General features: G+C 36.0%; 9 protein-coding genes, 1 long non-coding RNA gene and 1 pseudogene across 13 annotated transcripts; 3 read left to right on the forward strand and 8 right to left on the reverse strand.

Annotated features, from left to right (window-relative positions):
- Positions 757 to 3,050, forward strand: LOC109949622. The gene is made up of 3 exons (XM_020565704.1): positions 757 to 1,911; positions 2,067 to 2,684; positions 2,770 to 3,050. The coding sequence occupies exons 1-3, from the start codon at positions 804 to 806 to the stop codon at positions 3,048 to 3,050; spliced, it is 2,007 nt and encodes a 668-aa protein (XP_020421293.1). The 5' UTR covers positions 757 to 803.
- Positions 3,076 to 4,188, reverse strand: LOC109949623. The gene is made up of 2 exons (XM_020565705.1): positions 3,352 to 4,188; positions 3,076 to 3,174 (listed from the first exon to the last, which is right to left on the reverse strand). The coding sequence occupies exons 1-2, from the start codon at positions 4,186 to 4,188 to the stop codon at positions 3,076 to 3,078; spliced, it is 936 nt and encodes a 311-aa protein (XP_020421294.1).
- On the reverse strand, positions 6,426 to 8,549 carry LOC18775072 (thioredoxin domain-containing protein PLP3A). The gene is made up of 7 exons (XM_007205763.2): positions 8,223 to 8,549; positions 8,083 to 8,130; positions 7,845 to 7,987; positions 7,462 to 7,534; positions 7,246 to 7,307; positions 6,869 to 6,966; positions 6,426 to 6,797 (listed from the first exon to the last, which is right to left on the reverse strand). The coding sequence occupies exons 1-7, from the start codon at positions 8,379 to 8,381 to the stop codon at positions 6,688 to 6,690; spliced, it is 693 nt and encodes a 230-aa protein (XP_007205825.1). The 5' UTR covers positions 8,382 to 8,549; the 3' UTR covers positions 6,426 to 6,687.
- Positions 12,042 to 23,504, reverse strand: LOC109949625 (annotated as a pseudogene).
- LOC109949537 (protein FAR1-RELATED SEQUENCE 1-like) lies at positions 13,816 to 14,909 on the reverse strand. The gene is made up of 2 exons (XM_020565376.1): positions 14,201 to 14,909; positions 13,816 to 14,115 (listed from the first exon to the last, which is right to left on the reverse strand). The coding sequence occupies exons 1-2, from the start codon at positions 14,902 to 14,904 to the stop codon at positions 14,022 to 14,024; spliced, it is 798 nt and encodes a 265-aa protein (XP_020420965.1). The 5' UTR covers positions 14,905 to 14,909; the 3' UTR covers positions 13,816 to 14,021.
- On the reverse strand, positions 15,136 to 15,963 carry LOC109949624 (protein FAR1-RELATED SEQUENCE 5-like). The gene has a single exon (XM_020565706.1). It carries the CDS (start codon positions 15,961 to 15,963, stop codon positions 15,136 to 15,138), a length of 828 nt encoding a protein of 275 aa, XP_020421295.1.
- LOC18774793 (beta-glucosidase BoGH3B) lies at positions 23,353 to 27,473 on the reverse strand. Its single transcript, XM_020566576.1, has 10 exons — positions 27,319 to 27,473; positions 26,858 to 27,114; positions 26,492 to 26,696; positions 26,071 to 26,161; positions 25,832 to 25,980; positions 25,076 to 25,319; positions 24,860 to 24,964; positions 24,538 to 24,720; positions 24,244 to 24,448; positions 23,353 to 24,077 (listed from the first exon to the last, which is right to left on the reverse strand). The coding sequence occupies exons 2-10, from the start codon at positions 27,078 to 27,080 to the stop codon at positions 23,590 to 23,592; spliced, it is 1,893 nt and encodes a 630-aa protein (XP_020422165.1). The 5' UTR covers positions 27,081 to 27,114; positions 27,319 to 27,473; the 3' UTR covers positions 23,353 to 23,589.
- On the reverse strand, positions 41,244 to 50,785 carry LOC18773222 (abscisic-aldehyde oxidase). 3 transcript variants are annotated; one of them, XM_007207244.2, is made up of 10 exons: positions 50,418 to 50,780; positions 48,436 to 50,115; positions 47,559 to 47,818; positions 47,203 to 47,412; positions 46,726 to 46,944; positions 44,709 to 45,674; positions 43,812 to 43,907; positions 43,526 to 43,624; positions 42,881 to 43,070; positions 41,244 to 41,842 (listed from the first exon to the last, which is right to left on the reverse strand). In XM_007207244.2, the coding sequence occupies exons 1-10, from the start codon at positions 50,557 to 50,559 to the stop codon at positions 41,571 to 41,573; spliced, it is 4,134 nt and encodes a 1,377-aa protein (XP_007207306.1). In that variant the 5' UTR covers positions 50,560 to 50,780; the 3' UTR covers positions 41,244 to 41,570. The 3 variants fall into 3 exon arrangements, with proteins under 3 accessions (XP_007207306.1, XP_020421741.1, XP_020421740.1); XM_020566152.1 differs by lacking the exon at positions 50,418 to 50,780 and having other exon boundaries at positions 48,436 to 49,872; positions 50,045 to 50,120; XM_020566151.1 differs by lacking the exons at positions 41,244 to 41,842; positions 42,881 to 43,070; positions 43,526 to 43,624 and adding an exon at positions 43,632 to 43,711 and having other exon boundaries at positions 50,418 to 50,785.
- LOC18774207 (ubiquitin carboxyl-terminal hydrolase 24) lies at positions 51,104 to 53,461 on the forward strand. Its single transcript, XM_007207685.2, has 2 exons — positions 51,104 to 51,556; positions 52,103 to 53,461. The coding sequence occupies exons 1-2, from the start codon at positions 51,542 to 51,544 to the stop codon at positions 52,757 to 52,759; spliced, it is 672 nt and encodes a 223-aa protein (XP_007207747.2). The 5' UTR covers positions 51,104 to 51,541; the 3' UTR covers positions 52,760 to 53,461.
- LOC18774636 (sugar transporter ERD6-like 7) lies at positions 55,527 to 57,505 on the reverse strand. 2 transcript variants are annotated; one of them, XR_002272243.1, is made up of 5 exons: positions 57,319 to 57,505; positions 56,353 to 56,406; positions 56,169 to 56,218; positions 55,970 to 56,084; positions 55,527 to 55,858 (listed from the first exon to the last, which is right to left on the reverse strand). XR_002272243.1 is itself a non-coding variant. In XM_020566860.1 (4 exons), exons 1-4 carry the CDS (start codon positions 57,346 to 57,348, stop codon positions 55,743 to 55,745), a joined length of 315 nt encoding a protein of 104 aa, XP_020422449.1. In that variant the 5' UTR covers positions 57,349 to 57,505; the 3' UTR covers positions 55,527 to 55,742. The 2 variants fall into 2 exon arrangements, 1 of the variants encoding a protein (XP_020422449.1); XM_020566860.1 differs by lacking the exon at positions 56,169 to 56,218.
- Positions 61,304 to 62,243, forward strand: LOC109949943. Its single transcript, XR_002272274.1, has 2 exons — positions 61,304 to 61,625; positions 61,866 to 62,243. It is a non-coding gene; the product is annotated as an uncharacterized LOC109949943 (long non-coding RNA).

A 69,547-nucleotide genomic window follows, 5' to 3' on the forward strand; every position in this document is an offset into this window, starting at 1 on the left:
GTTGGCCCATTTGTAAACCTATACAGTAAATGACGCTTTTGCCCCTGAATGTTTAAACAAGGCGCGACTTCTCTGTTTCGTTTTCGTTCTCGTTCGTTTGGCAGCAGCTTCGTGTTCTTCTCTGTTTCGTCTTCGAGCTCAGTTGTTTGGCAGCAGATTTCGTTCGTTTGGCAGGCAAATTTCATTCGACGACGAGCAGCAACGACGACGAGCAGAAACCACCACCAACAACGACAACCACTGACGACTATCGAAGCGATTTTCACTCTCTTGGGAAAAAAACAGTAAGAAAATGACCCTCTAACACAGATTTGTCTTCGATTTTAGGGATTACACATTTTTGCTGTTGTTCTTTATGCAATGCAGTTTTTGGAAAAATGGATGAATCGTTGGATTCAAAACTACTCTTTGTTTAGGTTTTGCTTCGTTTATAGGGATTAACCATTCAAAATCGTTGGATTCAAAATTTCTGGTTGTTTGTACTAAATTTTGAACCACAAACTGCAATGCAGTTTCTGGTTCCATAATTCAATTTCAGAGTGCTTTTTGCTAGGGTTTATGGGAATATTATAACTGCTCATGAAGTCAAACGTGTTTTGATATTCAGTACTGTCTTTGCATTTTGATTTCTGGTTGTTTGTAGCAAATTTTGAACCAGAAACTGCAATGCAGTTTCTGGTTCCATAATTCAATTTCAGAGTGCTTTTTGCTAGGGTTTATGGGAATGTTATAGCTGCTCATGAAGTCAAACGTGTTTTGATATTCTGTTTTTGTTTGTTGTTTTGTTTGCATTTTCAAGGCTAATGGAGGTGTGTGTCATTGCCAAGTGCACATATAAGTCGGAAACCATCATGTTTTCAGTTTCATCAGAGTCATCCATGGTTGATATTTTGAAGACTTTGTGTCTGAGGTTTAGGGGTTTGCAGTTGGGTTGCTTCACATTACGGTATTCGGTGCCCAGTTATCCGAGTTGTTTTCTAGAAACGGATAGCGATTTGGACTTGATGAGGACATTTTTGTTGATATCAAATGAGAAGACTGTTGATATTTTAGTGAAGGATTTATGCGGGAGCAGTGAATATAGTGGTGATTTTTGTGTAAATAAGGAGTTGATAGCATGTGAAAAGGGCGAGTCGTCGTGTTCTAGTACTGTCGAAGACAGAAACGAGTTTTTGGGCAGGTCGAAGAGAGCAAGTGCTAAGCCTTTGCTGTCGAATGAGTGGGAGACATACATACATCATGTGGGGCAGAAGTTTGACGGTGGTGCAGAGGAGTTCCGGTTGAAATTGTGCAAGTACGCTCTTGAAGTAGGATTTAATTTTGAATATGCCGGCAATGACAAGAAGCGGGTGGTTGCTGTTTGTTCGAATAAGAAATTGGAGGGTTGCAGCTGGCGTGTTTATGCTTCTCGTTGTGAAGCTACTGGCAGTTTTGTAATTCGGACGTTAAATAATGTTCATACATGTGCGGGTCGGATACGGGAATCAAAGAGTAAGATGATGAGGTCTCGTGTGGTGTCCTCCCTCATTGTGGACAGAATTCGTGCAAAACCAGAGCTGAAGCCAGTTGAGATTATACACGAGTTCAAAGATTATTATGGTATAGACATTTCATACTACCACGCATGGTTTGGCAAAGAGTTAGCTAAATTGGACGTTCACGGTGATGAGTCGAAGTCCTTCAACGAGTTAGTGTGGTATGTGGACGCCGTAAAGGAAACTAACACTGGTTCTCTCTGCACTCTTGATTGTGAAGCTGGAATTAATCGCTTTCGACGGTTTTTTGTGTCTTTTGGCGGTTGCATTGCTGGATTTCAATATTGCATACTCTTGTTGTTCATTGATGCTACGTTTTTGAAGAGCAAGTACAAGGGGCAGCTTCTGTGTGCTTCGGGAAAGAATGGAAATCAAGGTATGGTTACTGTAATGTATTGCAGATTTTCATTTGTTGCAATTTTTAGCAGAAACTGCATTGCAGTTTCCCTTTTTTGAGCAGATTTGTTTTCATAAACTGCACTGCAGTTTCCCTTTTTTGCTTATACTTGTGCTTTTGGTTTTGTTTTGCAGGGTTTTATCCTCTAGCTTTTGGAGTTGTTGATTCTGAGACAGAGGAGAATTGGACTTGGTTTCTTCAACATTTGGCTTCTATATTGCTACCGATGGGGAGAGTGGTGACCTTTTTCTCGGACCGCAATCAAGGTTTGTTAAATGCAATGGGGTTTGTGTTTCCCGGATGGCCTCATTCTTACTGTTATTATCACCTCAAACAGAATTTGATATCAAAGTACCCGAAGTCAGGTTATGGGAAACTGCTCCAAGACCGTGTTATCAATTTATTTAGTAGATGCGCATATGCTGTTACGGAGGAAGAGTTTAAGGTAGCAATGGAGGAGTTGGTGATTGTTGGGAGTTCGAAAGTGAAGACATTTATATCTGATTTGTCTAGAGATCACTATGCCAACGCATTTTTCAAAGGAATGCGTTATGGGGAGATGGCAAACAGTTTGGCGGAGTCCTTTAATAATTGGGTTGGTGTGTTTCGAGATTTGCCGGTGCTACCTTTGATAGAAGGGATTCGACAGAAATTGATGGTATTGAATTCTCAACGAAGAATTGAAGCGGAGAAGTGGACAACAGTTTTGTGTCCGGAGATGGAGACTAGACTCTGTGAAAATGCGGAGGCCGGTAGGACTTGGGCAGTTCGTCGTTCTAATAGCACTGTTTTTGAAGTATTTGCTGATTATTCTGTGATGGTTGATCTCGAGCAAAGGACTTGTTCTTGCCGTCTTTGGTTACGTGGAGTGTTACTACAAAACTGACTTCTTTCGAAAAGCCTATGAGAGTCCTATTTTTCCTATTCCAGATATTGGGAAAGGATTGGGCAGCAGTGGTTCTGCCGTTGGAGTTGTGCTTCCGCCAATTACAAAGAGGCCAGCCGGAAGACCACCAACAAAGAGGATCAAAGTTTTTGGTGAATTTAAAAGGCCATTGAAATGCAGTCGGTGCAGTGTTGCTGGGCACAATAGGAAGACTTGCAAGGCTATTATATGAACACTCCTTCTCATTTGACAATTTTTTATTTTAGATATGGTTTAGCGAATATATAGTCAGTTTCTGCGTTGCACTTTTTGCCAAGGATTGGTTGTATGATGTTTGTCCTCTCACACAGTAGAAACTGCACAGTTCAAAAACAAGATATATCAGAAATTAAGTTGGAAACTGCATAGGATAAAACAGAAACTGCGTTGCAGTTTCCATTTCTGCATTGCAGTAAATGGAAACTGCATTGCACTAAATGGAAACTGCATTGCCTAAAACTCAAAATGCATTGCATAAGCCACTGTTTACTTACCAATATTAGGATAGTGCAACCCGAAACAGCTCCTATAGAGGCTTCTCCTCCCTTCTTTGCTTTTGCTTTTGCTTTTGCGGTCAAGGATTCATTCATGTAGTCTGAAACAGCTCTTGCCCACGAATAGCTTGAAAGTGTGTCTAGATTCACGCAGTGCTCAAATAATTTCCAATGCAAAGTAGATGAAGAGTTGGCAAAAAGGAATGTCATGCACAGCAGAATCAATATTAGGCTGACCACCTCCTTGTCGTAATCAACTTCTTCTTCTTCTTCTTCTTCTTCTTCAGCTTCTTTCCTTTCTTTTCCTTTGTTCGTTTTTTTCTTTTGCTCTGTCTTTGCCTTTTCTTTCTTCTGTTGGTTTGCCAAGGCAATTGTCTTTTGTAATTCTGCTTCTACCTGGTTTTTTGAAGGTTTTCCCTTTTCTCCAAAGTGCCTTGTTCTGAAGGTAGCAGTGTACCTATCATTGACAAGTTTGACAGATTTGCCTTCATTTGGCAGTCCTAGAATCTGAGTCACTGCATTGCTTGTGATTTGGAATGATTTGGTTCCAAATTTGAAGGACTTTGTATCCGGATCAAATGTCTTGAGCAGCTGTGCTAAGTCAATGTCCGACTTATTCATGTTATTCATGTCAATTCTCTGGCGGTAAAACAGCTCGATCAAGTTCCAGAAAGGGGTTTTCTTGAGAAGCTTCTTCTGCCTTTCATTGAGCTTGTCCTTTATGTCTCTAATGATGCTGTTGAAAGCAAAGGCATTGCACCGAAATTGGACATAGTCCGGGTGCTTTGCTTTCCGATCATAGTTTGGCTTTGGCTTTGTTTTGATCCTTTGAGCCATCGTTTTGATTCTGCGCTTTGGTTGGTTTTCAGCTTCATTCTTTTGTGGTGACATTTCTTGTTCCATTTTGTGATATGCACTGCAGTTTTTGTGGTCAAAATCTGCAACAAACAACCAGAAACTGCTGCTCAAAATTTGATGTGAAAAGAAACCAAAAGGCAAAAACAGTAGCTAAAACTAATATCAAAACACATTTAAATTCATGAGCAGTTATCACATTCCCATAAACCCTAGCAAAAAGCACTCTGAAATTGAATTATGGAACCAGAAACTGCAATGCAATTTCTGGTCAAAATCTTCTACAAACAACCAGAAATCAAAAAGGCAAGAACAGTAGCTAAAACGAATATCAAAACACATTTAAATTCATGAGTAGTTATCACATTCCCATAAACCCTAGCAAAAAGCAATCTGAAACTGAATTATGGAACCAGAAACTGCAATGCAGTTTCTGGTTCAAAATTTAGTACAAACAACCAGAAATCAAAATGCAAAGACAGTAGCTAAAACTAATATCAAAACACATGTAAATTCATTAGCAGTTATCACATTCCCATAAACCCTAGCAAAAAGAACTCTGAAATTGGATTATGGAACCAGAAACTGCATTGCAGTTTCTGGTTCAAAATTTAGTACAAACAACCAGAAATCAAAATGCAAAGACAGTAGCTAAAACTAATATCAAAACACATGTAAATTCATGAGCAGTTATCACATTCCCATAAACCCTAGCAAAAAGCACTATGAAATTGGATTATGGAACCAGAAACTGCATTGCAGTTTTTGGTTCAAAATTTAGTACAAATAACCAGAAATCAAAATGCAAAGACAGTAGCTAAAACTAATATCAAAACACATGTAAATTCATGAGCAGTTATCACATTCCCATAAACCCTAGCAAAAAGCACTATGAAATTGGATTATGGAACCAGAAACTGCATTGCAGTTTCTGGTTCAAAATTTAGTACAAACAACCAGAAATCAAAATGCAAAGACAGTAGCTAAAACTAATATCAAAACACATGTAAATTCATGAGCAGTTATCACATTCCCATAAACCCTAGCAAAAAGAACTCTGAAATTGAATTATGGAACCAGAAACTGCATTGCAGTTTCTAGTTCAAAATTTAGTACAAACAACCAGAAATCAAAATGCAAAGACAGTAGCTAAAACTAATATCAAAACACATGTAAATTCATGAGCAGTTATCACATTCTCATAAACCTTAGCAAAAAGCACTATGAAATTGGATTATGGAACCAGAAACTGCATTGCAGTTTCTGGTTCAAAATTTAGTACAAACAACCAGAAATTTTGAATCCAACGATTTTGAATGGTTAATCCCTATAAACGAAGCAAAACCTAAACGAAGAGTAGTTTTGAATCCAACGATTCATCCATTTTTTTCAAAAACTGCATTGCATAAAGAACAACATCAAAAATGTGTAATCCCTAAAATCGAAGACAAATCTGTGTTAGAGGGTCATTTTCTTACTGTTTTTTTCCCAAGAGAGTGAAAATCGATTCGATAGTCGTCAGTGGTTGTCGTTGTTGGTGGTGGTTTCTGCTCGTCGTCGTTGGTGGTCTTTGCTCGTCGTCGTTGGTGGTCTTTGCTCGTCGTCGGTGGTCGTTGCTCATCGTCGGTGGTCGTTGCTCGTCGTCGGTGGTCGTTGCTCGTCGTCGTTGCTCGTCGCCGTTCTCGTCGTCTTCGTTTCTGCTCGTTCTCGTCTTCGTTTCTGCTCGTCGGTTGCGTTTTTGGAGTGAGAGACGAAAGGTCGCGCGAAACCAGTTTTTGAAGTGATTAAATCTGAGTAGTGTCGTTTTGTGTTGTGTTTTGTGGGAATGTTATGTCGTTTTGACAGTTTTAAGTTTTGGTTTATAATTAAATAAATTGTATTTGACAGTTAAGCACAATGGCACATGTAGTAATTTTAGTGTTGTTGGATGTCCTTTTGGTAAAATTAGGTGGCTTTGGTTTTATATTAATTAAGCAAAATTCAGTATCTTTCTTCCAAATTAGTTAAGTTTTTTATGGGTTAAAACTAAAGCTCCCTTTTTTTTACAGTAAAACTGGGGGTTCTTGCGATATAATCCCATTTCATTGCACAGTCATTGTCTCAGAGAGAGAGAGAGAGAGAGAGAGAGATCCAATTCCAATAATCTTTTTTGTTCTTTTTAGTCATTGTTTAATCTAAAAATTCATTTCATTCAAATTCAAATTTTGGTGAGAACCACATAACATAAACGATGTGCATTAGCAACAGATAAAATTTCTGAGTAACATTAAAAAATAAAGAAAAACCAGGAAGTACTTTCTAGTCAATATGGAGGACTGGAAGAATATATTTCCAATGCAATTTTGTTCCTAAAAAAGAAACAAACAAAAAAGATCCACTCAGAAGGTAACATACATCAGATGTGACAACAAGTATACAAGCATGCAACCAGAAAGCATTTGAAAACTCAGGTATCATTTTCTTCTTTTTTCTGTTCTTTTTTCAGTCTGAATCAGAATCATCAAGATTCACAGAGGACCTCACTGTCCTGCGACTACCGTCATTATATCCATCATCTTCATCATCCTCATCTTTCTTCTCACTAATTATACCTGTTAAAACGGCAGTTTAGCGACTCTACAACGAACTAAGAATTTCAAAACACTCTTGACAAAGCATTTACCTTTCTTGATTAGTACAACCTCAAGTGCCCTTGTGCTGAAATCATCTTTTCCTCCCATATCTTGAAATCCAACCAACCTATCCACAGCAACTCCTTTTCTGAAAAGGCAAACCTTTTGAATTCGTAAATATGAATTTTTAATGCAAGATCTCAATGTAAGCTGAAAGCAGCATGAACGTCATCACCACATGCTCTTGAGGCATGTTAATACACACGTTGTCAAGTGTGAATGTTCAAATGATTGCAATCTTAGTACAGTTTCAGCTTTCTTTGCTCTCCTTTCTTTTTGTTTAAGAGCCACCACATGCTGATGTGCATCTTAAATACTGGAAATGGGGATGCATATAGATATAATAGTTAGATGGAGATGGCCTGACCTGAAGATTATGACGCAAGGCAAAGTTTTGACTCCTAACTTGGTGATGAAGAAGGGGGCATTCTGCATTTCATTTTCAAATGGTCAATTCACCATTCTAAAGCTTTCCAACTAAATGACTGAAATGGAAGGTTGGAACAAGTAGGATCAACCCGAGCAAACACGAAAAGCTGCACCAATTATAAGACCAGAAGACCATATTGAAGTTTATACTGACCTCTGCATCCAGCTTGATGAACTTGGTATCAACATGCTTTGAAGCAAGGGTCTTCAAATGCTTATCCATTATCCTAACAAGTGTAGGAAAAATTTGGTCTAATTGCTATATTTAATCACACAGAAATTTAGAAATAATTATGCAATATGATGTTAAAAAACAAAAGCATACACAAAGATAAGATCACATGATGGGCTAGAAAAACGTGAAAAATTCCCTTGGATAAACAGATGCATTGATACCTTTTCAGAAATCAGCAAAGGACACCATGGTCCAATAGACTCTTACTAATTTCCATTCAAAAAGAACCAGGTATTTATTTTGAAACACAATCCCTCATCCATGTTTATGAGTGTTAAAAGATTCTAGAGTAAGAGGCTTACTTGCATCTATAGAACTCCTGGTGATAGAAGTGGCAGATGGCTTTCTCAGTCCCAGTAACTTCACCTAAAAAATCCCCTTCAGTTATCTCCCTATATTCTCCATGCCCTTTCCTCTTTAAAGCTTCTCTCTTCTCAGCTTCTTTCTATTCAAATTCCAAACCAAACCCTCTAAACATGAGCACAAAACCATGAAAAAATCCACATACCCACATGAACAAAACATGAAAAAAATTCGAACCTTTAGAGCAGCAATCCGATCCGCATGCAACTTTTCAAGCTCAGGATCCTACCCACCACCAAATGCACATAAAAATCATTGCTCTGAAAATTGAAAAGTGCATGAAAGATGCAGAGAATTGAATTGAAGTTAGAACTTACATCCATCAACTCGTCAAGGTCGACTTCCTGGTTGACAGAGCTCGTGGCCGGTGCCTTTTCATTGGCAAGCAATTCCTTCTGGTAATTGCGAGCCGCGGCGGCCATTACATTTCCAAAAGCTAGATTTTGGAGAGTGGATTTCACTGAATCTGGATCCATTTTTCCTAGGAAACGAAAATTCTTCAACTCTGACACTTTCTTCAATAATCAATGGAGAATTACAGATCTGGAGAAGAAAATAGAAGCAACCACTGCGTTCCCAGCTTCCAAATCCGAGGGTTCAATTCAACCGCGAACCACCATTGAGTATCGTTCGAACAAGCGAGTGTTTGGGTAACTGGGCCTAGGCCCAACCGTGCAATTTCCTAACTTGGGCTTTGTTAGCACACCACACAATTTGATGACACCGCCTAATTACTCAGCGGCGAGACTATAATGCGGAGATTCTATGCGAAGGTTATTTGTGGGGACTACTTACTAGGCCATTAGATTGATCAAATGGCTGACATTAGTATCCTCTTTATGCTACAACCGGGTTGGCATTACCCGTTGAGGAATGCTATTCACAATCGAAGTACTCAACTGTCACCTCCTCAGAACCCACATCAGCAACGACGACCTCACTCTCTCTCTTTCGGCCGCTGTTCTCCACCTCCATCTCTCACTCTCTGTCACCTATTTCAACCGCCGTTCTTCCCCTCCGGTTCAACAAATTTCTCAATTTCTTCAGCATTCCTGAAATCCATATACCTAGAGATGACGTCCCAGGTACCCAGCTCAACTTTTCGCCTTTACTTTCATACCCATATGTTATTTGGGTTTTCTTCTGATTGTTTCAATTTCATATAGTGGTCTAGAAAGTTGCTCAAAATCCAAATTCTTGCTACATCGTTTTATTTATCATGCTTATTTGCTTGTTCTGAATATATGGTTCTATTTGTTTGGTTAGGCTGAGTTGATGAGTGCATGAAAAAATGGCCTGTAGGTGTTCGATGAATCACCTTAATGAGGCGCACTATGGTTTTCTTTGAGATACAAACCAATTGGGACAATTCTCATGGTATATACTTAAAGGTGAACTTCTAGGAGGACCCAATGAACCCATCTAAATGGAAGGAAGCACATGTGAGTTTTATTATAATTTGTTTACAAAGATGTCTTTACAGTGCATAATGGTTTTGTTAGATCGCCATTGACATTAGTTTAATTACCTTTTAACAATGCTTGAGAAATGTCCATGTTTTTACATGAAGACTTACACAGGTGCCATATTATGTCAGTTTATAGTGAACGGATACTTGGTTGTGTCATTTGATATTTGGAATTCTATTAGATTTATTTTCTTATTTTTCAACTTTTGTGTCATGTCTTGAGTTTCTTTCATTTCGACATTGCCATTTAACTTGTGCTGTGAACAAGTTAATACTACACTGTTTTGTGTCATTGTGAAATTGAGAAATAAAGTTCATGTTATTATTTTGCAGGAATTCTAAGGGCCATGATATGGCAAAAAAGTATGTGAACAAACAAAAGAAACATAGAAAGGGTCTGATGCTGCTACTTCACATGGCCAGGTTTTGCTGCTGCTTCGTCTTCCTCATTTTCCTAAAAGAAAGGGTCTATATCTCTAGCATTTGCATCCAAATGTCCCTTGCCATGCCCTGCCCTGCCTTGCCCTGCCCTACCCTGCCCTGCAGTACTAGCTAGCACAACAGCCCCTGTTGTACGTGGTCCCCTGATTTGATTTCTTTGAGCCATGTGATGCTTTCAGCTTCCTAGATCCAACTCCAATGACTATTTTTTATTAAGTCATAATTTACTGCCTATAATTAGGACCTGCGGTTTGAAGTTTTTAATTTGGAACAATTCATGTACTGTTAAAACATAAATGGTGCAAAGCCAATGCCAAGAATAGAAAAAATAAGCAATATGATCATACGGGGGTTAACGCCCATGTAGATATGCACTGATCAAGCTTGAGCAGTAAGGCTTTTCGTCTTGTGCTTGGTAGATTTGCTTTTCCTCGTCCATTAGATGTTTTCCAATTTTGAGGTGATATGATACTCTTCCTCTTGGCATTACTCTCATGGCTATGAAATTTCAGTTTGCAATGAATGACTATATCAATCTAAAAGATTATTTTTGTGTAGAAATTGAATGAAAGTAAATTGTACTGCATACCTCTGTGGTGTCTATGTTCTAGAGTTAATGTTGTTGATCAATGATAGCCTCTTTCATAATTCTTTCATTGATTAATATTGTTGTTCTCTCATTGTTCCAGAGTTAACTTGATTGAGTTTTGATGCACTGCGTGAAATTTTGGATACCATGTGAGTTATAAGTTACGAATGAAGCACAGACGAAAAACAATGAACTCTATTTTTATAAGAAACTTAGTCTGCTTTGAGTCTTTTCTTGATACGTAAGTAGGAGATTTTAAATTGGGCTTGTTTGTGCTTTTGCACATCTGCATATATAGCAATAAAAGGAAAGTGATGGTTCCAATAGAGCATATCAAAGATCTACCTCATTAGTACCAATTTGTCTTTTGTATTACTCTGTATATACATATTTATATATGTACATATTGATATTGCTTTATTTTGTTTCTGTTGTAGAGGAAGATGATGGATGAATTTGGGAAGGTGAAGCAACAATTGGTAGAGTACGTGATCATGTCACGGCCCATATCCCACAAGCTTGGTCTCCAGCGATTTGAAACCCTAACTCTTAAGTCTTGAGATAATTGACATTTTTTTTTCATAACAGCTGGAGCAAGATTATTTTTGGCTTCTAGAAGATTGTTGTCATTGAGAACCTTCATCAATTTGGGGTGGGACAACATTCCATTCTGTTGCAAGAAGTGTACTATAGTTATAAGGAAAAAAAACATGTAATTAAGGAACTATTTGTGTGTCAGACAGACCATGTAATTATTTAGTCCTCATGGAATGAAATTGAGTTTAATTTACTTGAGAAATTTCAGTCTTGAATATGTTGTTTGTATATATTTGCAAGTGTATGCAATGGAAAAATACTTTTATTTATATTATTAATTGAAGAGAGCACATTATATACATTATGTGTATATATAGCTCATTCTTCTTGCCTTTGTAGGATGGCAATGGGTCAAATCGGGGGTGGGTATGCCATTCCCATCCCCATCCCCGTGAAGCTTTTTTCCCCCATCCCCACATTCATACCCGCAATACAGACTTGAAAAAAAAAAAGGATATACGAGGTCAATACAGTAGCAATACACAAGCAATAAAGGGCTATACAATGGCAATACACAAACTCCATACCCCCCTATAAATTTATTCCAACACAAACTTGAAAAAAAAAATATATATATATATATGGGGGCAATACAATAGCAATACACAAGCAATAAAAGGCTATACAATGGCAATATAGTAGCAATACACAAGCAATAAAATGCTATACAATGGCAATACACAAACTTCATACTCCCCCTATAAATTTATTCCAAGGCTTTAAAAAAAAGATATACGGGGGCAATACACAGGCAATAATAGGCTATACGATGGCAATACAGTAGCAATACACAAGCAATAAAAGGCTATACAATGGCAATACACAAACTTCATACTCCCCCTATAAATTTATTCCAACATACTTTTAAAAAAAGATATACGGGGCCAATACACAAGCAATAAATAGCTATACATGTGCAATACATATGCAATACATATCAGTCATGGCATTTGCCAATTAAATCATTGATTTGGTTACATTTGTATTTTTTTCTTCTTTGCAAGGGGAACGATAAAACCATGGAAACTAGATATTGACAAATTTCCTTCTAACTTGACTTTCATAAATTGATGAACTAACAATGTTATCTCATTACATCTTAAGATATACATAAGAAAGTGGCAAAAAATAAAAAAATTTCATCTCCTCTTGGTCTAGAATTTTAACACAATTCATATGTATAAGAAAAATTCCAAGACATGTCCTCTTAGACCCGAATTTAAGCTGAAGGTTAGCAATTTCCTCCCCAAAAGAACGCCGCCAATTGAAACAAGACAATCTTCCATCTGTATAAAATGGATCAAAAATGCATATTAGAAGCAAATCATTCAATCACAGTAGAAACAAAAACATAACATTCAATCACAACTAAAACCAATTTCAAAACAAAAACCAATACCGAAATTCATATAGATTGTTGGCTTTTCTAAATGACCCAATTCTTCATATGGCAAACTTTCACAAGACAGTACCATTGCAAAATTAAAGTTCATATTCATGCACACAATTTCATACTACTCAATTGCAATTCAAAAGTAATAAACATGGGTGAAGTGAATGTGTGTCTTGGCAGGCGAACAAAAATACAAATTAGGAAATCATCAATAGTGCATTTGGCATTATTCAAACAGTTAAAGAAGCATAGTCTCAGAGAAGAAGAAGAGCAAGACAATGGAACTAGATAAATGCAAGAGTTATCAACAAACCTTCAAGTTTTCCAAGAACCCTTTTCACGGCACCAACACAACCTTGGCATGATACCAACCTTGAGGATTGTAGACTGCACCAAAACAATAGAGAAAATAAAGATCCAACATATGCCAACTTTACAGTATCAAAAGTATGTTAAAATATTGGCATTCTCATAAAACTTACAAACTCTCCAATCACATTCAAAAGAAGTAAACAATGAGAATCTTGCATTTGTTGCTGGTTCTACTGGTTTCAAAGGTTAGAACATACATTACTGTTATTTCAGAGAGCATCTATGAGTTTTTATATGTATTCTTACAGGTTGCTCAGAAAAGCCAGAAGTCCTAATTTGATATATCACCTAAGTGATTTCACAAACAAATCACAATCACAAAAGAGTGAATACACCACTTTCAAGGAGGTCTGCAAGTCCAAGCCTTAATCACAAAACAATGTATGCATGATTTCATAGACAAATCATAAGCACAAAACAGTGTATCCAAGTCCAAGAGCTTGACAACCACAGGAAATAGTTGGTAAATTTCATTCAATCATAGAAACAACAGACAAACCACAACAGAAACCCGTTAATGTCTCATTCAAAATAGTGAAAGTAATCACCCAATAATCTCAATCAATAACAGAAACCCAAAAAAAAAAAAAAAAAGCAAAACCAATATTAGAACTCACCACAGTGAAGATCGAAGATGAGGTTTGTGGTGGAAGTCGCCGACGACGGTGGAGAGTCACGATTATGGCTTCGTTTTGGAGGCCGACGACGGAGGTGGCGAGTCGCACCTTGGAAAATAAGCTTGCAATAACAAGCAATAGACGAACAATATACATGCAAATACACCGAATGTATATAGCGTCTTTTCTCAAAAAAGGATGTGACAGCCTTTCATTCGCATTGTCAAAATTAAGAGTTGATAGGTCCAACTGTCATTAAAAAAAAAAAGCCAAATTAATGAAGGTTCTCAACAACAACAATCTTCCATAAGCCAAAAATCTAGGTCCAACTGCCATAAAAAAGAATTGTCAAATATCTCAAGGGGGAGATTATTTAAAAGAAAGAAAAATCCTAAAACACCTAATATCAGAAAAATACAAAGGCAAAAGAAAGCAAGAAAGAAAGGCTCCAAAAAATTAACACCACCAATCGAGAAACAAAAAAACTTCAAAGAAAACCAAAACCAATCAAGAAAAAAAACATAAAAGCTGATACAAAACGAAACAACACAAAATAATAAGATTTCTTCATATTGAATCATATTTCAAAATGCTCACCAATATTGACAGCAAATGAGCTTCGTATAGTAAAAACATAAATCACTTGGTAGGTCCATGCATGCTATCAAATTCATCGAATAACGGGTCACTAAGATTGATTGGAGTTGATTCTTCATTGTTTGACGGAGATGTCCTGCATAAACACCAAGCATAATATTACAATAAAATAAACCACTTGGAATTTTAGCTATTATTTATAAATATTTGTACAATCTTACGATGTGTTCGCCATTCTTGGGCATCGTCTTATATCATGACTAGTTTGTCCACACTGCTGACAATGTCGGATCCCTCGCTCCATTCTCGTTTCCTTTGCTCCCTTCACTCGTTTTGAGCTTCCTTTGTGTGTTACTCTCTTAGGGTCCTTCAAATATCGTGTTTGGGAGCTGGACCCTCCAACTTCGCTAGGACCAATCCCATCATTCAATAACTTCAACATCACCCGCGTATCGTTTAGATTATTTGACAATAGCTCACAACCTTCTTCGGACATTAAGGCATGCTCAATTACATCTGAAGCAAGTCTGGACATTCTACTTCGCTTTATTAGGAGAGAATTGTTCTCACAATCTTTAATTTCATTGCCATTTGAATCTGACACAAGTCCAGATTTTGTAGTTTTCTTCCATCTATTCAAAATGTATTTATTGGGCAGATATTCAATTTGCTCCCTTTTTAACAATGCCAGCGCATGGCAACAAAGAATTCCAATAAATTCAAATCCTTTACAGCTACACGACCATTGATCGGAATATTTATCATATACAACTTCTGTCACTCTTGTTTTCCCCCTTTTCCTTTCACTCACTTTATAGATAGCTTTGGAAGCATCATCCATTTTCAGTTCCATAAAACACGGTAAACTTTGCATTAGCTCCTGTTCAAACTTTTGGAACATTGCCTTTGTGTATATTTCAGCCATTTGTTTATCCATTGTCAACAACAGAGCACATTGAGGCTTTTCGAATGCATCAATGTGATCAGCAAGTAACTTTTTTTGACGTTGATGAGAAAGTGCCCTTTGAAATCGTGTTATGAAATCCATTAATGAATTTCTCCTTGATATATATTGCTTGAAAAATGCATGAGAGCCTTCTGCTCTTTGACTGCTTGACATTCTAGCGGCAAAAATATGTTTTACATAGGCTGGAACCTATGATTTTCGCAAATCAAAAACTGAACTCAGCCATGGATGGTCAGTCAAACCAGATTTTGTAATGATTGCATGCCACTTTTCTTCAAATTCATCTATATTGTCAATCTCCCATATGATTTCCTTAAACTCTTTCCAATATTCCTCATAAGCAATTCGTGGTAGTTTATCAGAGAACTTGGTTATGATGTACCATATGCAAAGTCGATGAAATGTAGTGGGGAATACTTCAAAAATTGCTCTAGCCATAGCTGCATCTTGATCTGTAATTATCATTTTTGGCTCACCACCTGGCATGGCTTTTTTAAACTCCTCAAACATCCAAATAAATGACTCAGTCGTTTCCTTACTTAAAAATGCACAAGCTAAAACAATTGTCTGACCATGGTTATTAACCCCCAACATTGGTGCAAATGGCAAGCCATATCGGTTCGTGTTGAATGTGGTATCGAGCACGACAACATCTCCATAAAACCCGTATGCTCGTCTAGAAGTTGCATCTACCCAAAAACATCGAGTAAGCCTGTCATTGGAATCTCCCTCAATCTTGAAATAAAATGATCTATTGTTTTTCTGTTCAGCTAAAAAATACTCAGTCTCCAGTTCAACATCATGGTTCTTCATCAGGCTACTCTCATAATATTCAAAATTGTAAATATCCTTTTTGGTAAAACCAATTTTCTCCATTCCTCCATATTGTACCTCCAAAATACTCATCTTTTTATGAGTAGGTATATCAGCTGAACCAAGTTGTTTTGTGAGTAGCTTTGCAGGTTCTGAAATATGACGATGTGATCTCATAAAATGCACTCTTTCTGGAGGTGTCATTGTATGATTGTGTCCCTCTACAACGAGAGAGAAAGCATACTGCTTGCACCCAGAAACCTTCACAACAACTGTAGGAAATAATAGTGCTAAATTGCTATAAAATAAACAAATAAACAATACAAACAAAACAAATTTTTACAACAGTAGTATGTAATTAAAAGAACCTTAATTGAGTCGAGGCAAGTGTTGGACACTCTGACCTTAAGACGAATTACGCCCCACACTGGTGCTTATGGTTCACTAGCGTTCGCCTCCCAGGATACAACGACTCCCCTCCTTATGAAAGAAGCACTGCAATTCACAAGGAACTTTGAACCAAAATTATGCAGGAAACTCTCTTTATGCAAACTCTAATGCTCTCTATATATGAAAGTATGTATCTAGAGAATGGATTGAATGAATAAAACTGCAGGAGGATTGCTCTATTTATAGATGATGAAATACCCTTTCCAAAAAGGTATCCCAATCTGAAAAGGCAAACAGTGCATCTTTTGGTCTTGAAGAGTTGTCACCCCAAACAATGTATCCCTTAGTTTGAAGAGTTGTCACCCCCCAATTGAAGATGTCTTTACCCAAGGGTCATGTCTTTAACCCAATGGATTTTATTAATTTCCATTCAAATAGAAAATTAATATTAAATATAATATTAAATTTCTCACAATCCCCCACATGAATGGAAATTAGTTTCAACAATATGCAAATGATAATGCAGACTTAGAGAGAGTTCCTATTAGAAGAATATGGCATCTGGATAGGTAGCTTTTGGCTTTGAACCTTCCATAGTGAAGTACTATCGGATTTACTTGGCTAATCAGTGAACGTGATGTCTTGAACTGTTCAGCCGTTTGTGTAAACCCAGACAATAATACTCACACAATACCCTTCTAGACATATCTGGTTCGATCGGTTGTGCCCGTTTTGGCCCTGAGCAACTCCTGGCATTCATAAGTGCTTTAGAGAATTTAGCCCTAAAAATTCTCATGGAAACGGCCCTATTTCACACTTATATAGGTGATTTCCTATTGGTAATATCCTCTCATATCTTACTCGGATAATCAAGGTATAGGAATCATTAAAAGCATAGCTTAACCTAAACACATTTCATACAACACTGTATCATCATAGGATATGGGTAGGAGATGTAATCTCAGCAGTGCTACTACTTAGTCATCCATAATTTGGTTGTCCCTTTTGAACCTAGATCTTGGGATCTCCAGTCAGCTAGGTTGGGTATCCACTATGGAGACTTTAAATATTTAGGCTTATACTCCCATTCCCCTCGATGATCAACTAACTCTCTAGTCTGACCTTTAAATATTGGATCCACTAGGTTGACTATGAACTGATGGTGTGCACATTCCATCTTATGAAATTATATTCATTCGAGAGTAGTTGTTTTCAAAAATTCCTCCATGTGTTTTGTTGGGAATTACTAAGTAATTTGCCAACTCTTCGGTGGACTTCCCCCACAATTAAGGTATTTGTAGGGTCTTCAACCTTTTTATACCTTAAAATAAACATTATTCTTCTCTTGTAAAGAGCAAAGTACTTTTCCATTCTTACACAAATATGAGATTACAAAGATAGTTAAGCCACCCCCACAATTCTCTTACAATTGTGGTTGCTATTAAACTTTGCATATTACGTCTAGTGCAATTTTGCAATAGACCCCCACATTTTCGGATTCTCAACATTTGTGTAATTTTGTTACACATATGAATATCCTTTAGGAAATTTCGAAGCCACTTTACTCATCATTTCCTTTTAATGGAAATTTTCCCTTTCATACAGACCATTGTAGTTTGAAGCCTCATAATTAGAAACTTAATTCTACAAAATAGGGCTTTATCCCAACATTTCAGTTGTTGTCTTTGTAAGACGGAGAAATACATGTTTCTGGTCATTTCAACACTACTTCTCTTCTTGGAAGTATTCGTCAATTGTGTTTGTCAAATATGGATAATACACTGACATGTTTTCCCTCTTTAGAAAATTTGCAAAAACCAAATATTTGCAATCTTTCTATATGCAATCCAATATATCAATTGCGTATCTTGATATCAACCCAATGGTTCATAAACATACGGTTATATAAGTAACTAGAAACAAGCACTATATGCTTCTAAATGTATTTGATCTGCAGAATCCATGCATCATTTATGAATGCAAAATTTATATGAACAGTCAGAAGCCCAACAAATGGATTTAACAGCCTATAACTGTTAGAAACTGAAAATCAAATTTCTAGTTGGATCACGTCCAGACACAATGGCTTCATTTTATATAGACAGGAAATGGTCCAACATGCATACATAATTTTAGATTGTAAAAAAAAAAATTTACAACCCACTTGATTCAAGTTTATTCTTCACATGTTGACCATGAATTTACCAACTAGTGAAATAGATGCAACGGTTAACAAAACAAACAATTAAAATATAGCAACTACACCATAATAATTTGTCTTAAGATTGTAGGAAATAATAGTGCTAAATTGCTATAAAATAAACAAATAAACAATACAAACAAAACAAATTTTTACAACAGTAGTATGTAATTAAAAGAACCTTAATTGAGTCGAGGCAAGTGTTGGACACTCTGACCTTAAGACGAATTACGCCCACACTGGTGCTTATGGTTCACTAGCGTTCGCCTCCCAGGATACAACGACTCCCCTCCTTATGAAAGAAGCACTGCAATTCACAAGGAACTTTGAACCAAAATTATGCAGGAAACTCTCTTTATGCAAACTCTAATGCTCTCTATATATGAAAGTATGTATCTAGAGAATTGATTGAATGAATAAAACTGCAGGAGGATTGCTCTATTTATAGATGATGAAATACCCTTTCCAAAAAGGTATCCCAATCTGAAAAGGCAAACAGTGCATCTTTTGGTCTTGAAGAGTTGTCACCCCAAACAATGTATCCCTTAGTTTGAAGAGTTGTCACCCCCTAATTGAAGATGTCTTTACCCAAGGGTCATGTCTTTAACCCAATGGATTTTATTAATTTCCATTCAAATAGAAAATTAATATTAAATATAATATTAAATTTCTCACAACAACAACCCTAGCCTTGCAACCACATCTACTTATCCCTCGGTGTCTTTTTACCGCCCTAGGCTCTTCTTTTTTAAACACACCTTGTTTGCAACATACAAATTCTTTTCTTAGAATTTCTTTACTGTATTTTTCCCTCCCGCTGGAATGACGTCGAATACTAAAGCCAGCCAATAAAGCATATCTATTGTAGAAATCATAAACGAAATCAAGTGAATCGAACTTCATCCCAACTTTTGGTCTTTTCTCATTTCTGACTTCAGGTATGTAAATCATTTCATCAGCGATTACACAATCATCATTCTCCTCTGAGTCCCCAACCATTTTACTCACACAGATTATTGATACCTTAGATAACATTTGAATCAAACATTTTAGAAATAGCTAAAACAAAACAAAATAATTATGAAAGCAATTTAAATCTTGTACCATCATCAGTTGAAAACAAAGACATTTATAATGATTTTTAAAAAAAAAAACTTACCAGCAACAAATCCAAGAATTTGAATGCAACTCCCCTATGTTATGGAGCAAAATTGTTCCTTTTGTTTTTTGCTTTTCGTTTAATGTCTCCTCCATGTTGATTCAATTAAACTTTTCCATAAGAGCATATATGGAAAATTAAGATGCAAACTTGTGTCAACCTGTAGCATATTATCAATTATTAAAAAGCCATAAAATAAATTGAGGCAGGACAAACCCAATATATTTTTAGAGAACTTGTTTTTACTGTATGTATGCAAGACCCATAAAGATCACCATTAGATTAACGTGTTGTTATTTTCATTATTTATTAATTATTGATTCAACAAAGCTTAAAGCCAATATACTAAAGGCATCATAATAAAACCCAAAGTAGTAAGGGGTTAAACGCAAGAAAGAATATTTACGTATGAAAATAAAATAAAAACTGTAAAAATCAAATTTTCAAATAAAATATAAATACAAAAGAGAACAAAAAATAATAATGATTACAAGAAATTGGAAAACATTAAAAGCAAAATCAGTGAAACAAAGAAACAAAGAGAAGTGGTTTTGCAGTGTTTGACTTACCATCGCAATTGGAATTGAAGAAGAGTACTACAAGTTCTTCAAAACTTGGGTATTACTTGTTCAGAAACAGAGTGCAAAGTTAGGCGAGTGAGAGACTACTGGAGGCTCTTTCAACATATCATTTGTCTCTTTTTCTTCTTTTCTCTCTACTATGAAGATCTTGCAAATAATTTTTGTGACACAAAGACAGAATAAGAGAGCTCTTAGGTTATAGTTGTTGTAATGGGTAATGATGAACCATTTTCTGCAACATTAATGACAGGGGTTTAACAAAACAGAATATTTTTTGAATAAAAGGGTTTGCAATAGGGCTGAAAAATCACATACCAGTGAAAGAATTGAGTTGTGGGTTTCAACCCTTGTTCCTTATTCTTCAGCAACGTCCTCCACATCTGAGTGTCTTCGTTTTTTTCCTTTTTGGAGCAGCAAATTCGGCTTCTGGAAGTTGGAAAGGGGCAGCTCTTGTTTGTCTCCAGAGGAAGTTTCAGACGTAGGACTTTGGACCTCTGTTTCAAAGAAAATAGGAGATATGAGAGAGAAGTTCCGGGTTGCTCATTTTGTGATGGGTAATTTTAACCCGATTGTAAAAAAACTTCCTACTTAAATTTGAACCGTTCATTTAAAATTGATGGTTGTTATCATTCCGCACTTAACCTCCTCATAATAGCCTCTGCATTCTAGCAGCTAAAAAAAAAAACAACTTTCACAAAGACTTAGAAAAAATAAAAAAATGTGGAGGCAACCGCTACTCACAGATAAATGCTATTACAAACATGGATTTGGACCTTGAATATGGTATTGCAAGATTGCATGTCACAAGCTGCAATATGCATAAGTGGCAAACTGCAGAAGGAAAATCTATGTAGATTAATAGAAACCAAACAAGGAGGACATTCATGCAACTTGTAGCATGTACATATATTACATGCCCTCATGCTTATTCACAATAAGGAAAACTGAAAACATTTGCTATACTGGCACATGAAAGTTGCATTTAGCTTCTATATATGCTCTTCCTCCTTCCAGACACCACCTCTAAACCCAACATTCTCAACTGGAAAAGACACCAACTCACACTGACAGCTCTCAATGTTGACATAACTTGTTGAAGCCTCACCCATTCTTCTTCAAATTCGGAAAGCGATTCCAACAGTAAGCCCTCAATTTGCCAGACAGTGTTGTCATTCCCCCAAAAACTTTCATTCATCTTTTGCAAGATTGCCTGATGATATTGAAAGATACCTCAATATAGGAAGTGAGATGGGATTGAGCCAGGCTGGACTAATCTTTCTTGGATAGAATTTTAGGCTGAGCTCATGGAGCTGTTGAGGAGGGAACAGCTTGTCTCAAGCTTGGCTGTGAGGTCATTATTACCATGATTATCAAAGCAAATTATTGACAGATGTTGCAGTTCTTGTAGATTTACCAATACATTGACCTCAGTATCTCCAGTCTCATCACAGCAACTCAGTCAAAGCGCGAGTGTCCTAAGCCGAATTAAATTTCTGAGCTCACCAATCCTGCAGTCTTCTAACTGCTTTGATTTGGTAGGTTTATATCCCAATAACACTCCAAGATTTGAAAGCCTTCCCAAGCCTTTAGGTAGATATTTGAATGAAACCTCAACTTCTTTCATGGTATCAGAGCAAGGCTTTACTTGTTGGGCCCAACGGCCATACGTGCTCCCACGTCACCCCAATATATTGTCCGCATGTTAGGCTTGAAAGTTCACCACACGTGCTGGGGTAGCGCGTTGAGAGTGTTTGTCCCACATTGAAAAGTTAAGAGACCTAGCCTAGGTGTATGAGGAGTTGGGCTACTCCCCTCATTACCAATTGGTTTTGGAGTGGGAGCTCAACTTCCTTCAGCTGATATCCAAAACCTGAAGCTTGCTAAGCTTGTCAAGTGAGTGCAAAGATTGACCTGGACAGATCCATTGCTCGAAGGATTCGAGAATCACAAAACTTCTTTGTAGTGTTTGAAGCAATCTTGTTCACTTCACCGGTCTTAGTTGCATATATAACAATGCTCGCAGCTTTTTATTACCCTTCTGAACCATGCTATCAGTAATACCCAAATGGCGGCAATTTCTACTATCTATGCTGAAAAATGCATCATCTTTTGCCAATTTTAATCACCACATCCCGGACCATATCATGAATTTTACATGTGGAAATTGCTCCATGATAAGTCTTGTCTACCACTTCTAGCAAACATCGATTCGTTAGCCTTGAGAAACAATCTTCCTCTGCTGCAATTGCTGATCTACCATTTCTCAGTGGAATAAAACCTTCTCCAAGCCACCAATGTACCAATTGGTCTTTGGTTATGACGCAATCTTCAGGATAAAGAGACAAACAAAGGAAGCAAGACTTCAAGTAAGATGGGAGTTCATCATAACTTAGTTGTAGAAAAGCCATAACTGAATTATCATTCTCTACTAATCGTTCACGAAAATGGTCAGCAATTCGTCTCCATTCATGATAACATGATGGTTTGCAGAGCATTATTCCTCCAACTGCCTTGATTGCTAGTGGAAGGCCCTTACACCTCTCAACAATCTCCTTTCCAACATTTTCCAGTTCTGGATGCATACACTCGCCTCCATCACCTGCAAACGCAATCTTCTGAAATAGCAGTTAACTATCGTCCTTGCTGAGGCATTTGGGCCAATGTGATCTTGCTTCCTTCACTCCCATTTTCTGCGCAACTTTCTCTATCCTTGTGGTGATGCTGCTTCCATTTCCCTTTGGTAACGCTTCACAAATTCTGAGCCACCAAGTTACATCCAAGCTCCACACATTATCCATCACAATCAAAAACCTCTTGCCTAAAAGATATTCATTTATTTTATTTAGTAATTCACCCTTATCGTCTCCTACGCTCGCATCTCCCAAGTTTCTTAACATACTTCTAATGATTTGATCTTCACTAAAATTTTGAGAAACAGAAACCCAAATTCTTCTATCAAAGTGCTCTTCAATCTTCCTGTCATTAAACACTTTTTGAGCAATTAGCCCAAGCCATGAGCCCAATTGCAACCAACCCAAGCCCAATCCGTCTTAGTAATAGAAAGGGACTAAAACTCGTGTGTTAAGTTCTTGTGCTCAACCAATGTGGGCCTATGGAAAGCCTTAGTTTTCTATTTAAACTCCAACAAATCTGTGCACCAAAATATATATATATATATATATAGGAACTCTTTAGTCATCAAAAAGTTGCAAAAAAGCGTAGCTCCTTGTATAGAATTGAAACGAAAAATGCGAATACTCAAATAGCTAAACAATTCTCGATTTAGATGATTTTTGGAATAAATAATAACTTAAACTTTAGTTGTTCAACAAATAACTGGTGTACAGAGCAGTCGCTCTGCGGTTTCCAGAAGAATTGATGAAACTAATGATACAACATTTTGTTTAGCTCTCATGGGAAAGAAATGTTGATCTACAAAATGTCAACCATGAAATAGCTAAGAACATTTCATGAATGGAGGATACAAGCAATCCCGTTTATTAGTAACTCTTGGTTGGCTTAGTAGTGAGACCAAATCCAAATGGAAATAGAGGGTCATAATGTTGATCACCAACATTCATTGGGAGCTGATCTACTGTCTTAAACCATGTATGTGCAAGTTTGCCAGTGAATCCATAATCACCAAATAAAACGTCAGTAACACCTTGTCCTTCAGTTCCAGGAAGCCAAGCTGCCACAAGTGCATCAACTTTAGCAAGATAGGGCTGAATCACCACGGGGCGGCCAGAAATGACGACAACAACACATTTCACAGCTCCGCAGACATTGGCAATGGTGCTCGGTCCAGGTTCTGAGATGGTTAGATTCAAGCTATCGCCGAATGTTTCAGCGTAGGGGGGTTCGCCCACAACGACAACAGCATAGTCGACTTTGTTGGACTTCACAAAATTCGCATCCGGGTTCTCGTTGTAGACAACTTGAGTTGTAGGATCAACTGCACTTTTCACAGCATTGAGGATTGTGGTACCTGTTGCAACATTGATTAGTTAACTATATGCAATCCACTGCAACATACTGAGAAAGTGCGTTCAAGGGAGTTAAAAGAAACAGAAACTTTTCTCCATATTTTTAATTTAATTCCAACAGTAAGATAGTTAGATCATTCAAAAGACAAATGGAGGCTTAAAGCATACCAACTGTAAGATCATTGCCACCAAGGCCCTGCCATGTGATTGTCCAGCCTCCACATTGATTGCCCAAGTTGTCTGCATGGCTTCCTGCAACGAGTATCTTCCCTGCTTTCTTGGGAAGAGGAAGCGACGGCTTATCAGCAGATTTTCCATTCTTTAGAAGAACAAGTGATTTTCTTACAGCTTCCCTTGCTAATTCTCTATGCTCCTGTGTAAAGCCAGCATTCGGTTAAGAAGGATTTGAACATGGCATATGAAGACAACAAAGTTATTTTACATTAAGAAATTGGTAAAGACCTTTTTCCCCAGCTCGTTGACTAGGCTGAGATCCGCCAAGGGTTCCTCAAAAAGGCCCATGACAAACTTAACCCTCAAAATTCTCCTCACAGCATCATCAATCCTGCTCATGGGGATGATGTTGTTCTTAACTTGATAGGTTAGATCATCAATGAACTCTGTGAAGTTGTAGGGAACCATGATCTGTAACATTCCCAGATATAGGTTAGTAAATGAACATAAAAACCTCACATGTCTCAGCTTGAGGAGCAGAACTTCATTAAAATGGCCAAACGTGACACTTTGAATTACAAATAGTAGAGCATGCAGAATTTTGACTAACCATATCTATTCCAGCACTAACTCCAGCTTGAACTGAATATGAATAGTTAGCTTTGGGAGGAGATGTAAGCCTGTCAATACCCTCCCAATCTGATATGACAAAACCCTGACAGCAAGAGCAAAAGAAACATGTTATGCACAGAACCAGTAGTAATTCATTTCCCAAGAGCAATGAAATAACCACACTCGACAAGTTATTTCAAATGATTTTTCTTACCCTGAACCGTAGCTTGTTCTTGAGGAATCCAGATACAAGTTCTTGGTTAGCATGCATTTTCTTCCCGTTCCAACTCGAGTAAGACACCATAACTGTTGCAACACCCTTGAGGATGGAATCAAAGTATGCAGGCATGTGAATGCTAAGCAATCCATTCAAATCAATCACAGTGTTGTTCTCATTGATGCCCTTTGTTGTGCCACCATCTCCTACATAGTGCTTAGCACAGGCCGCAACCTTTCCCCTGGTGAAGTGGTAAGGGAGAAGAGTTATGCCAAGTTATTGTTATGTCCAAATATTTCAAAAAATTATCATGCATAACAGATAGGTTATATTTGATAATTGATTTTGCCACACGTAAAAAAGTCTGAACTATGTACTTTTGGTGAATCAATGCCCTGCTTTTGACGCATAATTAAAGAAGGATACTTTTAGAGCAGCCAAAGCAAATCAACTAGTGAAGGTGAATGTGGGAAGAGGTTTGCAACTTTCATTTTCATATGTTTTAGATCCAACGACCAACTGGGCCACCACTAAGGCCCTCTATACATGTCCGCACCACAAAAGCAGAAATTATATTTAATACATCAAAATATTAAAAACTTGTGAGACTCAAGTGTTGTTAATCAATTAAATATTGTCCAGAATAATTCAAACATGGCCTACATTGTGAGTAGTCCATGTGAACATTAGAGCTACCTGTCGGAACCAGTAGCAATTTGGAAATTCCAAAAAAAGAAAGAAAAAAAATCTTACTTTGCAGTAGAAACAAAAGGAGCACCCTTTTGAGCACTGGGAGGCATATCTCCTTGCAAACCAGGTATTAGCTCAGTCATTGCTTGAACAATCTTATGGTCTTCGCTATAGCTTTCATAGCATCTCCCCCATCTCGGATCTCTGCAAACCTGCAAGAACAAGTAGCACACGGTTTTAGTCGAGTGCTCAGTAAAGTTGTAAAATTTCTAAAAATGAACTGTATAATAGTGCTCAATTACCGCAATACATGGGGCAAAAACATAAGGAATCCCTGTGGCCCTGACTTCAAGGGCAGTTGCTTCCCCAATTTTCTTGACAAGTTTAGGATCTCTGAAATACATGAAATCAAGCATAAGTAGAAGATCCAACTATTTAGTTTGGCCAAGATATAGTGAAGTCTTGATATGCTTGAAGCCTAATGAATTCCACTTAAACACCAGAACTAAAAATACCAGACTGAGGAACACATGAAATCAAGCATAAGTAGAACATCACACCACTGAATTTGGCCAAACTGTTAGAGAGTTTTGGTAATGCTAGAACATTCTACTTAAACCTCAGAACTAAAACCAGACTGTGGAAAATCAAGTTCTTAACTCATTACTCTTCAAAACAAATCAGAAGACGAAGAATTATTTGGTTGAGAGTGAATGTACTTGCCTGGTGGCTCCCAGCCCAACGTTATGGGGGAAAATAGTAGCATTGTAGACATTGTTGTTGCCATGAACCGCATCAATCCCATAAATCATCGGAATCCCGAGGCGGGTCGAGAGGGATCCCTTTTGGATGCCATTGACCAGATTGACCCATGCCTCAGCAGAAGCTTTTGGGGCTGGAACACTCCCACCACCACTAAGTACACTTCCTGCAAAAACCCAGGGAACCCATTTACAATACACTCTACAATCACTTGCTGCTAAACCCAACATTCAGAAACAAAGCAATACGTTATATGGGTATGTTGAACAAATGCAAATGGGTGCAATAAACAGAAGATTATGGTTTGAAGATGGTTAGGTTGGTTACCAATGAAATACTTGGTCATGGCATCAGGGGTTGCAACACTGCGCTCGATCTGCACCATTTGGCCAATCTTTTCTTCCAGAGTCATCCGCTTCATGAGGTCCCGGATTCTAACGTTCAATGGCTGTTTTGGGTCCTTGTATTTCAGGTACGCAGCTTCTGTTGGAGCTAACAATATAATGCATAAGAGCAGAAAACCTATCATGGGTATTGAAAACCTTGCCATTTTAGACCCTCAAGTGGAGTTTCTGGGTTAAAATCTGGAGACAGAGCAAGCACAGTTAGATTCAACCCGAGTTCCTTTTAAGCAAACAATGTAACACAAACAAAGGAAAGTTTTTTCTGTTGAAGAACAGAAGAAACAGACACACACAAAGACTTGAGCTTCACAAGCAGAGAAAGAAACGCGCAATGCTGTGCTACAAGAACAAGTATTCAAAAAGTGGAGAGCTTTTTCAACTTACATGCTCAACTGAGCAGAAGATACTCCACTGAGAGAGAGAGAGAGAGAGAGATCTGAAAATGGAGGAGGAGAAGAGGGGAGCTACTTATAGAAATTCGTAGAAAGTTGTTTTATCATTTATCCACTTCTGTCTGAAGTTGCCTCCTATCTCTTTAATCCACTAGCTTTAGCAATGGGGCACTGGCACTGCTAAGACTGATGGGTAGGTATGAAACCTAATAAATAAATATATAATATAAATAAATAAATAAATAAAAAGAAGCCGCGTCTTGGGGCAAGCTGTCCCTGTAATTATACAATTTCAAACATATACACTGATCCTCCGGGCAAAAGGAAAAAACAAATAAAAAAGATAGAATAAAAGCTGGCTCATTGTTGGAGAAAAGAAAGCTGGATTTTTGTAGGAAAAAGACAAAAAGCTGAGTCTGCCGGATTGCCTTATTATTTCTTTTTTCTTTTTCTTTTTTTGGGTCTGAATCATTGCCTTATTAATTCATTTCATAAGATCTAGAAGCAAATAAAATACTATAAGGAAACTGTTAGGCATACCCATTCTATAAATATTACAAAATGGTGAACTTAAGAGCTTATTTGCTTATGGTCATTTCGTCTCGTTGTATAGGTCTCCACTTTGTCGAGGAAGATTAATGTCTAAAGACGACGTTGTTAAGTCATTTGAAATAAACCCAAGTGGCGAGGGATGAGTGAGAATTAATTAAGATTAGGACTATAATAATTCAATGTTTAGGTCAATGTTTGGATTCCTTTTATTTGTAAAAAAATAAAAGAAAAAAGACAACCATGGTTGAATATTAAAAAGAAAAAAAGAGTATTCAATTACAACTTATTTTAACAGTTCATTACATAAAATAGATTTTTGTATTCGATTGAATTGATCAAGTTTTGTTTGTTTTAAGTTTGAATTTTTCAATTGGCCAAAAGTATCCATACGTGGCAGAGCACAGCACGTCATTTTCATCGTTGATCTGATGGATGTATCCTAGTTTTTAGCCATCAGTTTCAAAGCTTTGATTTTGCTTTCCATATGAAACAATAGTAAAAGACAACAACAACTCAAATTTCCATGATGCCATTTTCTTCACAACGAGACAAATGCTTCGTGTTCGTAAAACTTATAACTATTCTTTTTCACAAAGCCTATTCTAAATTACTTTAATACATGAGTACAGATTCGAATTCGATTATAAGCAACAAGCATAATGTCTTAAACTTATGAATCATTTTTTTTTTTAATACTTATTTGAATTTTTGGTTTTTAGGTGAATAAATGTGAGATGAGAACGAGTGTTTAATTTCCTGCTTAAGAGAATTTACAATCATGTTCTCTATTTTTCAGTTAAAATGTAACTAAAAACACACAAAAGCTATTTTATGAGCTCTCTATAAAATTTGAACTTCAATCATACTCCCAAATATTGTAATTATTTTTTTTATTCAATTTAATTGCTCCATCTCTATAGAGAAAAAAATTTAATTAAAAGTTCAAAATATGCATAGAACAAAGCAATATTAAATTATATGAAGCCACTATGAGTCATTTCTCTCTTCTCAAATTTAGGAGCTCCCAGAAGTCTCCCTATTTTAGAAGGTGGATAGGGAGCATAGTTGGAGTTGTATTTTTCCAATTCCTCCAAAAAAATGTGTCTAAAGAAGTGGTTTAGGGAGCCTATTATGGATGCTCTAATAAGTCTAGTCATAACCAAATGACAAATAACATAATATTAAGACCAACTAGCATGTGATCTAGTGGTATTTGTCTTCATCTGGTTTGAGGAGGTCTGCGATTCAACTCACATGAATCCTAAGAATAATTATATATTTGTGATGAGTTTGATATCTAGTTAGTGATGGTTTAATCTTATCGTGAATATATTGATCCGTTGTAAATTTGTGTGGATATCTTGACTCGTTATGAAAGTATCTCATAATGATCCTATTATTTGTCAAAAAAGAAATAATAAGAATGAGACAGTCGTCGATGGGTCTAGATCCAAATAACCCAACTTCAATTTCCAGTTTTCATATGTACCAAACTTTTGACCTTCTTACTGCTTTCTTAATAATGCACTTGTGACGTTTTACCAAACAAATCAAATACCATCCAATATGATTCTACTTTTTTTGTAAAACGTGAAATTATAATTTCTGCAACTTCCAAAACATTTACTACAACACCACGTGTAAAAATAAAAAATAAAATGTTTATACCATAATCAACCAAGTATATTCAGTATTAAAACAACTAGCATCAAGGCAACACGCATTCTTTCCTGTCGAAAGAAGACACTCTTCTGAAAAGGCAATCACTTGCCGAAGCTCCCAACTGCCAAACCTAATCTCCAAGGACACGTGTCACAACTACAGCGATTTGCACAAAGTTCTACATCGAAACTTTGTGCAAGGCTCCCATTTTCACTTTCCTATAAATAGGAAACAGTATCCAAGTAAAAATAGTAACTACTTTCTTACATTTTATCATTACTCTGCCAAAGTTACTACTTATAGCTTATTTAAGCATTAGAAAGCCTTCAACAGGCACCACACCAGTGTCTAAAGCTTGACGACTACTTATTCCTCTTTGTCTTTTGCAGATTCTTCTCTTACTAAAGGTTCTTACCTTTTTCCCTATTAAAGACTCACCACTTCTCTCTAAGTTGACTCTCCTAAAAAAGAGCATCAACATAAAAAATTCAACTTCCCTACAATAAATTTGAAAACCATGTTGATTGGCAATGAAACATGTAACGGACATTTTTTTTATATATAATAATTATTATTTGTTACGTGCGACATGCAAACAACTATGAATTGTTTTATAGTAGTTTGATTTTCTAATATTCAACCATTATTTTGCAGAAGAAGAGGAGATTGATATCGAATGAAGATACTTTGGCAATTGGGCAATCCAATGCCAATGGAATGAAGAGAGTGGTGGATTGGATTGTGTGGAGACAAATTTCCATTTGACTGACAGAGAAAGGGGCACGCGTGACAATGCCCCAAGAGATAAGAGTACGTGTCATCATTAGTCAACCTGCCAAGTTTGAATTAGTCAAAAATGAGAATTGTACCGTTGAAGAAGAAATCTACCCCACGGCTTCAAGCCCAAATCCCGCTGCCTACCACGCAATAGCGGTACTTAGAGCATTCACAATTAGGGTTTGTTTGATACATCGTATTAGACTCTGGATATGAGTAAATAGTCTATGTCAAAAATGAGAATTGTACCGTTGAAGAAGAAATCTACCCCACGGCTTCAAGCCCAAATCCCGCTGCCTACCACGCAATAGCGGTACTTAGAGCATTCACAATTAGGGTTTGTTTGATACATCGTATTAGACTCTGGATATGAGTAAATAGTCTATGTCAGGTGTTTGGTGTCAACTTGTATTATTTAATTACCCGACTATTTTATACGGGTTGGGATTTTAATACTCTCCTTACCTGACTAACTAATACAACTCACACACCCCGGTTTAGATAATACACGCTTAATTATACGGCTAGGGAAAAAAAACACGCGTTCTACGAAAAAAAATCAGACGCTCTTTTCATCTTCTTCTCCCTAGGATTCTTCTCTGCTATCTTCTCCACATGTTATTTTCTTCACTCTTCTCCAGGTATCTATCTCTCACTCTCTCTCTTTTTCATACTCTCTCCAATATGCTTCTTCTCTATTGTTTATATATTTCAATTTTTTAGTGGAAATTAGGTTGTGAATTTTTATTTTTTGGCATTTTTTTAATCGAATGTTTTCTTTTGTATGTGATATAGTGATTCAACGTTGTGGGAATATTTAGATTGTTGGTATTAAACAGAGTATTGCCACTTTTCGTCCAAAAACAAACAACTGTGCTAGTGTTGGTAGTTTAGTTGAATACATACATACCTGACGACTAGGAGAGCAAAATTACAAAATTAAAATTGTATAAACCTGAATTCTAGGAACCATTTTTTTTTCTTTGTCAATTGCAATTAGAAAAAGCAAAGATGGACTTGTCTATTAATGACCAAATTAAGGCACTACGACTAATTTTGGAGAAAGCAAGTGATGAAAGAACATTCCTGACATTGGATGGTGCTATGAGAAAAGCATTTGTTCTTCTCTTACTTGGGGCGAGGGAGCTGTGATTCACTCTTTGATGTAGTTTGGTTTATGAACAACTTTCTCTTTTGCTCTTATCACCTTAATATGTGATCACTTTGAATTATACATTATTTGGTACTGTTTTTATTAACGTAAGTATGTTTGAATTTTTATGAGATACTACAATTATGATAATGGGTTATATGAAAAAAAAAAATCTTGGCAAAAACAATTGAAAAACAAATCTTGTCATATGAATTTTACCAACAAAAAAAAATTTGTGTCATTTGAATCTCAATTTCCATTAAAATTATCAAAGATTTTTTTTATTTATTTAATTTATAAATAGTTTGATCTGATGTTATTCGAAACATCACCAAACACAATATAACTTAGTCAGATTATTTATCCGGAACAGCACCAAACGCCTTATAATATTATGGATAAATAATCAGTACTCTCCGGAACAGATTAATACTATCCGACGGAAATTAGTCAATACAGTCCGACGTACCAAACGAGCCCTTAGAGGGAGTATAAGAGGGTATATGTTAAATATATATTTTTTATTATTGGAATCATCTCTAATAGAAATATGTAAATAGTTGTAAAAATATAACTTCATTATGAAGATGTAAAATTAGATGTATATTTATATATTTTTTTACATTCTTTGCAGGTGTGGGACCTACAAAAGAAAAAGAAAAAGAGAAAGATTGGAATTCAAAATGGAAGGCCTAGATTTCATGCAATTTGCATTACACTTCCAATGCCCCAGATTTCTACATAGATATTTTTATGTTAGTTTGTAGGTAAAATCATATGTTCTCCAAAGTTAAATCTTTTTAGGTCCATTTATTTGGAAAAATAAAATAAATCTAACACGCACAAAATTAATTTTAAAAAGTTAAAACATACAAAAAAAAACACACAAAAAAGAATAATCACAAACAAATCGAATATGCATCTTTGGATTTACATCGTTTTTCATTGGAACAAAAAATGTATTTACTCCCCCTGGAGATGTAAAAGTGCCTTTACACCCTTGAAAATACGCCCTACCGCGCCCCTGCACCCCCCCCCCCCAAACAAAAATTGTGGATGCTCTTAGGCCTGTTTGGTTCATGTAAAAAATTTGAACGAAATTATTTCTCATGTCTTTTTTTGAAGGATGAGAAATGGGTTTGGGTCGCTCTCTCGTTCACGCAAGGAGAGCCTTGATGGTTAAGGTTAGTGTTTCTCCAATTTTCTTTACTACTTTGCGTCGTCTCTCTCAGTCTTCTCTGATTGTTTCTTTGAGCTCTTCTTGGTGAATTGCGTATGACTTTTTTTTGCTCTTTTGCTCTCCGTGGGTGGCTGCGTTGGCTTCCTTTCTAGGTTCCCAAGGAGCCAGTTGCTAGTGAGGGGTCTCCATCTTAACGCTATAGAGATGGCCATCGCCTCTTTTGCTCAAGGGGATGACAAGTATGCAGCACCAAGCGGGAATCAGAAGAATGCGAAAACTAGTGTTGGGCATCTGATTTTTAGTGGCATAGATTTTTCAGGTAAGCATAGTTTTTGTATCGAGGATTTGTTGACAAGGCGGAGGAGACCAGCCTCGAGGGGTCTCAAGATCTCCTTAATAATTCTTCTATCGAATGTTCGTGGGCTTGGCAACCGATGAACGTTCCTACTATGAAGATCTTTCTTTGAAATTTTCTTCAGGCTAAGAGGCCAATCTTGGTCTCCCTTGCTTGTCAGCTGAGGTTCTAAATGAAGAATATCGGAGGTGGCAGTTGGTGTTTGGCTAGGTCTATTATGATGCTCACAATACGTTTTTGACTCTGTACGAAGAACTATGATGCTTTCTTTAGATCATAGGAAGCTTTCTTTGACAATATCTACGTAGTGATGGAATGTGTTTCAATGGTTTTGCGGTTGGGTGATTGGTTGGATCTATTCTGATACCCATAGTACGTTTTTGACTTTGTACGAAGAACTATGATGCCTTTTCTAGATCATAGGAAGACTTCTTTAACAGTACCTACGTAGTGATGGGATGTTGTTGTAAAGGTTTTGTGATTGTGTTTTAGGTTGGTTTGTTTCATAAAAGTTGTGTAACTCTTATGTTTAGTCAATAACATGGGTGGTACTTTTTTCTACCCCGGAATTTTGTTTCTTTGGGAAGGTTTTAACAAAGCCGCCATTAACATGCTAGTTCTTACCATGTAATGTTCCTTTCGGTTGAATGAAATATCATCTTTTCTCCATACACACACACACACACACACACACACAAAAATTGGGGGTGGAAGGTAACATTTTCCCCATATTTTCTAATGTGACAAGAAATCATTTCCTATGTTTGGACTTACAAAACATGGGAAATCTTAATTTCTCATTCCCAAGCCTTTTTTCCCATTAATGAAACGCATAAAAAAATAAAACAAAACAAAGACTAAAACTAGTAAATTTTTTCCTTTAGAAAACCAAGTAGATGAATAACCTCATCTAGGGATGACAAAAATCCCCAGCGGGCGGGTCCCCGACCCTAACGGTGGAGATTTCGAGACCAAACTGGTGTCAGGTACGGAGATCCCTGAACTTGAAAAATTCCCAACGAATATGGGGAGGGGATGGTATTGGCATCCCCATCCTCGAACCAAACCCAAAAATATATATGTTTATATTTAAATATAAACATATAATTATAATATTTATGTTTAACCTTAAGTTAACCTCCCTCTCCTAATTCTTCCTAATCTTCTCTGGAATTTCATATTGATGTGATTTTGAATGGTTGAATTGAACTTTATAGTTAATTTGGATGTGTTGAATAATAATTTAATATGAAACTTAATGTTAAAATGTATTATCAATATTTTTTATTCCAAAAAAATTGGAGATTTGGGGCGGGTATGGGGGATAGTCCCCCGAAGGGGACGGGGACGAGGATTCTTTCGAAATCTATTAAACAGGAATGGGTTCAGGGATGAGGGCGAGGATGGAGAGCAGGGGCTGGGATGGTATTGTCATACCCGGCCTTTACCCAACCTGTTGCCATCCCTAACCTTATCTAATATCATATTTAAATATGTAAGCATTTCACTCAATTAATTAATGATAAATGAAGATGCCCAAAATCATTTAAATTTGTGTGTGAAGGCTTATGTGAGATTCACACTCTACGATTTCGTATACCATATTGGTTAGTTGAAAAGATTTATTGGCTAGAGAGTGGCAATTTCCAGAAATTTCTTGAAATACCCTACAATACATATGCCAATAGATACAGAGTAACTGGGGGAACACTTTTTGTTCTTGGACCATGACCAAAAACTGGCTGGAACTAGTTGAAAACAAGATCAAATTGCCAGCCAAATTGAGGGTTAAGAATCGATCTCTCAAAACTCAAAATCAATCTACAATATCTTTACCAAAAGCTATAGCACGTAGAGAGGATGAAGATTCATACATGGATCGACGGAAACCACCGCCAGAATTGCCGAAAATGGCGACTGGAAGTTTCAAAAATCGCGGGTCTTTTAGAGCTTCATTGGCGCCGTACGTCGCTGGGTTCTGTTGGAAATAGGACTAGTCGTGGTCGCCGGTCGATGGTCGTTCTTTTCCGACAGGTGGCAAAGCCTAGAGTAGCCGAATGAAGAGGCAATTGTCTTCAAAATTGAGGAGAGAGAGAGAGAACCGATCGCTTGTTTTAAAACTCAACTTTGGAAACATTACGCTTGTGCCACTGCACTTCCATAGGCCACAACTTCTTCGTTAAAACTCCGATTTGAGCTCACTACGTTTCTATGAACTCATGAGAGCGAGCTTTATGCAATGGTGCCACTCATTTCCCCAAAATCCTTCCGGATCAAAAAGTGGCTAAAGTGACCCTACCTCCAAAGGCAAAATTGTAAATTCAGAAATAAATAAATTGAAATAAAACAATAAATTTGGACGGGGTGATACATTTCTTTCTTTTTATCTTTTGTTTAACTTAAGCATTATGAATTTTTTTATTTCCGTCCTTTTTTCATGTATAAGTTCATTGAGTTGGATACCTTAGTGTTGGGATTTATGAACTTTTTTTTTTCTTCTCTATGTTGGAATATAAATTATTAAGTTCAGTCTTTAATAATGTAGATGAATTTAAAATATGAAATTCATGTTTCTAAAAATAAATAAATAAATTCATTACAAATATGATTGTAATGAATGTATATATATTATTAATTTATATCAAATAATATTATGAAGTGGGCCAAAAAGTTAGTGTTGAATTAACTTATTATGCGGTTAGCGCTCTAACGCTCCTATTCAAATTATTTTTTAAAATTTTGTGAAGGGCCCCCTCTAATGTGAAATCATGGCTCCACCATTAAACACACACACTAACAAAGGTGTCATGAAAGTTTGAACCTAAGACCATTAGGGGTCGTTTGGTACACAGGCTTGGCTTGGACTGGTTTGGACTAAATTTAGTACTATGTTTGTTTCATTTAATTCTAGTCTTAGATGAGATTGCTAATATCGGGCCCACCAAAAATACCTCCTTAGGAGGGGACTACTAATCTCATGTAGAAAGGGAGGATTAGCTAGTCCTATGTTTACCAATGTATGAGATGCATATATTATATTGTAATACTAATAACATATATTACTATTATTATTATTATTACATACACATATACTATAATGTACATATATACATGTATATACACATATACAAGTATATATACACACATATATACATATATAATATATATAAATACATATAGATATATACACATATATTATTATTATAATATACTCATATACACATACATATTAATATTATAATAATAGCATACATGTATACATGTATATATGTAATATATATTATATTATATATTAATGTACATATATACATATATATACATATATATATAAACACATATATACATATATAATATATAAATACATATAGATATATACACGTATATTATTATTATTATAATAGACCCATATACACATGCATATTAATATTATAATAATAGCATACATGTATATATGTAATATATATATTATTATAATACATATATATAAGTATATATACATATATGTGTATATATTATACCCATGTATGTATTATAATATACATATACACAAGTATATACACATATACATTATATATTTATACTATATGTATATATATTATAATATACATATATACACGTATATACATGTATATTATTATTATAACATACCCATATATATTATCTATTATAATATACATATGTATATGTATATGTATTATACCCATGTATATATTATAATATATAGATACACCTATATACACATATATTATATACATGTATATACGTATATATATACGTATATTATAATATATAATATATATACATATATTATATATACATATGTATTTTATAATATATATAATATATATGTATATATACATACATATATAATATACATATATACACGTATATACATGTGTATTATTATTATTATTATAACATACCCATATATATTATATATTATAATATACATACATATATATATATAAATATATGTATATGTATTATACCCATGTATATTATAATATACATACATACACCTATATACACTTATATATATGTATGTACGTTTATATTATTTAAAATATATAATATTATTATAATATACTTATATACATGTATATACATATATATTATATATATTATAAAATACATATATACATATATATAGATATTTTTGAAAAAATAAAAAAATTATAGTCCTAGTCCAAGCATACACCAAACGCAGGATAAGTGTTATCCAACTTAGATCAAGCCAAGCCAAGCCAAGCCAGTCCCTAAGCATAGTCCATGCCAAGACAGTCATGTGTACCAAACGAGCCCTAAGTATGCTATTTAAGGCTATTTTTCACTAGACTAGACCCCCTACCCTTGTAGTTTAGACTATCCATTGTATTTATAAAAAAAATTAAGATAATTATTTCACATATTTTACTGGACATTTATTTAAAATATCTTAGATGCTTGCAAGGAAAATCAAATGATCACTTCAAGAGATATGGTGGTGCAATCATCACTTTCCCCCATTCAGCCTTCTTAGTGATGGACAAAAGAGATGGTTGTCCAACATCTCCATGCCGCTATCCGTTGCAGGAGCTTCCCCCCATGACAAAGGTCCATTCTATTTTCCTCCATTCCTCTTCTTAAGGCTATAAAATAGTGAGGTTTGAGCTAAGCAAATCTTTAAAAGCTTATGCTAGGTTATCTGTATGGCTTTCTTGTTTGGATTTGGTTAGTTTGAAACGAGCTGTCAAGGGGTGGTGCCAAAGATGGTTTGTTTGTAACCAATTGTCAAGAGGAAGGGTGAGCATGGCTTCATCTTTCATGCCTACCCATGTGACTGAACCCAATCCCTTGGATTGTGGTGCCTTCCAAGCAACCCAAATCCTCCATTACCTTTAGTGTGCCCAATGGGCCTTATAAATCTTTATATCCATCCACGCCATAACGCACATGATAAGCCTATAAATTTGTGTGGGTTAGGTCCATTTGAGCTTATTGACTAGTTTGGCACAAAGGGAAGTTCCTTGGTATGGATGCATCCACCACATGTGTCACCATGCTTAAGCAATGTAGCAGCGTACGTAGTTATGCTTGTTGAAAGAGTGGGCTTGAAGGACACGGGTGTTGGTCAAACAACAATTAGTGTTACACTAATAATGTAATTCAACAATTAAATTAAACAGTAAATAAAATCACGAAATTAAATAAGATAGTAAAATAAAACTGATTAGTTTTTCAGATAGAGGCTTGCAGATTGCAATGCCCTTGAAATAAAATTTCGCCCCTACTCAGTGCTTGTAGTTTTGCAGGCATCTGCTCCACCAGGATTCAACTATCTTAAAATAAAGTCCTAGGATTAGAGCTTTGATTTCTAGCGAATTTTGTATGTTTATCTCTCAAGCTTCAGGAATATGACTTAAAATGAAATATGCATTTTTTATGTATCTTAAACAAAATCAGGGCTCTTGTTTATATAGAGAGCTAATACCTATTGGAACATGTATCATATAACTGTCAAACCCAATCAGACAAACTTATATGGTATTTGAATTTAAAAAATTAATTCAAAAAATTAATTAAATAATTAACTAGGAATTAATTTAATTAATTGGGTTTAATTTTAAATCATAGAGCCCAAGAGCCCCAAGCCCAAGGCTCATCTTTTGACTAATTAAATATATATTATTTATATATGTTAATTAACTATTGACCCAACTAATTAGGCATTTACCCAAAGGCTAAACCTAATAAGCCACTCAATTGGGCCACTTGCATAGCCAAATCCTACTTATTCTATTTTCAAGAGAAGGTCTTAGAAAGACCTTTAGACCATGTTTGGTACGCCTCACTGGACTGGGTTAAATAGCACTTGAAACCCTTGTTTGGTAAGAGACAAGACTAACTTAAATGAGACTGTGTAGTCCAATAGTGAAAAAAATGCATCACTCGCTCGTCTAATACAGTGAGTTTGAAAAGTGGTTCGCTAATTAGCACATTTGCTAAATTAGAACACGTAAGTCTGACCCCTCTCTTTAAAAAAATATCAATATTTTATTTTATTTTTTTTTAAATTAGGGAGATTCACTATAATACCAATATAGGAGCCCAAATTATAAAAAAAAAATCCTATATGAAATGGACTTTAGAAACACATCCAAAACTCATTTACAACATAACAAAAAAACTTTTAACTTCTTTTAAATTACAAAACTGCTATTGATTTCTTAAGACAAACTCAACCCAAAAACTTCATAAAAAAGCTCAAAACACTCAATTGGAGCATCAAAGTAATTTAATAATTAAAATTAAATTCAATAGGCCATGTAGGGTTTATTTATAGTTTTAGTGCTAAGAATGGGTATTTGACTAAATATCTCTTTTAGTTATTGATTTAGGTCTTTGAATGGGTTTTTTGGCAGCAAATTTTTTTTTTAATGGATAAAAATCCTTAATTAAATTTAAATATTACAATAATTATTTTGATAATATTGCTCATAGCCCAATCCTAACTATCCTATTTCCAAGAGTAGGTCTTATAAAGACCTTCAAGGAACTATAGTTTTTCAATGTGGGACTAATTTCAACTCAAACATATTTGCAATGCCTTGCAAAAACCAACAATACCCCACATTTGAGTTGAAATTTGTATTCAAACACCTAACAATGGGCATCATACGACTTTCTTTGTTGCTTAGGGTGGATTGTCGGTATAATATTACTCATTGTGTTATTCCTCATGGAAGTGAAATGAGTAGATTGCATAGACTTGGTGTGTTCATTCCAAGTGCCAAATTAGGCCCCTTTTGGTTCATGAGAAAAAAGGCTTGGGGATGAAAAATTAATTGCTCTCCCATGTTTGGTAAGTCCAAGCATGAGAAATGGTTGCCTGGCACATGAGAAATAGTTGCTTCGCACATGAGAAAGTAGGGGGGAAAGTGAAACCCTCCTTCCCCTTTTGGGTTTTGTTTTCCTTTCTTATGGGAAAGTTTTGGAAAATAAACAAACATTAAATGCACATTTTTCATTATTATTTTGTCCCCATTAACAGTTTAGAATTACCATATATATCATTCAATGCATTTTTTTTTTTTAAAATTTGATTTAATATGGGTATAATTGGAAAATTATACAAATTTTGTTTTCCATTCCAACTCAAAAAAAACATGAGTAAGAAAATAAAGTGATATATCCGCGTTACTTTCCCAGTATTACCAAACATGGGAAATGACTTAGGAAAAGACATAGAAAGTGATTCCCACAAATTCATTCCGTTAACCAAATAGAACCTTTAGAGTTTTGTTTGGCATAGCGCGAATATCATGAAAATGTGTCTGATGAGTTACCCTTACTATGGTTATTTTATTATTAATTCTTCTTACTCCTTGATTCCACGTGCTGTATTTGATAAGCTCCAAATGTTCGTGCTAAAATCATACCCGACCCCATGGCTGGAGATGAAGCAAATGGAAAATTGTTGCCCGCATCTTGAATCGGAGTTTGTCTATTATCAAATGGATTAGCAATTAATATGGTAGATCGGATAGCAGCCGGGCTCCATTTTGGATGTGCGCTTTTTAGAAGTGCAGCCAAGCCAATAACATGGGGAGAAGCCAAGGAAGTTCCAGAGTCTATAATGTAGTTGTTGTATAGAGGAAACTCCAACCATTGCACATAGCCTGCTGGTTTATTTGGAACCCAAGCATCCAAAATCTATGACCCGGGTGCCATTACGTCTGGCTTCACAATGCCTGCATAAACATGTGAAGGATCTTGTGACACATAATATGGCACGCTTGGAGCACGAATATTCGCTCTTGTAATTGCTTCTCGGAAGCACTAACGGACTCAGAAATTTTTTAGCAGAAGTGCAATTTTGAAAGGCTAAAAACTCTTTGTGAATTGAACATTTAAGGCCTTTTACTTAGATTGACCTTAAGTCCTTTCATTTATTCATATCATACATGAAAAATTGTTTTATATAAAAATATTGACCAAGTATGGACAATGGTTTGTTGAAATAATCATTTTCTCCCGATAATTTTTGGCGGCTTTTATTCCTTACACATCAAATAAGAAAACTTGATTTTATGAGATTTTATTATGAAGTATATATTGACTTAATAAGCCATCATTTTTAGCCTAAATCGTATTTTGCACTAAAACCAATTTTTCATATTTTGATTTGGTGGGAATTTGATTTTCTAGTATTTTTATTTGAATCCAAATGAAGAGTACTTCTTTATTAAAATTGTAAACTTAAGTAAATGGAGTAATATAAAAATAAATGGAGTAATATAAAAATAAGATAATTTGGGCACCACCACCAGCTGAGCAAAGGGGCAATTTGGAGCACATACAATAATCTTTTTGATGAGAAGAAGTGCAGGTCTCCTTGTGCCTTAATAGGTCCGCCATTGACCATACCGGCCAAAATCTAGAGATTGTATTCTCCATTCCTCGTTCCTTTTTATTTTTGCACAAGACAAACAATGTTCAAAATTCAATATTGAACCCTATTCATACCATTATTCAGATAAAGTGACTGCGGTTATCCCGCAGCTAGGTTCTTTGACTGACGTGGGATTAACTAGCATGATCCTTCTGTGTGCACAGATAATGACATTTTCCGTCTGCCTTCCTGCCATAGCCTGCAACCCATTCCAAGTACCTCTCCACAGCTTCCAGCCCACATAGCTCCTTCACAACAGGCATGGTAGCGGGAACATCCAACTGGAAAATTGATGCTGATCCATCTAAGCCACCCCACTGAAGAAGCTGTTTTCTTGATTCTTTAATTGCCGCCCTAGTAGCACAGTGAACTGAAACTGCAAGCAGTAATGGTGGCTCACCAGAAGCTGCACAAAAAACATTTCAATTTGAATTGCTAGGTCTCTGATTTAAAAAAATCAACGGCTCTCTTTCATGAGTGTATTTTACAAGCTGGGATTTTTGAATGTTAAGCAACTTGAGAACCTAACTAGAAATTTAAGAGAGATTCAAAAATAAATGTACAACGTTTTTAATGTTTTCCTTTACAAATCTCTTCCCTGCATGTTAGAAGAACAATCCTACTCCAACAAAGGTACCAAATTCTTTTACACGAAGGACCCATTAAGGAAGGGCTCCTCTAATATAATGATACGATTGTAACAGAAAATAGACTCTGGAACCCAAAATATAAAAATTTATTTGAAATTTAATTTGTTTTCGAGTTTGGTGTGGGGCCAATTAAAGAGGAAAAGAGAAAGAGAGAAGAAAAATATTGTGGTCCAATATTTCTCTCCCTCAAACATTCTTTTTTCTGACTCTTCTCTCTGACACAAACCGAACTATAACAATCTAGAAAAACTAAAGCCCCTCCACTAACATTTTTGTTTAGGCTTTCAGTTAAACGTAAAGAAGGAAAACATAGAGGAAAGTCAAAAGAGATAACATATGTTAATTCATAAGATGAAATATAAAAAGGGGTTTTTAAAAGCCATTCCTCAGCTATATTTTTCTATTAGGACTAGTCTCATTCCTTTGACAGTTCCAATTTCAGTCCAATTTGACTTCTGAAAATGAACTGGAAAACCCAATCAATAATTTTAAAGAAAGCTACAACTATACCAAAAATCTGAATCCTCTGCTAGGATTTTTATTCTGGGATTTGCTTAACTTTTAATATACATAGCACTCCACTTTTTAAATTCCATAATAACTTAAAAATGAAGAAATTAAGAAGTAGTATGGCATGCACAATTTATTCTTTTTAATTTCCAGTTTTTTAAAATTTCCATACTTTTATTCACAGAGAAAACTTTTCTGGTACTATCAGTTGTATCTAAGTACAAGTCTGCCAGGCACAGAGTGTAACTAACGTAAAAGGTTTCAGCAACTTTTAAATGGCATACCTTTCGAAGAGAGAACACGTTTTCTGTGATGCCCACTGTTCAGTATTTCAACATTGAACTGTTTGGGTATGTTGTCCATTGAAGGAATCTTATACGTCCATGTACCCTTCGAAACCACCAATCCCTCAGAGTTTGACAAATATTCTTCAAGCATGAAAAACCCAATTCCTTGAACAAAAGCACCTTCTATCTGCAGTAAACACGTACTCCTAAATTTTATTAAACCACATAGACAACACACCAGTGAAATGACATTATGCAATATGAAATATTATGAATGAAGACTTGCAAATTAGAAGGTTCGGATCATTGAAATATAATTTTTAGTGGGCCCCACAAGGTGTCACTCAAATAAGATTATGCAAGGGATACCTCAATAGAAGGGGACTAAGGCATAATCTACTGAAATTATGCAATATGAAAAATTCTTATAGGTAGAACCTACAGACATTATGAATATGCACCGAGTATACGGGACAAACATCTACTGACAGTTCTGCCCCTGAACATTCCCCATGCAGGATCTTATACCTTTGACTGCAACATATAGCTAGTAGACTCTAGATCTTAATTCAAAGAAAATTTGGAGTGATGCAAACATTAGAACTTTATTTTTGAGTAGCACATAAGTTTAGTAATGCTTACCTGTCCTAAATCTACCGCAGGGTTGAGACTCTGACCACAATCGTAGATCATATCTGATCGCAGAATTGTGGTTTCTCCCGTCAGAAGATTTACCTCCACCTGTGATAGTTCATTGTTATCTCTATAATTTTAAATGATAGTAATTGGTATTCATCCTGATAGTATGATATTGCAGTATGACTTGCCCTGCAGTATGTAAGCATACCCTGCTGAATTCAAAAGGCACAAAAGAACTACGATATACAAGAATATGAGGAAGCAGTAAGACTGTTAAAGACAAACTTGCCTCACTCACAGCAGCGCCATAGTTAAGGTATTCCATGGAAGCAAAATCGGGGACAAAATAAGAACTTGCTGATAAGTTCACAGCTTGCAAGGATGCCTGCATTTTGAAAGAAGAATGATACAGACTGTAATGATAGTATATATCAATTTGGGAATAAAGGAAAATGCAAGATAGAGAGTTATTTCTGTGCCTTCAAAACCTATAAACAGAACCCAATGTCAAATAGTAGTTGTAGAAAGTTTAGAGTGTTTTTAGTTGTTGATGAGGGCAAACTTGAAACTATGATAAATTTCATTAAATACATAAGACCACATAAGTTTTCAAAATCTCCCTCTTACTCTTCACAGCACCCTAAAAAAAGGAGTATCAATGGAGATTTAACAGCAGCACCCTAGAACAGTGCCCTATGAAGAAATTGTAGGGTGTATTGTCGCCACTTACGGTGCCTGTTTTTGTTGGACAGCTCGCCATGAAGAATTATAATGATTGCTAACCTGATGACTCAATGAGTGATTCATAGTTTTCATTTGTACTCCCATTAAAAACTTTTGGTTCGTCTTCAGTTATTCTGTCTGGGGGATTAGAAGTAGTGTTTTGTGTTTTCTTTTTTTTTTTTTTGGGGTTTCTTGGGTACTTCCAGAGTTAGTGTGTGAACTTTTGTTGGAGTCCCATGGCAGGGTTTTGCTAACTTCAAAAACAAGAAATTAATTAAGTGTTAAAAAGAAAACAAATTGAAGAAACAATAAATAAAAAAGGATTGCTATTTACACTCCCAAATATCGCATGCACTTCTCTTGGGGACTGCAAATAACTCTGGTATTATCGTAGTGTTATTTGCACTCCCACAAAGCAGTGCAGAAGTGCAAAGAAGGCCTCTCCCAAATCAAAACAGAATACCTGTTGGATAAGCGTCTCCCAGTTAGTAGAGCCCATTTTCTCCTGCAATCTTTCCTTAAGAGTAGCTAGCCTCTCAACCAAGATATTACAGCACAGTCTAACTGCCTCGCAGCTTGATTCAGATGTAGTGCTCCCAGCAGTAAATCCCCCTTGAATTAAGCTCAGTGTATCAGATTGTACCACCCGTATTTTATCCAAAAGATCTCCACTACCATCACATTGAATCGAACCAAGAGCAAAAGCAGCCATTTGTTTTACCTTCGTCCAAAGCCCTTGACCCAGTTCAATTCCTCCAACTTCAACAGCAACAGACCCATCACTTAAAATGCTTACTTTTCCTGGAGTTGGCCTCAATGACACTTCATGCACTATAGGTACCCTAGAAATTCCTCTTTTCTTCCATTTATTACACCTATTAAATTCTTTTATCATCTCAGTCCTTGGGTTGAAGCTTGAAGACTTGGCCAACTTGTCCCATATCAAAGGTATAGTATACTCTAGAGGTTCACCAGCGCTGTGCTCATAAAATAAATCAAGGCTGTACTGTGTGTGAAGATTTACACTTCTCACAGAATCCACTTCCATAGAAAGAGTAGATGCTACATGTTCAATTACAGCTTCAGCAATAAATGACCCCTGCACCTCCCCAGGGGCCCGCATAGCAGACCTACTCGGAGTGTTTGTTTTGCATAGCTTTATATCAAAAGACAGAGCACCCCAGTCATACTTCTTAAGTGCACACACTATATTGCGTGGCAATATTGGACTTATATCTGGGGACGTGCCAGCATTGATCAATATATCAAGTTGTAAAGCTGTAATCTTCCCATTAGACTTGAATCCCACACTGTAAATTATCTTCATGGGATGCCTTCCTCCTGCCATTATCATATCAACCTGGCGATTGAGATACATCCTTACAGGTTGGTGTAATTTCTGTGCTGCAAGTGCACATGCAGTTGCGACCTAAAATACCAGAATAGCAAAATAGACCTTTAGCCTCTATTTAGTAAATCAACTCATGAAAAAAAGGCAATAAACATAGACAGATGATGTACTATTATGTGTGTTAATAAGAAACATACCATTTGCATACATAATCTAAGCTTATATCATTTTAATTTTGGGTTCTTATCTGATGAATTAGAACATATATGTCTAAATACGCCTACAACATACTTAACGTTATATGTCTAAATGCTCATACAACATATATATATTTATATATATTGCATCAACAAATTTCAGCTAGTTGATAATACATAAGCTAATTCTCTAGGGAGATTCATATTAGTTTGGACCCTAGGGTGTTGGCTAGTTGTGCATTGAGACTATTTAGTATCTCTAAATAACCATCTCACATAATGATAAATAATAATAAGAGCCTCAATTTCTCTTCTCCTTGTTGCAATGCATGTAAACACATTAAACAAAACAGAAGACAATGACTGGATTTTCCAGTAGAAATGGAGTCAATTAAATATAAATGAATTAGTTATCAAATGTGGGTTAAGTGTTGTTACTGAATAACTCAATTTACTTGTCAAAACTTAAAAACAACTGAAATCTTATTTTCAAGTCCAATAATCAATTCTGATAAAATTGTTGGCTTAACATATATTGTTTGCCTTAGTCCCTGATAGTTTGGGTCCAACAGTTGTCCAACATAGTATCAAAGCTGGTTGTAGGTAAGGTTGGAAATATCTGTTCCTCATTCCCAACTTGTTTCTAAATTTGTAAGGTACATGGTGGGACTGCACCTGTCTGTTTCTCTCTATTTGTACCTCTCCAGATGCAAGATAGGAAGTTGTACATGCAGAGGATGTTAGCTTAATACACATTGTTGGCCCATTCTACAACAGTTCTTTTAGGGTTCAGTCGTCTAACAAAAATATCATATTTGTCACACAGTAATAACAAGTACTTAATCTAAACTAAAACTCAGCAAACCTCGGTTATAATTTAGATAATCTGTCATAGAGATGGAATATAAAAACTCCTGAAAGTAAATACTCACAGGCATGGCTTTTATGGCCTTTCCACCAAAGCCACCTCCAACCCTTCTTGTAATTACACGAACATTATTTTCAGGAATACCAAGACATTTTGAAATGACAGAGTGTGCAAACTCAGGGCACTGAATTGAACTGTAAACCACCATGCAGTTGTCTTCATCTGGTACAGCAAGGGCAGTTTGAGTCTCCATGTAGAAATAGTATTGCGAACCAAGTTTGATCTGAAAGACAGGTATGCATGGATTTGTAAATTAGTGGATGATTCTACAAAGATGTTGAAAACCAAGCCAACATTCTCTGTTATACTCATTTTCTTTCCCCATTTCATATAATCTGTTCTTGTATATACAAATAAAACCAAGGCGAAAAGTTGAATATCCAGTATCCAAATTACTAGGAGCAGGGGAGAGTAACCCGGGAGTATTGGGATGGAAAGGGAACCAGAAAACAAAGAAGAATGTCATATAGATGTCAAGTACCTCAGCAGAAAGAATCTTGTGATCAGCTGCGGCCATTCCATTTGATATGTCACCAACCTGTTTTGGATAGATGAAAGGAGGGACCTCAAAATAACTTGATTTCTTAACAGCCTCTTCGACAGATAGAATAGGTGGTTCTATGCCTTCCATTTCATAATCAACCACCACAAAGTTTGCAGCCAAATCTGCATGTTTCTGTGTATCTGCAACCTATAAAATTTATTTTGATGAGTAAACTCAGCACACAATCCCATCAAAGAAGAAAAAGCATTTGTCTGTAGTTACATTATGGGTAACACTTTACATTCATTCCAGCACTAAGCTTAATACAGACAATAACAGAATCATGCAATTACCACAAAAGCAATTGGCTGACCAGCACATTGAGTAAGATCATCAGCAAACAGGGGTTCGGTACCAAACATAGTCTTCGACCCCACGTTCTCCCCACTGTTGGGGATATCTTTAAAAGATATCAGTGCAGAAACTCCATCTGGATGTGGTTTAGGTTTGAATTTTATTCCCTTCACTCTGGCCAAAGGCTTTGTACTATAAATGAACGCTCCATATAAGCAATTTGTCGGAGATGGAATGTCGTCTACATAGACTGCCTCCCCTAGAATTTGATTTTCATGAATGAGATAAGTACTTTAGTTGTCAAGAGTTAGAAGCACCCAAGAAAAAATATAATTTAAAAAAAAACTGGAAAAGATATGGAGTCAATGGAATCAAAACAGATCATGAAATGGTTTAAAGAGAATAATGTAACCACGAAAAACTGGAAAAGATATGGAGTCAATGCAAACTCACTGTTGTCCTGGTTGGTAAAAAAAAATCAATAACTATTGCAAGCCAGGAAAATAAAAGGGTCAAACAAACTCGGTGCCATAATCTACAGACAGAATCATTTTAAAATGAGACATTTATATAAGCACTTGTAAATTTATAATTCAATTTCTAAATACTTTTAGCTCTCTAACATGACTGACCAAGAGGAAAGAAGATAGCAAAATATATAAGCAATGGTATTTTCATGAATAATACGTAGTGCATCCTGGTGTCCTTAATATAACTTCACTCCAGAGAAAGAAAATCCAGATTTTTCTATATTATCAGGTCTTAAAGTGAGTAGTCAAGATTAAGTTTCTTTATAGATTTCACCATTACCATCACAGAGACCATAAAAAGAAAGCTAGTAACTAGACATCCTCATAATCATGTGAAGGAACAAACCTGAAGCTTGCAAGAGAGCTCCAGATTTTGTAATTGGCTCACCAACTGGATAATACTCTGTACTCAATCCAAGCACCTGTTTAGCAGATGTGACAACAGTTGGAATCTTACATCTTTGGTTCTTTTTTAGCATAGAAGAATCCGCCGAAAAATGACTTTCCAAGAAACCATTGGAAATTTCAGATTCACTGTCAATTAACGGGCTAAAGAACTCGAAAAGAAAACCAGTAGCCAAGCTTGACCTGTAAGCAGGACTCATGGTACCTTCTTCGGGAACCACAGTAGCTCTAACTAACTTAATAGCTTCATACAAAACACCAGCAGTCAGAGTTTTCCCAGTTAAAAATTCCTCAACCTTTCTTGCTCTAATTGCATGTTTAGTTCCATAAGCACCAAAAGCCAGACAACAGTGCTCTACCATAATTCCATTAGATATTTTACAAGACGAAACTTCAGCTAAGAAGGCAGCATGTAAATAAGGCAATGCGTTTCCTAGGGGTCTGGGTGTAGCTCGATAGGTTTCAAACAGCAACGTTGTGTTTGTTTCTGGAGAAACTTGTCTGACTGCTTCCTGATGTGGGATTTTAACACTTAAAAGTACACTTTTTGGATCCAGTGGAGGTCTAGTCAGAAAATCCTCCAACTTAATCATTTCAGATCTAGAACCATTCATTATACCTACCTCTGAATCCACAGCAAGAAGTATCGTAGCAATATCTGAAGGAAAGCATTTTCTTTGTGCCATCACCAAATTCCCTCCTATACTAGCTGTATTTCTGAGAAAACCTGAACCAATTTTCTCCATATGATTGGCAATTTTATTTAACACAATCTCACCTCTTGATGGAAATTCACCTTTGTCTTTCTTCCTCAACATTTCAATAACTTCAGATATTGTTAGAATTGCTCCAATCTCAACCCCTGTCAGATCCACCTTAATCATTGACAACTCAGGAACATATCTGAGATCAATGTATCTGTCAGAGCATTTTAGCTCCTTGTAATACCCCATCCCAGTGTTACCAACAACTAATTTCATCTCATTTTCATTACTAAAATCATTAGCTTTCAATAAGTTTTGAAGCTCCTCAACACTAACAGGACTGTACCAACCATATCTCTTTGAATCCAAAAACATGGAAGACCTGATTTCGTTTCTTAAGAACTCAGGAAATGTACAGTTCTCAGCATCATGATTATATAGAGGCAAACTATCTATCTTCACTTCCTTACTGTCGCCCTTTCTCCAAAAAGAGTTGAACCCCAAATCCTCCATATCAACATCTGCTGCAAAACTCTTACAGGCATCAGCAATGGATCGATACCCAGTACATCTACAGAGGTTTCCTGCAATAGACTTTTCAACTTCAGAAACGGTGAGTTTGGAGAACCCAGGAGGTGGCTCCAGTCGATTGGTCTTTTCAGCTTTGACAAGAGCTGCAAAGAGTGAAACACACATGCCAGGAGTACAAAAACCACATTGAGAAGCATGGAAACCAGCAAACCTTTGTTGAATAGGATGGAACCCATCTTTACTATTTCCGAGTCCTTCGGATGTTGTAATTGAACATCCATTTATACTGCAAAGTAGAGTGAGACATGAACTTACATTAAAATCTTTCACTTCGTCAACAACAGGGTCATACTTGGACAGTAGCACAACACAGGCACCACAACCACCTGCAACCATTTTTAAAGTTTATATTATATAACTAATCCAATTTTAGGCAGATGCAAAATCCAACATACATAAAACCTTTTGAAAGTTCGTAACCCAAATTACAACCTGATCTAATATGATTATTACTGAACACCTGAAATTATAGAATCATCAGCAAGAAAGAAGGCTCTTTAAACATCAATTGGTCACCATGAAAGAAAAAAGTGTTCAAAACCTCCCAATCATTCAAATTTATGAGGTTATTAAATTCTACTTCTGAAACTGAGAGAGAGAGAGAGAGAGAGAGAGAGAGAGAGCAGACCTTCACCACAACCGAGCTTGACACTTTTGAAACGAGTCTGAGTACGCAAGAACTCAAGCAAAGTAGTTGAAGGGTCAACACTTGGGAGCTCAAACCTCTCCCCGTTAACTGCAAAAACCAGACAACCTTCTCTTTGCGCCATTTGTTAGAGTCAGAGAGCCAGAAAGCTTCAGAGGCAGAGCAACAAACTACAGAAGATAAAGTACCCATAACTCCAAATCTATCGAAGACGGAGAATGATGTCACAATCACAGAAATCCAAGTCAACCGCTAAGTCACTATTTTTGGAGCATTATCCTAAGCAATCCATTTTTCTTTATAAGAATCGTCTCTTTTGAAATTTTTTAACAACATTCCAACTGTTGGTCTTTCAAGTTTCTCCAGTTTTATCTCAATCTAATGCAAGAGCAAGGGTAAAGGCAAGGCAAACGTAAAGTTTGTTACTATTTATGTGAATAGTAGCAGAAGCAAGGGCAAGACAAGTATAAAATTTGTCACTATTTATATGAATAATAGCAGCATCACAAGCGCAATTATTATGGGAAATATGCTGATATAATCACTTAACACAACTTTCATTCCCAAATCATCACTTTACAAAATCTTATTCTGACATAATCATTGGGGACTTGAAATTACCTAATTACCCTCTATATAAAATGCATATCTATTGACCCTTTATCGCCTCTTCTCTGAGAAAGCCAACTTCTCCCAACTCCTCTCTCTCTCTCAGTTCTCTCTTCCTCTCTCAGCGCTTTCTCTCTCCATCGACCACCACCACTCTCTTTCTCCCTCTGCTGCGAAAACCTAAGCAGTACTCTCTCCTTCTCTCTCTGCAGTCGATGTTAGGGTTTGGTGAGGGGGTTCTTGAAGGTGAAAGAGAGGGTTTCTCCGTTAAATGCTCTCTCCCTTCAACAATCTCTCAGTTCCCTCTGTTTTCATGTCTTCAATCGACGTCTTTCTCTTCTCCTCTGCTCCTTCTGGGCCTCGCAAAACCCTATTTCTTGGTTTCGGTTCCGACTTTTTTCACATACTGCCTCCTCATTCTCAATCCTCTCACAGGCAAAATTCGTGCTTTTCTTTAGGTGTTTCTGGGATTTCCAATTCGGTTCTGTGCGCAAAAAATGAGTGATTCTAAGGTGGGTTTTGTATTTGTTATTGACTAGTTTGTCTTTTTGTATGGTTTTCATTTGAGAAGGATAATTTCACTAACCTGTGACTGATTTTGTGAAGTTTAGTAATTAAAGAAATTGGAAATTTCGGTATTGTAACTGTGAATTACTTCATGCTTGGATGAAACTTCTATTGGTCTGATTGATTTTGCTCTATGGATGATGAAGTGCCTCAATTTGCTATTTGTCATCGTGGATTGGTTCGTTTGTGATGCGTGTTTTCAGTTCCATTTTATGATGCATATTTAGTGTGGGAATTTATTGTGGTGGCAATGGCTATTCCATTATAACACAGCTTTACCCTCACTAGGCCCTAAATTAGCTGTTGAGTAATAATGCAGAAGTAAATTTGTTGTTATCATTGCTGTTTCAGCATCTAGTAGGATATTTTGCACCGTTCTAGTCTTATGGTTAATTATGTGATTTTGAAATACTAATGTAAATTGGCGTGGGATTTTTCTCTTCCTTGTGCTATAAAACCTGCCAAATTTTGTTGTTATTCCTTGTTTGCAGCTATTCGTTTTTGGGTCATTCTCTGAAGATGAGACCAGGTCATTGCTGCAAAAGCAATCACCTGGGAAGGCTGAAAAGCCTTTGGAAAAGAATGTATTGCAGTTTGGGTCTATAAATTTTGTTACTAAAATATCTTCGGGTGAATGTAATGGTGAATCAAGCAGACCACAAAATTCTGTGAAAGGGCTCAGCAAAGTTCAGCCTTTAAGTTCACTTAATAAGCCGAATGAAGTGGAGGCTGTAAAAGCAGCAAATGATAGTTTACCAGCATCTTTAACTACTCCTACAGAGAATGGATGTACTGATAATTATAAAAATGGTTCTGCCCATAGTAATGGCGTGACAGAGGCGACAATGGATAATCTTGATGTAGCTTCTTTACCTTTATCCAATAACGCAGGTGGTCTCTCCAATCAATTTTCAAGTCTGGAATTGCAGAACAGAGAGCAGAATGGTCGTGTTGATGATTTATCAGCTTCTAAGGTAAAGGGGGAACTACAGAAGTGTTTGAATGGGTTTGTTACAGTTTCTACGGTCTTGCCTCGTGGTTTAATCAATTCAGGGATTTTGTGCTTTCTCAATGCAACGCTACAGGCTCTCTATCCTGTTCTCCTTTGTTCAGCTTCTGCAGGAATTGAGAACTCGCAAAGTGCCTAAGGTCTCTATCTGTAGCAATGGGGCTGGACTATTCAAAACTGGTGCACATCCTATATTAGATAACTCTGGGGGGGAAGGAGGAGGGGGAGATGAGATTGTTTGAGGGGGAGTATAGGGAAACTTGGAGAGAAGCTTTCTCTGTTTTTAACCATTGACCATGTGAAATATAAACTTGCGGGAAACTCCAGGGAACTTAAGCTCCTGTGGCATCCTATCAAAGTTTGTAGGATAGGGATGGCCAGTCATTAGCTTAATGTCCTACCCCTTAGTTTGGCATCTTGATCTTGATCTTGGTTTTTCTTTCTTTTTTTCCTGCAGAGGAAAGACGAACTTTTTTTTAGAGAAGGGTGGGTGACTATCAAAAAGCATTATGTCAGCCCTCCAAGGTGGTGGAAAAAATTTCATCTTCAAGATGGACGCAGACTTATAGTCATCAATTTGTTGCAACTTCCTCCAGCATTATACTGAAATGCTGGATTTGGAATCAAATTTTGTTACTCTTCTTTGAGCCAGCAATTTTTATATTGTATTTCAAGGGATATATATGATGTCATAGTCTGACTGAAAGTTGTATTAATTTATACCGAGCCGTCCTTAGGTTGGGGTGGTTATCATTATCAGTAAAGAATTTTGTATCTATAATTTAAAATTGCATTATAATAAGGTGGAAAATGTGAAATGTGCATCGTATCTCAATCTCATCATTGTGTTTGCAAAATGATGCATGCCTCAGCTACTTTCAGTGTCAAGAATGTCTCCAAGTTCATAGGGTTTGTATATCATTGGCAAGAAAAATGCAAGGGGAAATGTCTGATATAATTATTTTCTGTTTCTTTCTGCAGTTTTGTCTTGGCAATTTCTGTTTCTTTCACCTTTTCTTTTTAGATTGCACAAGAAAAAGAAAAGCCGCGCCCAACTTGTTTATTGTATTTTTATTGCTTTTGTATTGCTTGTCTATTGCTATTTTATTGTTTGTTTATTGCTATCGTCCAACTTATTTATTGTATTTTTATTGCTTGTCGATTGCCATTTTATTGCTTGTTTATTGCTATCGTATTGCATGTCTGTTACCACTTCATGATCTACGTGCCATTATTTTTGTATTGCTTTTGTATTGCTTTTTGGTTGGTTTTCCTAATTAATATAATTTGTTGCAGGGGAAGCAACTATGAGTTTATTTATATTAACGAATCACATTCTTACAATAATAAATAATCAATAAAAAAGCAATAATGGAATCACATTCTTACACCAATAGCTGAACACGAATCAATCATATTGAAGAGATACATATACAGTGCTTGTTGTGCTTTATTTATATGATAATGAATAATGATCTAGCATTTTCCTTTACAAAATAAACTTATACAATCAAGTGTTTTCTTTTACAAAATATCCTTATAAGTTCATTCAAAAGACAGACTTGAAAAAACAGTTGATAAGAAAAAAATATAAGTGCAATAATCAGGCAATACCGCAACACAACAATGGCAATACGATGACAATACAAATGCAATAGGGGAGCAATACAATGGCAATACAAAAACTCCACATTCCCACTAAAATTTCATTCCATATTCCCACTATATATTCATAATCTACAACATATTACAAAAAGGACATGACATCCTTAATGGAATCACATTTTACACTCCTACATCGTCAAAATACCCTCGACCAAGGAATGGGTGGAGAGGCTTTTGTAAAAGTTGAGGATGTAAAAGATGTTCTTGACTAGAATGTGGATTAGTTACTGGCCAAAGGCTTCTTAGGAAATTATTTTCCTTTCACAACTCTCCAAAAGCTAATCTAGCCTGAGGGAAAAAACAGAATCAGAGATACATAGGCGTAACTAGTGACACTTGAGTACATTATGAACGCAAGAGAACTCAGATAACTCGCCATTATAATTGTCTTTCATAGATTAGGCCTAACTCTATCTCAAAGCCTTAACATGTTGGTGGCAGGTGGTTCAAGCTCCAACCACTTCGTGAAATTAACCAAAATAAAAACCACTCTCCAAAATTGATGCTTTCTCATCTGAAATTAGAAAACTAACAATATTGCTAAAGACGATTTTATTTTTTCCTGCATGAGTAAACTTTGCGGATTGAGATGACAGAGATGAAGGTATAATGATCTTCCTCTATGCAAAAAATAACAATCATATTTGTTTTTGCATAATGATTTTTATTTTGTGTCATTTGAGCATAGAATCCTTCAGGATCTTAGTAGAGTTCTGATAATTCCTTGTGATATTCTGAGACCACAATTGAACTTCATAATTTAACCCAAAATTTTCATAGAAGTGAACGACACATACCTTGATAGTGACATAACCAGCTGGTATCAGACCAATTATGGTTGTTAGGAAGAAAATATGATAGGGTGCATCCACTATTGGTGAAGCAAGATTAATAAACGTGTTTGGCAAGGTGGGAGTCAATCGTAGAAACAACATGTAGGTCAAAAGTCCCTCTCCTCTTTAGCCACCCGGAAGAAAAAATAAATGAATTACTCCTATTTTTGAAGTTAGTATCAATGAGAGATATGGAGACATTTGAATTTACCTGGTTTTGGAAAAACTGCAACTTGTCAGGCTAAAGAGAGAAGACAATGGGCCTCCCTATCAACTTTGACAAGAAATAAGAAGAACATGCACTAGCAGTGGCATTGAAAACCACCAAAGCTACACCTTTGAAAAAAAAGGGAACCAGCAAACAAGAACATGAATACAGTACCAGAGGCAAAAACAAAAGCAAAATAAATAAACCAATCAATGCCAAACAGTCATTGCAACGAAGTAGGGACAATGTTTTTGTGGGGTAAACAGTAGCAGTACAATATTTTTGTGGTTTGGAAGCCACTCTAAAGATTCCATCAACCAATCTGCTGCACTGTGCTGTCAAAATTTTCAACGACAACGAATGACCACAAAAAATGCTCTTCATTTCTTTTCTTTTTTAATTCTTCCTTCACTTCTCTATTTATTAATGTCTCCTTGGATTTGTTCCAGGGTTTTCCCTTTTGTTTCCGGTACCATCAAGATCACGAACAATATAGCCAGAGCATTGATGGCTGCATACAGAATGAAGGTACCTGAAAATAGAGACACGTAATGAGTTATTACCATGTATAATCAGATTTGCTTTTAACTCTACTAAATATTACTCTCTAGTTTTTATAATAAGAAAAGGAAAAGGTATTTACCATAGGAGCTCCAACTCATAAGAAAGTTGAAAGTGTAGGAACACAACCATGCACCAAGCCAGTTCACTAAAGTTGCAAAGCTTCTAGCCTGCCCTTCAATATTTATAGCGAATATCTGCAGCAGATGGAAATTTATTCAAACCGGTGACATGATCGATTACGGACGGTTAGATGAGTAAATGTTGCAAATTTTATATACCTCAGACATCACAATCCAAGGAACTCCTCTCATTCCTATTGAGAAGGATCCTATATATATATATATATATATATATATATCCAGAAACAAATTGTTAAAGAAATATAAGGGAAAAAATGGAAACTCAATGTTAAAAGAGAACGATCTGCGTGGATAATATATTTTGACAAGGCTCATCAGTTACCAGCATGCCAGTTACAGCAAGTGTGGGAGTTGCAGTGAGTGCCAATTCATGAACCTGGTTCACAAAGAGCATTTTGTCATGTTATTTGGATAAACCTAAACAGAGAGATGTTAGGGTGTTACAAGAAAAAAAAAAGTGGGTTGTGTTCCAATTATCACAGGCAAAGATTCTCTTGAGTTTGTGAAGCACTAGTCCTCAAGACAACTAGTTGTAATATACATTACTAACATCTCACAACAAAGGCATACATTAGATTTAACATCTGCAGTTAGAGGGAAGACCAGAAGAAAAGCCCTTAGATTTAAGCAGTATTACAAAGATCATGACTTGAGGTTTCCCAAATTTAGTTTGGGGCATGAATTTCCAACAATGACATAGTGCAGAGAAGATATTCGATACTATGCTAATAGTTGTGCCAGGTTACTAAGTTTGTGAAGAATGAACCTGGTAGGCTCAGAATTAAATGCAATGGAAAATCAAAGAAGGGTCCTTGTCCTTGGGTAGGGACCGACTGTTAGAGTGAGACTTTTTTAGGAGAGCACACATGTGGGAGAGAGGAAAGAAGCAGATTTGCAACTTCTAGTTGGTTAGCTGCAAGATTTGACGAGGAGCTTAGGAAAAATCCTAATATTTCAGTGGTAGATTTCATGGCATTGGTAAGGAAGCATTATTTCATTGATGTTACTAAGGATTGGATTTATAAAGCAAAGCAAATGGCTGAAGAGAAGATTCAAGGGTCAATTGAAGAACAATATGAAAAGCTATGGGACTATTGTTAGGACATTAAGAGACAAAATCCAAGTAGCACCATCCTTGTGAAGACAACTTTGAGAGGTGAAGATCCAGTTTTCAGACAATGTATGTATGCTTTGATGCTTGTAGGAGAGGATTCTTAGAAAGTTGTAGGACAATAGTGAGATTTGATGGTTGCTTCATCAAGGGAGCTCATCTAAGTCAACTACTTACTGTTGTTGGGATCAATGCCAACAATGGCATATTCCCAATAGCATTTGGTGTAGTGGAGATTGAGAACAGAGAGTGTTGGACTTGGTTCTTAGAATCTTTTTCAGAGCTGTAGGTATCACAGATGGAAATGGGTGGGTGATCATTACAGGCAAGCAAAAAGGCCTAGGAAGAGCAATAGAAGACTTAGTGCCAACTATTGAGTACATACATTGTGTCAAGCATATCCATGCAAACTTCAGAACACCTGGTCACGGTAGTTGGCTTTAAAACAGAGATTATGGGCTGCAGATAGAGCCACTATAGTTCCATGGTGGGAAACAGAGATGGAGAAGATAAGAGATTTGTCTGGATAAGCTTACAGATGGTTGGAAGATAGGCCTGCAAGCCATTGGAGCAGATCACATTTTAAAATTGGGCCAAAGTGTGATATGTTGCTCAATAATTTATGTGAGTGTTTCAATTATGCTATTTTAGAAGCTAGAGATAAACCAATATTGACAATCCTAGAGAGATTAAGAAATTATTTAATGTTGAGAATGGCAAGGCAAAGAGAAATGCAGTGGACTCAGAAGGTTGGACCAAGGATTGTAAAGATAATGAAAAAAAAACCTTGAATGAGAGTGGGTCATGCATTGCTCAACATGCTGGAAGAGGACAGTATCAATTTATGCACATGTTGGGGGGGCAATATACTGTGGATTTGAATAGGCATACATGCTCATGCACGAAATGGGATCTATGTGGTCTTCCTTGTTGCCAAGCACTAGTTGCAATCTCAAGGCAATAGAGGAGTCCCATGCAATTTTAGAGATGCATATGATAGAGCATATGGGAATTTGATATTCTCAATGCGTAATCAAGACTTACGGGTGAAAATGTTGAAATTTTAAAAATGTTTTAAAAATTTAACTGTTTTATTTATTTAATTATTTTGGATGTTTTTATTTATTTATTGTGAGGGTTATAAATATTTAATTTTCAGATTTTATTTCTATATTGAATGCCTTAATTTTCTAGTTTAATATGGTGAAGGTTACATGTTATTGGATGCCTATAAAAGGCCACTCCTCCTTCACATTTGAAAAACCACAATACACCATCAAAATATCACATACCACAAACTAATTCTCTCAATTTCTACTTTTATATATATTTTCTACTTTATATTATTATTTTGGCAATGGTTCTGTGACTTGGATACCTATATCGGTCTATGAACATGCTCATAACGAATCTTGAGTTTATGTATAAGGGGTCGTATCTTGGAGTCTTGTAGACCGTCAATACCTGCACGTAGGAAGGCTACAAAGGTTTTAGGACAGCGTCTTTGACGTGTTTCACTGTACCAAACTCACCATCTCACTTGTAATTTATTTTGCTTTCACTTACATATTAATTTGTTTTTCTTCAATTTCATTGTACCTTCAAAGTTTTATAATATGAATGTTTTGTATTTGGCTTTACGGAAAGAGGAAAACTATAATTTTTATAACAATCTAAAGCCTTTGAATGTTAAAGTTGTTTTCTTCCCGTACTGCTATTGCTTTAGTACTTTTTAACTCTTTGACTGAAGCTTTTGCATTTGTATTGGATTTTCAAATTGAAAATTAGGATTTATTTTGGGTAGATGCAGTTTAAAGCTTTCATGTTGTCTATACAATTTCAATTGCTTTAAATATTGTTGGTACATTTATATTTTATAATTTTAATGTTTAGGAAATTACTGCTAGTGTTTGAAAATAAATAACCTACAGACTAATTTATGTGGTATTATTATTATAGCTCATCATTTTGGAAGAGATTTAAATCTTTAATTGCTCAAAGGAAACTAGCAAATTAATTACAAAATCAATTTAAAGCTAGATATTTGGTGTGTCTGTTTTTTACTACACAATTATTTTTAAAATAAATTTTAGAATCTTAATAAGAGGAATGTTAGCAACCTTCTCTCTAACCTCCTCCTTTAAACCTTCTCCATTTTTTGCTTGACACGTGTCATTCTCCTTACATTTAAAACAATGTCATTAATATATTATACAAGCTAACTTTTGCTTTCCAAGTTTATCCTTATTAAATGTATTCAATTTATCCAAAAAATATTCACAACTTTCTTATCATCTTATTAATTTTTTTCTAACGTCAATTATTTTATTTTTAAAGAAAATATCTGCTTTTGAGATCCATTGTTGTCATTAACTTTAACATTAGAAGCTTTGCAACGGCCATTTCATTGACATAATTGTTTTGTACTTTGATATTGCTTTAAATCATTATTTTAGTTGCCATTAATTTTATATTATTGCTTCATTTCAATTGGTCTTTCAAATATGGGAATTTCTTAATGTGGTGATTATTTTGATTTGTTGAAGGTTTGATTAATGGGAAAGTACTGAAGTAATCAAAGTATTCAAATTTTTTTTCTCCCAAACCGTGTAATATTTCAAGGAATTTCTTCATATTCAACAAAATCTAATTTTTCTGGTGAAGGAATTAATGGCAATTAATGGTACTTTTCCATTACTTTTGTAAATGCATAATTATACAATATTTCAGTGAGTATAAATTAGCATGCCTTCTTTATTTTGTTGAACTCGACAACCTACATTGGAAACACATTCATATAGAAAAAGTCATATATGAATTTCATGACAATCTGTTTTGACAGGGAGAGATGCAAGTTTTATTAAATATTCTTGTCAAAATGATCATACTTGTTTGAGTTAATCTTAATTCAAATATATTTAGTGAACTTATATTTTTTTTTTATTGTGAAGTCTTAACAGATGCAACATTGAGTTAATTGCCATGAAGTGTACATAGTGAAATCTTTTTGAGAAAATTGAAATAAAATAATAAATTATATCATTGTAAGTGGCATTTAATTTTGAGTTTTGGTGTAAGGCTTTCATACCCGAAAATTTTTTCAGGTAGTTTTTTTACATTTATTCTGTGAGGCTTTCGGTGGTTTCACTATTATATTTACATTAACTATCAATATGATTGTGAGTTAGCATATCTTATGAATTTAAAAATAAATAAAATTTTGGTACAGACTTCATATATTTTGAGAATACCCTTAATTTGTGGGGTTGAGAATTTCCTTAACTATTTGGGAGTTCAAAATACAAAATTAATTTCAATACTTATTTAATGTTGAATCCAATTTTTCGAGATTAGTTTTAAATGGTTTGATTACCTCTTTAAAACTGAATTATTATTATTTTTTGTACATTTATTGTATAAGTTGTGATATCTCTTTTGTTGGGATTTATCTTATTTTGTTTTTAATTAGCCCTCAAATATTGACGTTACTTGCTTTTGATAATAATAATAATAATTAATTTTAAAACCGTGTAGACTTTTTGTAGGAGTTGATTTTTTTCTCAAAGGGAACTTTAATGCTATAATTTTATGTGTGGGTAATGTTGAGCAGTTTTTGTTTTATGCTGAAAAAGTTAGACCCATTTATGGAGTCTAATTGCATTGCTTTACTATCGTAGGCTTTTCTTCTCACTTTTCTCTCTCACAATTTTATGTGTGTTTTCAATTTCTTTATGCCATAATGGGAAAGATTCATTATATTCATTTAGTGACAGAATAATTTTTATATTCCCTTGGCAAACATGTTGTGTACATATGTGAAATTTGTTTTAATTATGAAAGTTTATTATGAGACTAACTTGTCTTCAATTTTGATACGAAAGCGTGTGCAATGATGATTTTGGTATAAAATTTTGGTAGAGAATTCTTACTGTCTTATAGGTTCCTATTGAGAATCAACAAGATACAATGACAACTTGAATATGCAATCATGATTCAGCCACTTAGAATGGACAAAAAGGGAGTAAGAATATCTTGAAATACTTAGTATTTATAATTAAATTTAAGAAAAATTAGGTAATAGACATAATTAACTTTACTAATTAGTATTTGAGACATTGGGCATTTTTGTTTGGGTTTTAATACCTAGAAAAGAATTGTTATTTTGGATTAGGCCAAAGAGGAGGGCCAGATTCGTTGGGCCTGTCTAAATTATAAAGGTAAAATACAATTTTACCCTTTTGTTTTAAAATCAGATTTCAGCACCTTTCTCTCTCTCTCCTCTTCCTTATTCACTCCAGCGATGACGACTCCCTCTTCTCTCCATTGACGATACGACGCCCTCTCTTTCTCCTCGTCCTTCTTCGCTCAATCAACGACGACGACACTCACTCTCTCTCCTCTTCCTTATTAGTCTCCATCAACAACAACACCGTCTCTCTCATCTTCCTTCTTTTCACGCAAAGCTCTGTTTTTCATCTGGTGAGGTATGTGTTTTCTAGATCAGATTCTTGTTTCAATTTTGTAGATCTATTAGGCCAACCTATATGGATCTAACAATAGATCCGTTATTTCAATTTTCTATATCAGATTCTTCTCAAGCGAAGTTTCTGTATCTATTGATTTATTAAGACTATATGGATCTAACAATTCGTTTGGCCAGCCTTGTCATTGGTGTGGGGTGAAATGATTTGGCTTTAATTCACATTTATAAATGATTTGGCCAGATATTGGGAAAGGATTGGGCAGCAATGGTTCTGCAGCTGGAGTTGTGCTTCCGCCAATTACAAAGAGGCCAGCCGGAAGACCACCAACAAAGAGGATCAAAGTTTTTGGTGAATTTAAAAGGCCATTGAAATGCAGTCGGTGCAGTGTTGCTGGGCACAATAGGAAGACTTGCAAGGCTATTATATGAACACTCCTTCTCATTTGACAATTTTTTATTTTAGATATGGTTTAGCGAATGTATAGTCAGTTTCTGTGTTGCACTTTTTGCAAAAACTGTATTGCAGTTTTAGTTGCTTGTAATTGGCTACACAGCTTCTAATTGGATATTGTGATTCTTTTTTGAAGTTAATGAAAATTATACAATTGTTTAATGAGTGGATATTCGCTTTCGACTGCCATTCAATGCTTGTTTTCAAATTTTGAGCAGATTTTGTTGCAGAAACTGCATTGCAGTTTCTGTTTATTTGTTGCAGATTATGAGCAGAAACTACATTTCAATGCTGACCTACTTAAATGTGTTTTGAACAAAGTTTTAGTACTTTGATTATGGCTTTGGCTTTTGGGTTCTTTTCACATTTTTTGAGCTGATTTTTTATTTTTATTTATTTATATAAACTGCACTGCAGTTTTAATTTGTTGCAGTAGTTTTGACCAAAAAATTCAGTGCAGTTTGTTTGTTTCCTTTTCGTTTTGTTGCATCCTGTTCCAAGATTATATTACAGTTTATATGTATAGGAAATATGTTCTCATATACCATAACTAGAAATATTTACAAACATCCACAAGAATTAAGATACATATTGTCTTGAGTTAACGAAAGGCAAATCACTAGAGACGATTAATTACACAGTTTTTGTGGTGTAGGAGTTTTGTGACATATTGTGCTCGATATTCATTCATGAATTTCTTGTCCACGCTTTTTGAAATGGGTTTTCTTGAGAAGCTTCTTCTGCCTTTCATTGAGCTTGTCCTTTATGTCTCTAATGATGCTGTTGAAAGCATAGGCATTGCACTGAAATTGGACATAGTCCGGGTGCTTTGCTTTCTGATCATAGTTTGGCTTTGGCTTACTCTTTTGAGCCATCGTTTTGATTCTGGGCTTTGGTTGGTTTTCAGCTTCATTCTTTTGTGGTGACATTTCTTGTTCCATTTTGTGATATGCACTGCAATTTGTGGTCAAAATCTGCAACAAACAACCAGAAACTGCTGCTCAAAATTTGATGTGAAAAGAAACCAAAAGGCAAAAAAGTACTGAAACTAATATCAAAACACATTTAACTTCATGAGCAGTTATAACATTCCCATAAACCCTAGCAAAAAGCAGTCTGAAATTGAATTATGGAACCAAAAACTGCATTGCAGTTTCTGGTCAAAATCTGCTACAAACAACCAGAAACCAAAAGGCAAAAACAGTACTGAAACTAATATCAAAACACATTTAACTTCATGAGCAGTTATAACATTCCCATAAACCCTAGCAAAAAGCACTCTGAAATTGAATTATGGAACCAGAAACTGCATTGCAGTTTGTGGTCAAAATCTGCTACAAACAACCAGAAACCAAAAGGCAAAAACAGTACTGAAACTAATATCAAAACACATTTAACTTCATGAGTAGTTATAACATTCCCATAAACCCTAGCAAAAAGCACTCTGAAATTGAATTATGGAACCAGAAACTGCATTGCAGTTTTTGGTCAAAATCTGCTACAAACAACCAGAAACCAAAAGGAAAAGTACTAAAACAAATATCAAAACACATTTAACTTCATGAGCAGTTATAACATTCCCATAAACCAGCAAAAAGCACTCTGAAATTGAATTATGGAACCAGAAACTGCAGTTTCTGGTCAAAATCTGCTACAAACAACCAGAAACCAAGTTTCTGGTCAAAATCGAAGACAAACAACCAGAAACCAAAAGGCAAAAACAGTAGCAAAAACGAATATCAAAACACATTTAACTTCATGAGCAGTTATAACATTCCCATAAACCCTAGCAAAAAGCACTATGAAATTGAATTATGAAACCAGAAACTGCAGTTTCTGGTCAAAATATGCTACAAACAACCAGAAACCAAAAGGATGCAGTTTCTGGTCAAAATCTGCTACAAACAACCAGAAACCAAAAGGAAGAAACAGTACTGAAACCGTCGTCGGTGTAAAACCTAAAATCGAAGTGAGTACTGATTCATTTTCTTACGGTTTAGCTTCGGTCGTCGTCGGTGGTCGTTGCTCGTCGTCGCCGTTGCTCGTCGTCTTCGTTTCTAGTCGTCCCCGTTGCTGCTCATCAGCTTCGTTTTTGGAGAATAGTTTGTAGGTTTACAGTGGGATATGAAAGGTCGAGCGAAACCAGTTTTTGAAGTGATTAAATTTGAGTAGTGTCGTTTTGTGTTGTGTTTTGTGGGAATGTTATGTCGTTTTGACAATTTTAAGTTTTGGTTTATAATTAAATAAACTGTATTTGACAGTTAAGCACAATGGCACATGTAGTAATTTTAGGGTTGTTGGATGTCCTTTTGGTAAAATTAGGTGGCTTTGGTTGTATATTAATTAAGCAAAATTAATTATCTTTCTTCCAAATTAGTTAAGTTTTTTATGGGTTAAAACTAAAGAGCCCTTAAATTTATTTATTGAATTAAGCGTTGCAAAGTTTGTTCATAGCTTCATCAGGCGCACTCAAAGTTTCAAAGACTATTGCAGACCCATATTTGAGTACCAATATTTGAGAGGTATTCAAATTATATGAATTTATATATAGTGGGATTTCTGTTATATTTCAATGTATACCAATGTGTATATAATTTCCAATTATACTGAGGTGAAATCTACTAATTATTTGTGTGCAAGATTATGTAGGAAATATTTTAATAACAGGCAGGTTTAAAGCACGCTAAAATGAAGAATAAAGACATGACCTACATTATATATACATTGTGAAGGCTAGTCCTGATATGCATGCCTCGTGGAGGAGGCTATTAATGCAAAATGTCGAGGGGGATGTGCTTAAGCCCATAAGGGAGTCACCTAGGGAGGTAACCTAACTTCTGTGATTGGTGATCCCATGAATGAAGTTCAATGTGGTAGAAACAATCCATACTGCGTGACTCATATAGCACTCATAAAACTATGGAGATATCCTTGAGATATTCTTCTACTTATCCCTAAGGCAAAAGTACTATTTTATGTGGCATTAGGAATGGATTTATCCCTGAATGAGTTTCAAGGCAGGCAAACTCCCGCAGGGTACAGGTCACATGTACTCTTGGAGAACTTACCTAAGTGAGAGACGTCGTGAGGCCGCAACCGTGAGAATTGGGCTATTATCTAGTAACTCTCATGAGAATCAAGATTAGCGCATGGCCATAAATAGCGGTACCCCGCATCCAAGTCTCAACCAATACTATGTGTGGGATATGTTGAAGTTTGGTCAAAGGTACCGAGTTCAATACTTTGTACACTCAGGTTCCTCAAATGGAGACTGTCATCACTAAGTGAAGGTTCAAGCCCGGAAGGCACCTACACCTATTGCATAGTATTATATTGCCCATATATAAATATATATTTTCACTGTCTTTTTCTTGTCATGGTAAAATTTTGAAAACCTTGTTGGGGATTGTTGGAATTTTAAAAAGGTTTTAAAATTTTAACCGTTTTATTTATTTAATTATTTTGGCTGTTTTATTTTATTTATTGTGGGGATTATAAATATTTAATTTTCAGATTTTATTTCTATATTGAATGCCTTAATTTTCTAGTTTAATATGGTGAAGGTTACATGTTATTGGATGCCTATAAAAGACCACTCCTCCTTCACATTTGAAAAACCACAATACACCATCAGAATATCACATACCACAAACTAATTCTCTCATTTTCTACTTTTATATATATACATTCTCTACTTTATATTATTATTTTGGCAATGGTTCTGTGACTTGGATATCTATATCCATCTATGAATGTGCTCATAGCGGATCTTGAGTTTGTGTACAAGGGGACGTATCTTGGAGTCTTGTAGACTGTAAGTACCTGCATGTAGGGAGGCTACAAAGGCTTTAGGATAGCGTATTTGACGTGCTTCACCGTACCAAACTCACCTTCTTACTTGTAATTTATTTTGCTTTCACTTACCTATTAATTTGTTTTTCTTCAATTTCATTGTACCTTAAAAGTTTTCCAATTTGTTTATATATTATTTATAATATAAATATTTGGAAAGAGGAGAACTATAATTTTAATAACAGAAAACAGGCAATCCACCTATCAAACCTCCTGTGTAACATAAGCAAGCTGAAAGGCCAAAGAAATCTAGGGTGAGAAGGACAGATGAGATTCCAAAAAGTGCCACAAAATTGAGGAGGTATGATATCTTAATACACTACAGAAGATGCGGCCAAGAAGGGCATAATGCAACTAATTGTGGTTGAAAAGATGGAGAAGGGCAAGCTAGCAATTCACAAAGGCCAAGGCAAGTTGCAAATAGGCAAGATGCACCTACCGAACTTGCAAGAACCCAAACTGTTGCTAGCCAAACTCCCCACTCCATACCAATGAGAAGGGGTATGATGCTGCTTGGTATTGTTTGATTTTATACTTGGTATTATTTGATATTGCTTGATTGATGTAGAACAGCCGTAGGTTTAGAGTAAACAGCCCGTAAGTTTAGAGTAAACGCTTGAGCAATAGAACAGAGAAGAAATAAGGGATCGAGGAGAAGAATTAGAGATCGAAGGGACGAAGGGAAAGGGAAGGCATCAGAGAGTTTAAAGTAAGGAAATTTGTCATTAATCAAGTCTGCCTTAAAAGATTACAAACAACTCTATTTATAGAGGCAAAACCCTTTTTAGTCTAGGAAAAGGAAAAGTAAACTTTAAGAAATAGGAAAGCAAATTAACTAATAAGAGATCCTTTAACAAGAAGGAATCTTTAAGAATCAGGAAAACTAATAATAGGAAAACTAATAAGAGGAAAACTAATCCAACTAGAAGTAGGAAAACTAATAATATGCATTCTGCATCATTCTCCCCTATCGAAAAAGAACTCGACACCGACGAGTAAACCAAGATTATGGATGACGACGTCGTTTGTAAGTACGGATGATGGGAGGACGGGATGCAGCCAAATCCAGATCATGAAGAGCATCTTGATAACTTTGCAGAAGAGTAGAATCCAACTGGCAAAATTCAGCTTCTGTAATCCAAGTATCCTCAGTAGCAGGCCTTCCAACCCAACGAACCAGATAACGGGTAGAACCTCCAGTAGATGAGGCCACAACTTCATGATCCAAGACGTCCTCAATCTGATCTGTAGGGACAGAACTAGTAGAAGGAATACGCGGCACCATAGGAGGAGTGGAACCCTGAGCAACATCTATAGAAATAGGTGGAGAAAAGGTGCCCCGATAAGGAGATAAATCAGAAACATTGAAAATGGGACTTATATGCATATTTGCAGGCAACTCAATCAAATAAGCATTGGACCCAAGCTTCTTAATGATACGATAAGGACCCATCGAACGAGCATGAAGCTTCTTAAAAGAGTGCTTAGGAAAACGTTCAGGACAAACCCGCACCATAACAAAATCTCCTTCCCGAAACTCCTGTTGACGACGGTGAGCATTGGCTGCCAGTTTATATGTGTCTGTGTGCATGGATATCTGCCTACGGACGTCATCATGCAATTGCCTAATATGTTCAGCAAACGACGTAGCAGAATCTGAGGAGCGAGCAGCCACAGGAAGAGCAACTAAATCAACAGGCGATCGAGGAGAAAACCCATGAACCACCTCAAAAGGACTCTTACCGGTACTTCGATTAACTGAGTTGTTATAAGTAAACTCAGCCACAGGCAATAAGAGATCCCAATTGCCAGGTTTATCCCCAACTAAACAGTGGAGTAAATCACCGAGGCTGCGATTAACCACTTCAGTTTGACCATCTGTTTGGGGATGGAAAGCAGAAGAAAACTTCAAAGTAGTACCGAAAAGCTTCCACAAAGTCTTCCAAAAATAACTAACAAATTTGAAATCACGATCAGAAACAATGGAGACAAGGAGGCCATGCAAACGGACTACTTCCTTAAAAAATAACTTGGCCATATAAGAAGCATCAGTATTTTTGGCACAAGGTAGAAAATGTGCCATTTTAGAAAAACAATCAACTATGACAAAGATAGAGTCATAGCCGCGACTAGTCTTAGGTAAACCAAGCACGAAATCCATACTAAGATCCTTCCATGGTGCATGAGGTATTGGTAGAGGGGTATATACACCTGTGTTACGTTTGCGAGCTTTAGCTAGCTGGCATGTGCGGCATTGGGAGATGAGATGAGCAACATCACGTTTTAATGACGGCCAATAGAAATGATCTTCCACCAAGGCAATAGTCTTATCTTTGCCAAAATGTCCTGCGAGGCCGCCACCATGTAGTTCCCAAACAAGGAATTCAAGGAGAGAAGTACGGGGAATACATAATTGTGTTCTTCGAAATAAGAACCCATCCCTCGTAATAAAGTCTACATACTCGCGACGGTTACCATTGGAAACTTCATGAAAAATAATTCCAAAATCTGGACAAGATGAATACTCAGTCTTGATACGATCAAACCCATTTACTTGAACTGTCATTGTGTGCAAAATAGTAGCCACGCGACTAAGGGCATCAGCTACCTTATTGTCAATGCCTGGACGATGTCGTAAAACAAATGTAAAGATCTTGAGTTATTCGGACCACTTAACATGTCGACTGCTAATGGTTCGTTGAGAGTGGAGATATTTCAAAGCTTGATGATCTGAATACAACACAAATTCGTTTGGCAGTAGGTAATATTGCCAATACCGAAGTGCTTGTACCACATCATAAAACTCCTTATCATGAGTAGAATAACGTTGCTTTGCTTCATTAAGTTTCTCACTAAAGTATGCTACGGGATGTCCTTCTTGGCTAAGCACACCACCAATCCCAACTCCGGAAGCGTCACATGTGACTTCAAAGACTTTAGTCAAATCAGGATGTCGAAAAACAGGCGCTTGAGTCATCTTTTGTTTCAAAATTGTAAAGGCCTTGGCAGCCGCATGGGTCCAAAGAAAAGCTCCTTGTTTCATACAATCAGTTATTAGTGCCATAATAATACTGAACCCTGGAATAAATCGTCGATAAAAAGAGGTGAGACCATGAAAGCTGCGTGCCTCTGTCAAAGTCGTGGGTGTTGGCCAATTAATAATAGCCTCTACCTTGGCAGGATCTGTGCTAACCCCAGCCGCAGAAATATTGAACCCCAAGAATAAAACTTGAGGTTGAAGAAACGAACATTTTTTTAAGTTGGCATATAGTTTTTCCTTCCGTAAAGTAGAGAATATCGTCCTAAGATGTTGGATATGTTCCTCCCGAGAGCGGCTATATATCAGTATGTCATCAAAATAGACTACCAGAAATTTACCAATATAAGGTCGTAACACATGAGTCATCACCCTCATGAACGTGCTGGGTGCATTGGACATGCCAAAGGGCATCACAAGCCACTCATATAAGCCATCAGGGGTTTTAAACGCGGTTTTCCACTCATCTCCTTCACGAATACTGATTTGATGATAGCCACTGCGAAGATCTATCTTTGAAAACCATTGGGAACCCGCCAAATCATCCAACATATCCTCAAGTCGCGGTATGGGGAAACGATAC

The sequence above is a fragment of the Prunus persica genome, chromosome G6, assembly GCF_000346465.2.
Source record: "Prunus persica cultivar Lovell chromosome G6, Prunus_persica_NCBIv2, whole genome shotgun sequence".
NCBI classification, from domain to species: Eukaryota; Viridiplantae; Streptophyta; class Magnoliopsida; order Rosales; family Rosaceae; genus Prunus; species Prunus persica.

Bases quoted from the DNA above. Each gene is read 5' to 3' on its own strand.
- LOC109949622 (XM_020565704.1), top strand. From the start codon at position 804: ATGGAGGTGTGTGTCATTGCCAAGTGCACATATAAGTCGGAAACCATC. The intron at 1,912-2,066 runs GTATGGTTACTG...TTTGTTTTGCAG, and splicing joins GGGAAAGAATGGAAATCAAG to GGTTTTATCCTCTAGCTTTT. The intron at 2,685-2,769 runs GTAGGACTTGGG...TCTCGAGCAAAG, and splicing joins CTGTGAAAATGCGGAGGCCG to GACTTGTTCTTGCCGTCTTT.
- LOC109949623 (XM_020565705.1), bottom strand. From the start codon at position 4,188: ATGGCTCAAAGGATCAAAACAAAGCCAAAGCCAAACTATGATCGGAAA. The intron at 3,175-3,351 runs GTAAGTAAACAG...TGAACTGTGCAG, and splicing joins GTTGCACTATCCTAATATTG to TTTCTACTGTGTGAGAGGAC.
- LOC18775072 (XM_007205763.2), bottom strand. From the start codon at position 8,381: ATGGATCCAGATTCAGTGAAATCCACTCTCCAAAATCTAGCTTTTGGA. The intron at 8,131-8,222 runs GTAAGTTCTAAC...GGTGGTGGGTAG, and splicing joins ACCTTGACGAGTTGATGGAT to GATCCTGAGCTTGAAAAGTT. The intron at 6,967-7,245 runs GTCAGGCCATCT...TTGCCTTTTCAG, and splicing joins CCTTGCGTCATAATCTTCAG to AAAAGGAGTTGCTGTGGATA.
- LOC109949537 (XM_020565376.1), bottom strand. From the start codon at position 14,904: ATGGCTGAAATATACACAAAGGCAATGTTCCAAAAGTTTGAACAGGAG. The intron at 14,116-14,200 runs GTAAGATTGTAC...GTGTTTATGCAG, and splicing joins CCAAGAATGGCGAACACATC to GACATCTCCGTCAAACAATG.
- LOC109949624 (XM_020565706.1), bottom strand. From the start codon at position 15,963: ATGACACCTCCAGAAAGAGTGCATTTTATGAGATCACATCGTCATATT.
- LOC18774793 (XM_020566576.1), bottom strand. From the start codon at position 27,080: ATGGCAAGGTTTTCAATACCCATGATAGGTTTTCTGCTCTTATGCATT. The intron at 26,697-26,857 runs GTAACCAACCTA...GGGTTTTTGCAG, and splicing joins CATGACCAAGTATTTCATTG to GAAGTGTACTTAGTGGTGGT. The intron at 24,965-25,075 runs GTAAGAAAAATC...TCTTGCTGTCAG, and splicing joins AGAACAAGCTACGGTTCAGG to GGTTTTGTCATATCAGATTG.
- LOC18773222 (XM_007207244.2), bottom strand. From the start codon at position 50,559: ATGGCGCAAAGAGAAGGTTGTCTGGTTTTTGCAGTTAACGGGGAGAGG. The intron at 47,413-47,558 runs GTAATTGCATGA...TAAATTTTATAG, and splicing joins GTCAGCCAATTGCTTTTGTG to GTTGCAGATACACAGAAACA. The intron at 46,945-47,202 runs GTACTTGACATC...CCTGTCTTTCAG, and splicing joins ACAAGATTCTTTCTGCTGAG to ATCAAACTTGGTTCGCAATA.
- LOC18774636 (XM_020566860.1), bottom strand. From the start codon at position 57,348: ATGCCATTGTTGGCATTGATCCCAACAACA. The intron at 56,085-56,352 runs GTAACTGATGAG...CATCTGCTGCAG, and splicing joins TTGCTGTAACTGGCATGCTG to ATATTCGCTATAAATATTGA. The intron at 55,859-55,969 runs GTAAATACCTTT...CTCTATTTTCAG, and splicing joins TATGAGTTGGAGCTCCTATG to GTACCTTCATTCTGTATGCA.